This window comes from Phascolarctos cinereus, unplaced genomic scaffold (assembly GCF_003287225.1).
Source record: "Phascolarctos cinereus isolate Bilbo 61053 unplaced genomic scaffold, phaCin_HiC Scaffold_2;HRSCAF=192, whole genome shotgun sequence".
Classification (NCBI taxonomy): Eukaryota; Metazoa; Chordata; class Mammalia; order Diprotodontia; family Phascolarctidae; genus Phascolarctos; species Phascolarctos cinereus.
Genome location: NW_027555625.1, coordinates 360,843,067 through 360,915,155, shown reverse-complemented (window position 1 = coordinate 360,915,155; position 72,089 = coordinate 360,843,067). Strand labels below are relative to the sequence as shown.

Sequence of the window (72,089 nt, the reverse complement as noted above, 5' to 3'; positions counted from 1 at the left end):
CAAGAATAAAATCCTATGTGAATACACAAGGACACAATTCCAAATGCAAGGAAGTGATTGTATTTTTCTTGCTGTTTCTCAAAAGCACAACCAAAGACAAGGATTAATGCTTAGGGAAGCCATTCATGAGGATGATCCTGTTTTAACACAGTTACCAATGATAAAAGGCAAGGGCATTGAGGTGGCATAGTGGATACAGCGCTGAATTTGCACTCAGGAAGATCTGAGCTTGAATCTTGGCTCAGATGCTAAATCACTTTGAGACCCTGGGCAAGTCACCGAACTGTTCAACCTCAGTTTCATCATCTGTAAAAAGGAGGTCTTCAGGGGCAGCTAGCTGGCGCAGTGGATAGAGTACCCGCCCTGGATTCAGGAGGACCTGAGTTCAAATCCAGCCTCAGACACATAACACTTACTAGCTGTGTGACCCTGGGCAAGTCACTTAACCCCATTGCCTAAAATAACAATAAATAAATAAATAAATAAAAATAAAAAGGAGGTCTTCAAGTAGAAGCTGGATAACTTATTAAATATGTTACAGTGGGTTTTCCTCTTGGATATGAATCCAACTAGACATTAGTGGAACAGCTGAGCTCCCTTTAAACGCTCAAATTTTGTAAAAAATGAACTTAACCAAATCAATGAAGCATTGTCTTGGTGAGAAACAGGGTGTTCTGTTATGCAGTATGAAGCTTTGTTATGCTATTCTTTGTAATGGGATTTTACTTTAATAGCATCTATTTAAAGAGAGCTTTCTGAAGGCTGAATGAAACCCAATAGGGGTTTTGACTGGGCGTGTCAAAGCAAGATTATCCTTATAAATCAAATCTACTAAAGACTTCCCTGGGCATCAACGGTCTTTAGCTGTACTTTTGACAAACAGAAGAAATATAGATATCACTTCCTCACAGCTGGAGAGATCAAAACGCCCCTTTGGGAGGTGCCAACACTATTCTTCATTTTCTTTTCTACACTACTTATTCCATTAGTGAGGATTTATCACTGCAGTTATACGAATAATCTGGAATTGCATCCAAATTCCAGGCAGGATATATTTTTATTTGCTTTCAAAAGAATAAATTTATTTCTTCCAGAAACTTTTAAGGACAACCAAGGAATTAGCTCAATAACACTCAGTAACTGTGGAGCCTTGTTATTGAAAGACGTCCTTCAGGCCAATCTTCATTGTTGGGTAATAAATCCTACTCCCCTTTCCCTTGTTACTAATGTCAACAAATATTCATTGTTAAATGTTAAAGTCAGCACACCTACTATATGCATAACCCTATCCTAGCTGTCATTTGAGTTACAGACTTGAGACATGAGTCAATATCCAGTCTAACCCACTAGGTAATTCAGGGCTTTCTTCTACAACATCTTCTTTTCATACCTTCAAGGGCAGGAAATTCACTACCTCTTGAAGCAACCCATTTTATTGCAGGGAAACTCTGCTAGAAAATGTTTTGTGCTGCAAGCCAAAAAACTGCCTTCTATAATTTCCACCCTTTTAGGATGTTGGTCCTAGTCTATTCTCTCTTCCAGGTACCTAAAGTTAATAATTCTGTCCCTGCCTAAGTTTTCTCTTCTCCGTTATTAAATGTCTATATTCAATTATTTCGCACATAACATAGCAAAGGGATATCGTTAAAGAGTACTAGACTTGAGGCAGCTAGGTGGCACAGTGGATAGAACACTGGCCCTGGAGTCAGGAGGACCTGAGTTCAAATCTGGCTTCAGACACATAACACGCACTAGCTGTGTGATCCTGGACAAGTCACTTAACCCCACTGCCTGGCCAAAAAAAAAAAAGAGTATTAGACTTAAAGTTAGGAGAGATCTGAGTTTAAATTCCAGCATTACACTATCTACTCCTCAGCAGGGCATTTAATTTCTCATCTGAAAAATGGAGATAAAATGACTTTAATTACATTCTCCTGTAGGGCTGTTACTCTTCTTGCTAAAATCTTTTATGCCATCCTCAGCTTCTATAATCCAGAAGAACATCATCTTGTTTAGACGCTTTCCTGAGGACTGAAGCATGAGACATGAAACACATAAAGAAGGTGAAGAAAGAAAAGCATAAAACCTCCACAGCTTACTGTTCTTTCTCGTTAGACTTCTTGAACATTTTTCAATCTGGTATCCTCTTTATATTGTGGTTGAAATACTTATGGGAGAGTGTGGCTGCTCTATGACCTTTTCTGTCACTATCTTTAAGTAGCATAGAACTTCCACAGAAACATACTATTTTGGACCTGAGAGTTCAATGAATCAAATCCCCTTTAGAGATGGGGAAAATGAGGCCCAGTAACCACCTCCACACCTCTACCTTCCCCTCACCGCACACCCAAGGACACATGCAGCCAACCCACTCTACACAATTCCCCAGAGCAGAACTCTTTCCTTTTTTTTTTTTTTTGGTTTTAGGCAATGGGGTTAAGTGACTTGCCCAGGGTCACACAGCTAGTAAGCATTATGTGTCTGAGGTCACCTTTGAACCCAGGCCCTCCTGAATCTAGGGCCGGTACTCCATCCACTGCACCACCTAGCTGCCCCAACTCTTTCCCTTATATTGACATTGCAAATCAAAAATTTTTGCCCTTCTTCTATTTTGCAATCCCTTCACTCTTACAGAGAGTTCGAGTTGTTGTTTTAGTTAAAAAGAGATCAGTAATCAGTCTCTTCTCTAAATACATGCCTACAAATTATTTATTTGCAATTTGTGATCTCCAAGGTTCCTTCCAGTACTAATGTTCTGATTCAATCAACAGGCATGCATTGAGCACCTACTATGTTTGGGCCAGGCACTAGGGATACATCTTTGGTCTACCTCTTCCCATCTATAAAACTCAGCTCAAGTATTACCTTCCACATAAAGCCTTTTGTGATCACCCCCAGCTGCTAGTGCTTTTCCCCTCCCCTATCAAAAAATTCTCTTGCATTTCGTGCATCCCTATATGTACCTTCTCTCCTCTAACAGAAGGTAAGCTCTTTGAGGGCAGGGACTTTCCCAGTGCCTGCCACATAGTAAACATTTTTTTTCACATAGTATTTTAAAATGCTTTTTAACTGAAGAAATCTTATAGTGACAGAATTCTACACTCCTAATGAGCTCAGAACTATAGACACTGTGTGTATAGAAATTTGCTCATAACCCATAACTTACAGTTAAACAAATTCTGCCATCTTCCAAATGAATGTAGTTTCATTTGGTTTACTGAATACTCTTTTAACCTTTTCACTTTTTTTTTTGTAAGAAAATAAAAATCCTCTTCCTATATTGAATGCTATGGATTTGTCCTAAAGACCTACAAATTCATAGACTCTCAAGAAGCAGGACTTAAAAAGGATTCAGTTCAAACCATTCATTTTATGGATGGGGAAATAGGACAAAAGAAGTGTTAAAAGATGAACCTCTGCCATCATACGATAAACATGTGAACAGGTCAATTTATCACATTTTTGTAATTCAGCATATCAAATATGGTATGCTAATATGCTTTATGAAATGAAGTGTCTCAATCACATTTTTAAATATGTGCTATTCAGCTGGAAGGTTTCCAGAACTTGGAGTATATTTTTTATGAAGAATTTAGGAAAAAGAAAAGATAAAAATTTTCCATTATGAATAAAAGACTGATCTGTGCCAATGAAGAGAATACCCACACTGATGCAGTGTAGCCAAAAGCATAAGTAGATTTTTATTAAATGATAGTGGCACTGTTTGCAGTCTTTTCTGTTTTCTGATGGACTCTGTCTCACTATGGAGTACTTTGTCTTTTAGTTTTATAAACTGAATATGCTCAGAACTTTGTGCCTCAATTTATCCTAATTTCTTTAAGACACTTTCCTGAGATGCAGGCTATACAGGGTAAGTTCTCTCAACATCTCTTCTTCACATTTTAATTAATCCACAAGCATTTGTTAAAAACCTACTATGTGGCAGGCTCTATAAAGTTCCAGGGATGCAGACATAAAAGAAAAATCCCTGACCCCAAGGAGTCTATATTACATGGGGGTACATATACAAGTAAATATAAAATACAAGGGATAAAGACTCAACCTATGATTTCCTTGGTATAAGGCATTCCTAGGTGAAGAAATACCCTCTACTAACGCAAGTTGCCACCTTCCCTGCAACTTGCAGTCTTAAAAGAGTTGCCTAGAGCAGTGATGACAAACAAACAGAAACTTACCCTCATAGCTGCATACTGACTTAGAAAACCACAAATTAACATTATCCTATGTTGTACTGTATTTTTAGGTAGCTTGTTAAACATTTTCCCAGTTATATTTGAATCTGGTTTGGGCTCACATGGGGTATTGCCCTCAGATACCTCTGGTCTTCCACGTGGGGACATTAAACGGCCCAGTACACAGAGGCAGTGTTGGATCAGAGGTGCCCCTCAAACCCATGTCCTCCTGACTTCAAAGCTAGCTCACCAGCCACTACTGTGTGCTGCAGAGAATCAGGAAAGGCCTCATGGAGCTTTGAGAGGCAGGGCAGAGGAAGGAATGCACTTCAGGCATGGGAGAACAGCTGTGCAAAGGCAGAGATGGAAGACAGAATGTAGCATTAGGGAAAAGCAAGTATGCCAGCATGGGGGAAAGTAATGAGCAATAAAAGCTTGGAAAGGTAGGCTATGGTCCAAATGTGAATAGCTTGCAAGATTAAACAGAAGACTTTGCATTTTATCCTAGAGACAATAGGGAGTCACTGGAATTTCTTGAACAGAGGAGTGACACAGTTAAAGAATACGAATTTGGGTTTGGTTTTTTTTTTTTGCTTTTTGGTGAGGCAATTAGGGTTAAGTGACTTGCCCAGGGTCACACAGCTAGTAAGTATCAACTGTTTGGTCTGAGGCCGGAATTGAACTCAGTCCTCCTGACTTCAGGGCCGGTGCTCTCTCCACTGCGCCACCTAGCTGCCCCAGAATACTCTACTCTTGATGCTTCCACATTCTCCTAGCCCACCACCTCAATGCCATTTCCAATTACCTCTTCAAAGTTCTCATTCTCTTCGACATCAGAAGCATCTGACATGGTAAATTAATCCCTCATGATAACCTCTCCCATTTTGCCTTCTTATACGTTGTGCTCTTTATTTTCCTACCCCTCTGTTCCTTCTCTTAAGATTCCTCTTCTTCTAACATCTTAATACAGCATTGCCCTCAGTGCCTGTATCTCTAATCACTCCCATCATTTCAATTATGATCTCTCTGCAGATGACTTCCAAATTTATGGGTCAATAAACATTTACTAAGCACCTACTATGTGCTAGGCAGGGGATTAAAAAAAAAGGAAAAAAAAACAGTCCATGCTCACAAACTATTGAGGGAGATAACACCCAAACAACTACATACAAGTAAGATGTAGACAGAAAAACTGGCAGATAATCAGAAAAGGGAAGGCACTACCCTTAAGGGAAATAGGGAAATATATCCTACCCAACCTGTTTCACTTGAATTCAACTTGGCTTTCCAAAATCACCCCCAAATGTCCCACAAAGCACCTCAATTTGTCCAAAATTATACTCATCTTTCCTCCAAAACCTGCTCCTTTATCTTAGCTTCCCCAGTTGTGCTGATGGCACTGTCATTCTCTTGATCACATACGCATGAAACTTCAGACATCTTTGACTCCTCTTTCCCTAACACCCTGTATCCAATTAGTTGCCAAGTCTTAAATATCTTACTACAAATCATCTCTGCAATTTGTTCCTACCTTATCATTTCTACTTTGTTGAACAAAATCTAGTCCCTTATTACCTGTACTACTATACTCCTAGCCTGTACTTCTGCAATAGCCTAACTTTTCTAATGCATCCTTCACAACTGCCAAGTTAAGTTTTTAAAAAAACACACCAATTATCACTCCATTCCTCAAAAATTTTTAATATTCTACTTTCCACTGTGCTTGAACACACGTCAAATAAAATCCAATCTCCTTAGTTTAGCACTTAAGACCCATCATACTCGACTCCCATATACTTTCCTAGAATAGTCTTTTCTCACACTATTATCCTTCACATACACACACTCTTGCCAAACTGTACTCTCACTGTTCCAACATGTCCTGCACCTTTCTCCCTCTGTTCCCACTATTCCCTATATCTGGGATACTCTCCTTGTACTTTTTTCCACCTGCCAAAATCCTAGCCACACTTCAAGATGCAGCTCAAATTTCAATTTCTCCAACTTTCCTCATGTCCTACAGCCTGATATATCACAATCTTCAGAACTGGATGGGACCATCTCTTCTACATTGTAGCAGATTGGGAATGCACTGACAAGTATAGCTTAAAGACCTCCTGTGATGGGGAACCCACTATCTTTCTAGATAACCCATTTCATTTTTTAGATAATTGTTATGAAGATTGTTTATTTTTTCTTTAAATCAAGGTGAAATCTAATTCTTTGCAACTTTCCCCACAGCTCAAGCTCTACTCTCTGAAGCCAAGCAGAACAAGCCTAGTCCCTTCTCGTGGCAATCCTTCAAATACTTGAAAGGAGCCATCCATGCCTTCAATCCAACATTTTTAAATCATCTACTAAATGAATAGAACTGGGCTAGGCAGAGGAATACAAAGAAAAGAATGAAAAAGTCCCTGTCTTCATTCAGGAAGCTTTCATTTTACTGGTTCATACATGCAAACATAAATAAACGGCAAGGTAATTTGATGGGAGAACAGACACAACTAAAGAGACGAGGCAAGGCCTCCCACAGGGCTGGCATCCAAGCTGAGCCTTAAATGAAGCTAGAGCAAAAGAGAGAATGAAGGATGTTATGCACATTTGAAATCGAAGACTGGGGGGAAAGAGGGAATTTCACAAAGAATATAAATTTTGATGGCTAAAATCTAGCAAAGTATCTCGGGGTTTATGGGCTATATTTCTTTCTTAAAGACCAAGCCTTACACCCAATTCACTCTGGCTCTCATTGATTGGCTAAGTGGTCATTGTTTGAGTCCAGATGGCTCACAGTGAATGTAGGTAGTAATTGTTTCTGTTTAGACCAGAAACCTTAAGGGTCTTCCCCTCCCAGACTGATTTTTTTTTGGGGGGGGGTTAGGTAAAAGAGGCCATCCCTTGGCTCATTTCTAACCTAGCCTTAATCACTGAATGGGTGCTGCCTCAAAGTGAGAACTTGGAAAGCCCCTAACTTAAAAAAGGCCAAAGTCTCCCACTTCATCCAGGGCCATCTGCAGTCATCCTGATTTATATCTTGCCCCTGAACCCAGATGGCTCCGGAGGAGAAAGTGAGGCTGGTGACTCTGCACAGCCTTCCTTCATTGAAATCTAAAGCAAAATGAGAAACAGGCATTATGTACTCAAGTTCAGAACAAGAATTCTCAGTGTCTTCAACTGATTATCAGGGAGCCAGTCGCTAGACTTCTCACCATTCTAGCAGCCCTCTTAGGAATCAAATACACTCTAGAGAAGAGGTATCAAATGTAATTCATCACTCTGGGCTGAACCAGATTAAAACGTAACTGGGAAATATTTAATAAAACAAATACAATGAAAACATGTTAATGTGTAGTTTTCTAATATACAGCAAGCAAGGATCTTTAATGTGAGTTCAGTGGCCTCTGTTTCTATTTGAGATTAATATTATTGCTCTAGATCAATATGCTTAATAAAACGTGCCTTAAAGGCACATGTCTTCACTGGGGCAGACAACAGATTAACTCTGATGTTAGTTCTCTTGACTACCATCTCACAGGTTGATTTATTTATGGAATGCTTCTAGCCTACCTTTCATACCCCCTCCCCCCCTCCAGTTCTTTTTTTACATTAAGTTCTGTAATCATGCCTTCACTATCCTGCAGTTGTACAGTTGACTTTGACACTACATGTACCTCACGCTTCTTGCTATTAAATTTCATTTGATTAGATTCAGCCCATTCTTTTGTCAAGGTCTTTTGCTATCTCACCTTTGCCAGGTTAGCTATTCAGCCAAATTGTGTCAACTACAAATACAGTAATAAGCATGGCATCATCCAAGTGATTAACGAACATTCTGAAGACCAAAGGATAACTATCTAGGGCACTTCACTATAGACAGCCCTCCATGTCGCTGGTAATACATTAATAATTTTGGTTACAGTCATCTAATGTAGCAAGCAGTCAGTAAAATTCCAAGTGCAACCAAACCAGATTAAAATGTAGCTGGGACATATTTAACAAAACAAATAAAACTCCATAGATAATATTAATTTGTGGTTTTCTAAGTAAATATGGGGCTGCAGCAATCTTTTTGAGTTTGATACCATTCATTTCAACCCATTCTGAGTCTACCAAATTGTACTATTATCTAATCCATGTCTCCATTTTGCCTACAATGATTATGTATCCCCACAGATTTCAGCACAAGTTATAAAACAAAGTGAGAATCGATGCTTCTGAGGGAAATATGAAATGCTAAATAAGTTCTTAGGAAGTAAGGGTAATTATTTTTGGATAAGTTTATACTGGGGATTGGGGGATTCTGTAGTAGCCCGTAAAAGTGTTTTCCCTGCTCAGTACATAGCACTTGGTACCTGTCTTAGAAACCTTCATTTTTGTAGTTGTAAACTAAATGTGCCTTGAAGAAGGAACTCTGCTTCCTTCAGCACCTAGCTTAGCACTCCTGTTTACAGAATGAATGAACTGACAATAAGCTGATCGAACGAATAACATTGCACTAGAAAGGCAGGTCTAATGCTTTCATATAATGATTAATTAGCAAATTTCATTTTCTTTATATTCCTGGGCCCTAATCAGATTCAATCACTGTAATAAATCACTTAGCCTTACAAGGAAACTAACCAATAATGTCATTTACGTCACAATGTCATTTATGATTCCTAAGGTCTCCTTGGACTCTAAATCTACGATCCAGCATACTATAACTGCTTTAGATAAATGTTTTAATTTTACCAACTTTGCACAAGATCTCACCTCCTTAACACACACATGTAGTACCATAGTATTATATTATGATCTTAGGTGTGAACTTCACAAGCCTAATCATTTGAGATTTACAAGCAAAAGCTGTTATCAGTTAGTTTAGAAGGGCATTGAATCTGAATTATCTAGGAAAAAGTGAGTTCTCACTTTCAGAATTAATCTCTTGGCATGTATACCAAACCCATTTCAGTTTTTTTTTTGGAAACCTTGGTTGAATCTAAAACTTTATCTAATGTGATGGCTTTATTGCTCTAAGTCACTCACTAGAGTCAGAACTTAAGAACGAACCAAAAAGTAGAATATCAAACATATAAAATGCTTTCAAGAAATATTTATTAAGTATATTGCTACAATCTGTTAAAACTTCAAAGTAGATAATCCATGGATTGGGGAATGGCAAAACAAACCGTGTTGTGTGAAATATGATGGAATATTACTTTTCTGTAATAAAACAGTGAATATGAACATAGACATAGAGAAATACATATGAACTGATGTAAAGTGAAGCAGAACATGAAAAATAATATGCACGATAACTACAACAATGTAAGTTGAAAGAACAACAAAACTGAAGCCAGTGAGATTATAATGAACAACCTGGGCCCCAAAGAATGAACTAATGACCAAAATTAAAATTTATTATTTACTATTGCCAAGAAGTACTGGAGATACAAGGAGAGAAAACAAAACCATTCCTGATCTCAAGATCAAAATCTAACTGGGAGTGGGTGGGTGGGGAGAACAAATACTTGAATTTGACAGTAGGAGCAGATAGCAGGCCCCATCCTGGGGGATGTACCAACAGGTCAGATGACAGCACCCACACCCACAGGTCTCAAGGGCATATAGGACTTACAGCTGAGAACTGTGTGTGTTGTCTCCTTCCAGTAGAATGTGAGCTCAAGAGCAGGGGGTGTCTTACTTTTCCCGAGGTACCTGCAGCACGTATTTATCAAATATGCTTAATAAATGCCTTTTCACATTTTTTTTTGCTAGTTAATTTTATTGAAGTGATTTTTATTTCTTATAAAGGAAGGTTCCCAGGGAAGGAATAAGGAGAGTACCACCTTGGGAAACGTATCTCATATAATACTGAAAACAGAAGATAACAGTACAACACATATATATATTTTAAATGTCGAGCATATTGCCAGATTGATTCCTAGTTTGCTAGAGCAGCAGTCCTAATCTGTGGATCAAAACTTATATCCAATCTTTCTAATGTGAATTAATAAGCTAACAGATTGACTCTACAAAGCTAAAACAATCACAGGATCATAGATTTAGAGATTATTTAGTCCAATCACCGAAATTTACAAACGGGGAGACATTTCCAATAAAGTGAAGTGACTTGCCCAAGGTCACACAGCTAGAAGCTGGGTTGGTCCCCTTTCTCCAAATGCTATATTTTCTCTTGCACTAGAGGGTCAATTAACACAATCACCTCTGTGGCTTTATAAAAAAAAACTGATCGTAACATACAGCCAAGAGGAAAGGTACTTTTGCAGTTATATTTCGTTATACTAAGTCAAATGCTTTTTTGTCACCAACAAATAAATATAACAGGATGCTGTATTTTTGTGCCTTTCTGTCAGGTGAATGACTATAAAAACAGGGTCTCTGTTGCAGAAAATGTTTAGTGACATAAAACTTAAAAAACAAAGGCCACATTAAATAGCTCCATACAAAGTATCCCAAAAGCAATTCATTATTGTCAAATAAATGACAGAAAATATATTCTGGAAAAGGTCAGCAGGCAGTTCAGTTCAATCATACAAACATTTATTAAGTGCCTACTGTGAGCAAAGTATTAAACTAGTCATTGTGGAAGTCCCAAAGTTTAGACAAGACATAATCCCTGCTCTCGTGGAGCTTACAGTCTAGTAAGCCACATAATATAATATTGTCTACTGCATGCAAAACACCAAGGGGTAACACAATTTAGTTAAGATATTGTCCCTGCCACCCAAGAATTCACTATTAGGAAAATGAAAGTCTGACACAAAGCCACAGATACATTAGGGTTACAAAACAAAGTGTTACATTGTTTCAGGGCAAGATTGTTACCAAAATCGTAAGGAAGTAGGAAGTGGCATCTAAGCAGCTTTAAAAGCGAAGGAAGAACATTCCAGGTATACACAGCATAGGTTTGTGGAGTCAATTAGCTCAGTTTGGCTAGTGTCAAAGGGTGTGCAAAGGGAAAAAATTAGAAGCCTAGAATTGCAGGAGGGCATAAAACAGATAACAGAGTGTCTTGAATGCCAGTCTAAAATTTAAAACTTCACCAGGCAGGAAATGGGGATCCAGTGAAGATTTCTGAGAAAAGTAATGTCACAATTAAATCTATGCACGAGATGACTTGGCGATGATGTAAAGGATAGGTCAGCAGAGGGGAAGAGTAAATGAAGAGACACAGGTAAAGAAGTCATTTCAATAGGTTAGGTAAGTGGTAATTAGGGTTTGTATTATTGTGGGATAAGTGGAAATCAAAGGAGGGACAGAATGAGAGCTGTTGTAGAAACGGAATCAACAAGACTTGGTGACTATTTGAATGAAATGTGAAGGACTGAGTTATTAACACTCAGGGGACAGAACGAATGGTGATGCCAGTGACACTGATGACACCGGAACAGTTAAATCTGAAGGAAAGTAGGTTTAAAACAAGAAAAAAAAACACTTAAACTTAGCTTTGGATATGATTAATCTGAGGTGCCATAGGAACATTCAGGTGAAGAGGTCTCGCGGGCAGCTGAAGATGACTGTCTGGAGCTCTGCCCTGGAGATAAGGTTTGAGAGTCATCTGCATAAAGGTGGTAGTTGAAGCCTTGGGAATAAATGAACTTGTCAAAGGAGAGTAAGAAAAAGAGATCAGATCAATCATCTTAGCCTACAGAAGAAACACACATTCATATCCTGGTTAGCTCTAACTTTACAACTTACCTTTTTCTTCTATGTAAACTCCCTTTGTAATACAGAATATGAAAATATTTTCCACAAGACCTACTGGTCAAGAGCTTCTTTGTGCTAGGCTCCAGAAAGTTGCTTTTATGGGTGGAGATAAAACATTCCAGACTTCCTCGGACAATATTAATTCATGGCAGTCTGTTAGCTATGACAAGGTGAGCACAGTAAAAAATTATTTCATCTCAGCATGTGTTTTAATAGCCATCATCATTCAAGTTTTTCACTTATCTGTGATTAGGTATTATTTAGGTAGGTATTGTCAGTAACATTCCCATTTTATAGATAAGTAAACTGAAGCTCAGAGTGGTGAAATCATTTATTCAAGGTCACACAGCAAAGAACAAGTATGGATGTGAGCCTGGGTCTTCTGACTCCAAGTCCACTATACCACACTACATTCTCAGTCATCACTTTGTATTAACAATTTGGATGTGTCCATATCAGATATTAATATATCAGGGATAGAGTAAGAGAACCAAATGTTTTCAAAGGAAACTTTCTTATTTTTTCCCCAACTACAGCTATGCAGAGAAAAAAATATAATTAGAAAGCCATCGATCTTTGACCAGCCTTCATTTACAGAGTGCCTATGTCAGGGGCAACAATAAGTGGTAGAGTCAGAATCTGAACCCAAGTCCTGAGTGACTGTAGTTGGACAGTGGGCTCAGAATTGAAAAAAAGAAAAGACTGGCTTGCATCTGGAAAATTACTCAGAATTTTCATTTTAGTCACTTGTGAAATAAAAACTCTCCTATGGGTTTTATCTGTGAAATATTTTAAGCAAAATTTACAAGTTATGGTCTGGCTGACTTTATTCAGGATTTGAGTGAATTGCCAAATTGAGTGGGTACAGAATACCAAAGGGAATTTATTAAAATAATAAAGGATTCAAGTTTGAAAACTCAAATTTCACAACATTTAAAGTACTTTTCTTTCACACCTCTTAAAATCTCTGATAAGGTCTGAATGTAATACATCTTAATTTAAAATTTTAACATCTGAATCTCTGGCCTTAGCCCCTTTGAAATGAAGAATTCTAAAAGTTTTTCCTTAAGAATAGGATCCCAATAAAAGGAATCAATGTACAAAAGTACATGCTGCCTTTCCCTAAGTAAAACCAGGAATGTATATATTCTCATTAGTTTAAAAAGATTCTTAAGAGGTAGAAAAGAAATCTGACTCCAAAAAAGTACATACTCAAAAAAACAAAACAAAACAAAAACAGTCATGGACCATTACTGTAGATTTAGCCTGGTTCTATCACCTTACTTTTATTTCTACATGTCTTTGTTTACAATCAAGTTGGCTAACTATATAACACAAGCTGCATGGGGGCTCCACCTAGTAAAAGAAATTGCTGCAGAACAGAAATTCAGGACAAATTAAATGTAATTACTTTCACCGTGCCTGGAAATGAAAGTTGATATCCCTGTGACCTATAATTCATAGCACCATGAACACATATAGCACCAATGCAGCTGAATTAATGTTGAAAGGGATCCATTAACTGTACTTTATTTATTGGCCATGACACGAAAGGTAAGCAACATTTGAGAGAGCAAATTTAATTTTCAGCCCAAGGTCTAAGAATATATTTGGAAAATGTATAAAGATGATTTAGGGATAAACATATACAATACACAGGCTAGCTATTATTATACTGGAGACTTTTCATCTTTCAAAAGAGATAACACAATACTTAGTGCTATACCAGGCATCATATTCTTAATCACAATTAACTAAATGAGACTCCCTGACCAGAGAAGCTTACAATGTAAATTAAAGAATACCAATATCGTGAAAGTGAGTATGGGTAGGAAGACTCTTCATTGTCCCTAAAACATCAATCTTATTAAGGTAACAATTCAAGAAATCCAAAGAACAGTGGAAATTTTATTTACCTTGTCTTTAGATGGGGAGAGAGGGTTGATCTATATCATCAACCCTCTGCCATCTTGTCCCCTTAAAATTTCAGGAATTTCTTTCATACAAACTTAGGAACTGCTGCTATTGCAACCTGCTGTCAAATCAGCTCTCTATCCTGACAAAGTCTGGAGCAAAAAGACAAACTGAAGCACTGAACTGACAAATGTACAAGGGGTATTTCTTTTTCTTTTTGGCTAGGCAATGGGCTTAAGTGACTTGCCCAGGGTCACAGGGTTAGTGTCAAGTATCTGAGGCAGCATTTAAACTCAGGTCTTCCTGACTCCAGGGCTGGTGCTCTATCCACTACTCCAAGTAGCTGCCCCAAGGAGTATTTCTCACACAAGCACATTTTATTTGAACAGCAAGGTTAAAGGCTAGAGAACCTATAAGTCTTAGCCTCAAGTTTAAGAAGCCTCATAACATTATCCCAAAATGAGTACTGTACCAATGAAAAGATAAAAAAAAATTCTATTTGTAAACTAGTATGTAGCATTATCATTATAGATCTAGAACCGGACAGGACAGAGGTCAACTAGTCCAATACCCTCATCAGATGCAACTAAAAACTACCTCAAAACCTTACTTTGCAACAGGTTTATATGCCTATGAAGTATCTTTACATGAAAATACCTTATTTTCCCCTGAGTATATGAATTAACATTTAGTGCTACGAGTTGATGGTTTAGAACTTACTATGAAAAGAGGAAATTTATATATGTTCTCTCCGTGACAGAACAGCAATCTCAAAAATCCTGGAAAAACTCACTCATTGTTGGTGTCAAATGATGTTATCAAGTTTCTCATCATTTATGGTCATAAGAATTAGGGCAATCAACATTCCTTCTTATACTATCCATAGTTCACTTTTTGGCAAGGCAGCTAGATATTGAAGAGAAGAGAATGCCAGCCTCAAACACTTACTGTGTGACTCTGGACATGTCACTTATCCTCAAATCAGCCTCCTCAGTTTCCCTATATATAAAATAAATTAATAACATGTCACAGTATTACTATGAGAATCTACTATTACATAAAGCAATTTGCAAAGCTTAAAATGCTATGCAAATGCTAGTTATTCTTTTCAGTTATGAAAATATTTCTCCTGAACAGCTAATTAATTACCATCAGGCTCAAAGAAATTGATAACACTGCTTCCTTATTAATGAAGAACAACTTAATAATATCGTAGATGATGGCTTGCTATACTTTTCAGCAAAATATTTTGATTTGGTTACATCTGTTTGATCTAAGCACAAAAGTGTTTTATTTCCTTAATATCGCAGTGATAAACATCTTAAATTTTACACCTTCACACAGGGACTGTTTTTCCAAGGTACTTGAATATATGTCTGCACTTTTCAAATTGGGTTCAAGTGAATCAATGCTGCATCATATGAATTAGCATCACTGACTTTTTTTTTGTCATTCTTTTATTCAAATACAAGGAGCTGTACCAGGAAGTTATTCTTTTTGCTTTGAGTTCAACTTCAGCTATATCTTCCCAGACTTTTTTCAAGATATGATAGGCATAATACTTCACACATACACATGTGAATTCTGAAGGGTCTTTCTGGTCTTATGGAACTTACCCAACAAGTGATTCCAAAGACCTTACATAAGCACAGACTTTTGAATTTCCTACATTTTCCCCAAAGAATGGCAGTTACCACCTTTTTCACTGTCAATATTGTGAACATGAGCAAAAATGTTAATAACTGAATTATAACACATAACAGTAATTAAAGTGGCTTTTACATATGCCTCCCATCTATGCTTAGAAAGAGATATTCTGTTGCATAGAATCCTTTACTCTGAATAACCCCCAGCATTTTGCTGAGGCACTCAAAAACAGACACAACACACACCCCCCCCCCAGACAATAGTAAAATGCAACATGGCCAACAAATTCCAGAGAATGTATATAGTACAGAAATATTTTTAACATACTTCTCTGCCATTATGTCATCTGCCACGTTGGCTATTCTACCTTTACTCTACATTTATTAGTTGAATTTCCGGTTAGTTCCCAGAAAACACTAGCAATGGGACCATGCTCCCCACTATGCTTTTAATAATTTTTAAATCAGAAAATGTTCACACCAAGAAGAGACACACCTATAACAAGTTAACTGATTAGCATAAATCTAGTTCAGAATCATCAATCTAAATTATTTCGCTGAAGTCATCCAAAATTGGCATGGTTATCTTGTAGACTATACACTATTATTTTATACAAGAATAAAGATTTCCGAGATCTCCTATTTCCATGATGTGTACAGTTTGGAAGAAATGCATCAAACTCAGACATGACCTCTCTCGAGCCTAAAAAGTTCCAGTTCAGGACAAACGGGGCACAATGGACAGAGCACTAGACTTGGGACTCAGGAATACCTGAGTTACTAGCTATGTGACACTGGAGCAGATCTAAACCTATTTTCTCACCTTGCAAAATGGAGATAATAACAACACCTCCCTCACAGGGTTGTTGTAAGGATTAAATAATACATGTAAAGTTATTTGCAAACCTTTAAGCGTTTTACGAATGTTAGCTATTAAGTGGCAAGCTAAGCTTTTTGTTCATTTCACCAAAAGCTAATGTGCAGACTGCTATAATGTTCTGATTTGTCTTCACTAGTATATTTAATTGAATGAGAAATAAAACCTCTGCATGGTATCATGGTATTTGGTTCTTGAATAACAATTTTGATTATTTAAATGTCATTACAGCATTGACACCCTTAAGGACCTTTCTACATTCAAATGAAATTTCAGCAGTCCAGATAAATCCAGAGACCAGAAGCTGAGAACCAGAGATTTTAAAGCTAGAAGGGACTTCAGGAGTGCCATCTAATCCTTTATTTTAAAAATGAGCAACAGATGCACAGAAAGGCTATGAGATTTGCCCAAAAGCAGACAGGTAGTAAGTGTAAGTGGCAAAGCCAAGAGTTAAACCCAGTTCTTTTTTTTATTCCAAATCCAGTGCTCTCTGCTATAGCATATTATGATCTATAAAGTTTATTCTAGAAGAGGTGGCTATCTTTTGCTGCTGTAGGCCTATTTTATTTTTTTACCATGAGGCCCTTTCTTTATAGCCAATCAAATAGCAGTCAGTTTTCAATCATTTAAACTGCTCTTGGAGCTTTTTTTTTCCTCTTCTGACATTCACTTTCAAAAGTCCTCTTCATTTCTAAAAGCCCTCTGAAAAAAACAAGACTATCATTAGGCAAATTCTTCCCTTCAAATGTCCTGGACCACTCAGAACTTCTTTTGTATATTAACCTTGTATCAATTGTTCATGCTCATCTTAGGTATTATCTATGTCATTACTCAGCACAGTGACTCTGCAAAAAATAGACACTTACCTATGTGACCTTAAGATCATTTAATAACCTCTCTGGGCCTCAGTTTCCTCATCTAAAAATAGAGGAAGCTGAGATAAGATGATCTCTTAATTTCCTTTTCCTCTTAATAATTTCTCTGTGATTGCTATCCTTATCTCAATACTTTTGCTCTTTCTGTTCACTCCTTCCATTCATGCAAAATGCTGCTTGAACTGGGGTCACAAAACAAAGAAACAAACCAAACCAAAAAAAACCCTCCACAAACCTGGTGCCCAATCCTATGGTGACAGACCTCTCCAAACCTCGGCTAATTTTTGGAACCCAAGTTATATTGGAAACATTAAGGCAAAGTTTTCCAGTACCCAGTATTCTGCTTTACATAAGACAGCATAAAAGTGGAAGATGTTTACAGTTGGGAGCTGAAATAAAAATAGCACGAAGAGAACTAGTTGACTAGGCTAATTCTCAATTTACAGCTTTTACAGCTTCAATGGATTAGATATTTCATAATATAACCTCTTTGTTTTATACGTGAGGAAACAGGTACAGACCGGTTAATACACTCGGCCAAGGTCTTATAATACTAAGTGGGAGAGTCTGGATTCGAACCTAGGATCTGATTCCAAATCCAGTGTTCTCTAACCCTCCATAGCCGTTAAGTCGAATTTTAAAAATCTCTTAATTACACAAACATTCATGTCCAAATATCATAAAAATATCTGCAAATCACTGGGGGAGCGTGCCTACAGCTAACGCTGCCTAAATGTTTACGACTACTGTTTCAGTGCTTGCCTTCTTCGCTCCCTGCGCCCTCCTCCCACCGTGATTCAGCTGCTCTCTGCTCACTGCAGAACCCCAAAGCACCTACAGCGGATCCGAGGCTTTGTGGGCAGCCATAACCTGTATGGGTCCATCAGCCCGGCTTCAGATCAAATCCGAAGGCGGATTCTCTGCCGATGGGAGCTTGGCGAGAAGATTTTCGAAAACTCAGCGATGAGCTCCACTGAGCCAACAAAGTTGCCGTCATATGGCGAGGACAAACTTTTCCACAGCTTCCCTGCTAACCCCCCCCCAAAACAGAGGCATCGCCCCCGGGGCAGGCGCCCCAGCCGCCAGGCGGCCCATTCTGGCCCGATCCACCGTCTCCTCTCACGAGCCCGGGGCCTCATCCGCGGATCTGCCTACTCACCCCCCCTCCATCTTCCCCGGGCCTTCCCGCTCCTGCAGCCGCCTGAGCCCCCGCCCCAAGAGCTCTACACCAAACCTTGCCCGGGCCCACTTCTCCACATCGAAGGCGGCGGAAGAGGGAGTGGAGAGGCGCGGCGAGCGGCGCTTCCGCGGCTGACGGCTGCGGAGAGAACGGGAGTGCGGGAAGGCGAGCCGCTCAGCAGGCAGTGCAACAACGCCCCGCTAACCACCGAGCGCAGCCCGGGAAGCCCGAAGCTGCACACACACCGCCAGTTCCAACCGTTGGGGGGCTGGGAGGAGAAGAGGGGACAGAGCTACGAAAAGGAGGGATCGACGTCAGCGTAGTGACGTCACGCGCAGAGGAGGCGGGATGATCTCCCTCCTCCTTCCCCAATCCGGGCGGAGCTGGGAGGGTGTAGGCGGGGTCTAAATCACGGCAGCCTGTCACAGCAAACGGCGAGGTCGGTTGGGGGGGGAAGGGAGGAGCCGGTGAGAAAGAGAGAGAGAGCGAGAGCGAGAGAGAGTGAGAGAGACGCGCGGAGGGAGGGAGAGGAAAGAGCGGAAGTCTCGCGAGGCGATATCGGAGCGAGTGTGGCGGCGGCGAGATTTGCAGTCGGGCTGAGGAGTTGGTATTTGTGTTGAAGGAGGAGGCGGAGGAGGAGAGGAGGAAGAGGGGGGGAAAGCCCGGAGACCCGGCCCGAAGGGTGGGGTGGGAGGGGAGGGGGGGCAGCAGCCTCTCCAGCCTGGACGAGAAGCCTGAGCGAGCGCGGAGCGAGAAGGGGGACAGAGAACACCGACAGCCCGCCCGCCTGCTTGCCCGCCCCTCCCCCTTACCCTCCCTCCCCCTTCCCCAGATTCCCCCCCCCCCGCTCGCTCCCTTCCCTTCCCCACGACCGGCCGCCTTGCCCGCCTCGCCCGCCCGCAGCGGAGGAGGACGCGGACGAGGGGGTGGAGAGCGGCTGTAGCGGCCGGGGCAGGCGGCGGCAGGAGAGGCTTCAGCCATGGCCTCGGGCGACACCCTCTACATCGCCACGGACGGCTCGGAGATGCCGGCCGAGATCGTGGAGCTGCATGAGATCGAGGTGGAGACCATCCCCGTGGAGACCATCGAGACCACCGTGGTGGGCGAGGAGGAGGACGACGAGGAGGATGACGAGGACGGCGCGGGAGGCGGCGGCGGGGGGGGCGGCGGCCACGGCGGCCACCACCACCATCACCACCACCACCACCACCACCCGCCCATGATCGCCCTGCAGCCGCTCGTCACCGACGACCCCAGCCAGGTCCACCACCACCAGGAGGTGATCCTGGTGCAGACCCGCGAGGAGGTGGTGGGCGGCGACGACTCGGACGGCCTGCGGGCCGAGGACGGCTTCGAGGACCAGATCCTCATCCCCGTGCCCGCGCCGGCCGGCGGCGAGGAGGACTACATCGAGCAGACGCTGGTCACGGCCGCGGCGGCCGGCAAGAGCGGCGGCGGCTCGTCGTCGTCTGGCGGCGGCCGGATGAAGAAGGGCGGTGGCGGAGGCAAGAAGAGCGGCAAGAAGAGTTACCTGAGCGGCGGCGGCGGCGGGGCAGGCGGCGGCGGCGGCGGCGGGGCCGAGCCGAGCGGCAGGAAGTGGGAGCAGAAGCAGGTGCAGATCAAGACCCTGGAGGGGGAGTTCTCCGTCACCATGTGGGCCTCAGGTGAGCGGCGCCAGGCCGAGGAAGGCGAGGGGAGACGGGACGCGGCCCGGGCGACACGTCCCCGGCTCCCCCGGCCCCGGGGATGTTTTTGTTTTGAAGGGAAGCCATGTTTTATGTGTGTGATGGGCGCCGCCATCTTCTTCGCCAGGGCAAGTATGGCGGCCCCAAAAGATGGCGGGGCCTGTGCGGCGGCGGGGGCGGCGGGGCTGCTGGGACCCGTCCGGGGGGAAAGGAAGATGGCGGCGCTGGCGGTGTGGAGGGGACTTGGGGGAGGGGTGGTGCGGGGGGGGGGCGCGGGCGGCGCGCCGGCTCCACAACTAGGCCGCAATGGCGTAGTTTCTCCGAGAGGGGGAAGCGGCCGCGGAGGGGAGGGGGAGGGGAGGAGTAGGGGCGGGGGGTGGGGCCAGGCTCTGGTGAGGGGGGGTGGGGCGGGGGTGTCTCGAAGCCTCTACCTCCACGCTGCTGCCCGCTCCTTTCTCCACGCGCCCCCACCCTCGCCCCACCTCCTCTCCCCGCTCCGGCTCGTCCTCTCCCAGCTCCTCCCGCCACGCGCCCTCCCCGTCGGGCTGCTCCAACCCCTTTCCTCCCCCTGGGTCCCTGCAGCCTCGCGCGGGGGGGGGTGGTCTCTCCGGGTCACCGTTACCCCAGGAGGGGGGGTGGAACCGCTGCATTGTTCTAGCCGCGGCTCGAGGCTCCGCTTTCTCCTCCTCCTCCCCTCCTCTCCTCCCGCCCTCTTTCGGCGGGGGCGGGGGAAGGAGCGGAGTTCGGCCTCCCGGGCCCTTTACCCCGGCGGACCCTCACCAGCCCCTGGGGGGACCCCGGCGGGGGGCGGGCTGCCTGACCTGGCTGTTTTTCCCCAGTCGGCTTGGAAAGTGGGGCTTGGAGTAGGAAGTGCTGGAGGGCAGGAGGCCTCTTTTCTGGTAAAGACTTAGTGCTTGAGGAGGAAGGCCCGAATCGAGCTTAGGTTCTCTTAGTGATTAGATTACAGCGCACACACCCGGCGGCTGCCCCCCAGCCCCACCTCCTCCTTTGCGGTGAGAAGCTGTTTGTTTCCTTCGCATTTCCTCTGCTCTTTTCCCAAGAAGACCCTTTTCAAACGGGGCGGCGAAGTTTTGCCCATTTTCACTTACTCTTTAAGTTTCCTTCAACTAGTTCAAAATTGGGTCATTCTCTGGAAATTGTGCTATTGAAGCACCTCTTTTTGTAACATTTTATATTTCCAGCCTTTTTTCAATATTGGTATGTCTCAAATTATTTTTTGGTAGTAGTAGTAATAGTAGTACACACTGATTTTGATCTAAATTGAAACTAGGTTTGGAAATGAAAACTAAAAATATAGGAAATTTTTCTCATTAAAAATATTGCGCAAGAAAATATTTCAAATATTTTTTAAAAGGTTGGATTCAGCTTTGATTTTACACATAAAAAGTTTTCTGGCAGAAAAGTGATATATGAGGTGGTTTTGCCCTCTACCTCAAGAAACCTAAAGAAATCTTACTTTCAAAAGGTGTCTTACTGCTTTTCGTGTAGCAGTGTTGTATAACTGTATTACCTAGCAAAGTTGGAGGATATTAGATAGGGGGCTAAGATGACTACAATTGCAAATAGTAATTCATCATCTGAGGTTTCAAGGTTGACACTGAATTTGTTGCCCTCCACAACCACTTTTTCCTATCTTCTCCCCCCCACCCCACCCCCCAAAAAAACCCTGCATAGCAGTAGTTTCTTTTAAATTGCCCTAATCTTAACTTTTGAATCAAGACAGTCTTTGTTATTGTTAAAACCAGAAAAGAACAAGCTATGGATAAGAGACTAAAATATGAAACTGGTTTAGATCTTTCCAATGAGAAACCGTTAATATAACTGAAGCCAGGTGTAGGTATGTGATTCGAGGGACAGTTGAACAAATGGACTGTGCTAAAATCTCTTAACATGTTGACATGCGCCTAGAGACCTTGAATTCAGGATGCCCTGGGGAGATTTTAGTAACCCTACTTGTGCAGAAGCTGGGTGTTTAAATTTATGGAAATTGAGTATTGTGCTTACCAAAAAATGCCTCCTTTTCTTGTTTAATCAGGATAGTCTTGTTACTAACAGGTATTTTTCAATTTAATTAGGGACTTCTGGGCTGTTAGAAATTTGAATATAAATAGGTTTGCTGATTTTAGGGGTTTTTTTCCATTGACTTTTACCAAAATTATTTGGGGGTAGATAAAAATGTTGTATATGATTGAAAAGAGTTAAATATAGTGTAATTCTGAAGTTATGCTTACTTATTTAAAAGACATGTGATTGTACATAAGCACCTAAAAACCAGTACGAAAGTTAAGGTTTAAGGAGAGACATCTGTTACAAAGTGGACTTGGAGTCATGAAGATCAAGTTCAACTCTGATCTGATATTACACTTTATGACTATAAATAAGTCACTAAAACTCTAATCTGTGCTTTCTCGTTCTGTAAAATGGGAATAATACCTTATAGATCATTGTGAAGTACAGTAGCTATATAAACCTCAAATTAAAAATGGCTATAATTTTTATAGCACTTAATATGGGCCAGGTACTTTACAAATATTACCTCATTTGATCCTTACAACAACCCTTAAAGTTGAGTGCTGTTATCCCCATCTTTTTTTTTTCTTTTGGAGGCAATAGGGGTTAAGTGACTTGCCTAGGGTCACACAGCTAGCTAGTGTTTGAACTCAGGTCCTCCTGAGGCCAGGGTGGTGCTATAACCACTGCACCACCTAGCTGACCCCTTGTTATCCCCGTCTTGCAGTTTAGGAAACTGAGGCAGACCAAGGCTAAGTGACTTGGCCCAAGGACACAATGCAATACTAGTAAGTGCCTGAAGCTGAATTTAAGCCCACATCTTCCTGATTCCAATCCCTGCCCTCAACCTGCTGTCACCTAGGAACCTCAGTCTTGCTTCCTTATTTGTAAAACAGGTATAATATTCTGTGTTAAATACTTAATTAACCTCAGGGCATCCCCATGACATGAGTATCCTGCCTGTTTTACCAATGAGGAAAATTTCAGAAGAGGTGAGTTGCTTGATACAAAGTGTCAAAACTTGTCTTCTAACCCAGTTTTGACTCCTAAACCCAGTATTCTCTTTTTCAGCTTCAGAAGGGTTAATAGAGAATACCTCCAACTTTGAATTTTATAGATGGTAATGTAGAGTCAGAAGTAACTGAGACAGGCCCAATCGTGCAAGGTTAGCCTGACTGAAAATCAACTAGCAAGAGAGTTGAGAATTTTAAGTTTCTTGAGTAATTGAAAGGTAATTATCAGCATTTTTAAAATATTGTTTTCCCTCTGCCTGTGACTGTTCGTGCAGTTGCAAAACTTAGGATTTAGTGTAAATTACCATAGGATGGCCCTGTAACATCCATAAGCATACTGACATGTAGTTAATATTAGATGATGATAATATATGGCATTTTGCTTCCACTGACATGTTTTGTGGTAGACTATCCCCCTTCCCTCTGCCTTTTGTGGTTGAGGGCATATTACAGAAGAAAAGCTAAAGGGTTTGTGGTCAGCAGGGCATGTCCTAAGTTCCAATTCACAATATGGTTTTCTTAGAAGTGGGATAACTTGAAGTGGAAACGTGAGTGAGGAAATGATTGAAACGTTCCATTGTACTAAATGTGGACGATGTATGTTTGGATTTAGGATTTTTTAAAAATACTGCAAACCTTTAGCATAATATTCTGCATTGAGATTGACTAAAAGCCATTTTTGGTCCAGAAACAATAATTAACATTTCTCAAATGCTTTTAAGGTTTACGAAGTACTTCACTTATAACAGTCCAGTAAGATAGGTCATGTTATTCCCATCGTATAGATCAGGAGTTCTCAACCTGGGGTGCATGGATAGATTTCAGGGGGCCTATTAACTTAGATATGGGAAAATCTTTTTGTCTTTATTTTGACTAACTTCTAAGTGAAATTTAGCAAGCCTTTTTCCATTTATTTAAAAACATTGAACTAAGAATAGATTCATGGGCTTCACCAGACTGCCAGTGGGGTCCATGGCACAAAAAAAAAAGATTAAGAACCTCCTGCTGTAGATAAAGAAGTATTCATGTACAAAATCCTTGTCCATAATCTCATTAATAATAGTGGTGAAATGAACTTAGACTTGAATCCCATTCTGGCACTTAGTGCCTATGTGACCTTGAACAAGTCACTTACCCTTCAGCACCACAGTTATCCTCATCTGTGAAATGAGAGGATTGGACTAAATGACTCTCTGGCATCTCTTATAAATCAAGATTATAATCAAATTTAATCGGTGAAGAAGTAAAGGAGTCTCAGGTTTAATGCTGTCAATATAGCAGAATGCTATTTGAAGTAGAAATCTGTCCAGTATTCAGGAATCAGTTACCCAAGTTGTACAGTAACTCAAATCTCACCTGCCTGCTGCTGCCATCTACTTGCCCTTACCAAGAGGAGAGAAAGAATCATGGAATCCTAGCAGCTTAGAAGACCCGGAAAGCCATCATTTTACAGTGGCCAAAACTGAGTTTAACTTGCCCAGGATCACACAACTAATTAAATATGAACCATTGTTTTTCTACAATTCTTTTTATAAGTACAGCAATTTAGAACTATAGCCTCAATGATCATCTTTTGAATGGAAGACAGGAATGAGTAGAAATTGTTAGGCCCTCATTCATGGTTCCTTTTTTTAAGGACAACCTAGAAAATTACGTATTTTGAGAAAATTCCTTAGTCTCTCAGCGTGGTTGGCTATTTTTTTTTTGTTTGCTTGGCTTTTTTTTTTTAACTATAGTTCTTAATCACAGTTCAATTTAGGATATTGTAAACAAATTGCTTTTCACACTCTTAAAATGCTTTTTTCTATGGATAATGAAAACATATTTCTCTGTTATCAAATTTAGAGCTCAATTTCATATTGGGATTCTCCAGTACTCAATTTTTCTGTTTTAAATATTAAACCACTGGCTTAGTGAGAACTGGAAATCCCGTAATTGTGATATAATCTCTATACCCTTATTTGAGAGAAAGCTGTGTATTTACCATCTGTCAAACTGGATGTTGAAATGCTTTGTGTTTGAGCTCTAAAGGGATATTAAGAGATCATCTAGTTCAAGGATTCTTAACCTTTTTTGTGTTGTGGATCCTTCTGGCAGTCAGGTGAAATCTTAGCACGCTTCAGAAAAATGTTTTTTACAAGCATAAAATGTATAGGATTACAAAAGAAACCTAATTATTGAAATTTTTTTTTTAATTTACTAGCCCAAGTTAAGCATCCCTGATATAATCCAGTCCTTAATTATACTGATGAAAGCAAATACTCCAAGCTCAGTGACTTGGTCTGATATTACATAGCTAAACCCACATCCTTTGCCTCTGGGGGTGTGTGTGTGACAGATGCACACTCTGAGAGTATAGAATATGTTTAAAGAAATTATTTTTCATTTGGGGGGTGGGGGGAGGAAATCAGGGTTAAGTGACTTGCCCAGGGTACACAGCTAGTATCATATGTCTGAGGTTGGATTTGAACTCAGGTGCTCCTGACTTCAGGGCTGGTGCTCTATCCACTGTACCACCTACCTGCCCCTGACTTTTCATTTTCCAAAGAAAGTACCTGAGGTCAAATCTTTTCTTAAAGGAAAAAACTACTACCATTGACTTCATATTTATTGAAAGCTGATTAAATCTGACCTCTCACATCAACAGCAAAGAATTTGAGTTCTGAATGAAAAGCAGTAGGGAAAAATAAATGTGACAAATGGAGAGGAGGCTACAAATTATAGATCTGTTAAAAAATATTGTCATCTAATCACTTCAACATTCTATTTTGTTGTACCCCTTATTGTGCTTTCCTTTTCACTTAGCTGAGCTATGTATCACTAAGCTATGTGAACGCTGGTGTTCAAATATGCCAGGAGTTTTAGTTCCTATAACATCTGTCCAAAAATCCCTTGTGGAGGAAAATTCAGTCAGCTACAAGATACAGATTTCTTACCATCTAAAGAGGGTTTCCTAGATAGTAGTAAGGTTATTTGATATCCAAGCCAGTTGCTAGAATTAATGCTTGCCTTCTCGAAGGCTTTAGCCTAGGACTGGTATTTTAGACCTTGGTAGAAATTGGTTCAACAAGTCAGAAGCAAAGTAAATTAAAGGACTGAGGCCCCTTAAATTCTTATCCATCTGAGCCACTCTTTAGAGGGATAGTATTGAAAGAGGATCAATTTCACTTCCTAAGAAAATGAAAACTGAAAAATAAAATTTTGTAACTTCAAAATTTCAAAATTTAGATAAATATAAAACTAAACAGATCTTTAATTGAATGTTTAAAATAAATTATGAGTTACTTCATCAGATTGAATTGTACAGTTGGTTAAAATGTTGACGAGAAAAGTTGACTATCCCCTAATATTTAGGATATATATCCAGTGCTGTAAATAAAGTTTTTTAGATTCCTTTTTTTTGTTTGTTTTTAAATTTGGGAGCCAGTGATACACTGGAAAGAGCTTTAAATTTGGAGTCAGACCTGGATTATTAGAATATTGGCTCTGCTACCTGTTTGGCCTTGGACAAGTCACTTGGCCTCTCTGGGCTCCCTTTTCTCCAGTTAGAGGACCTCTAAATTTGATTTCGTAAGCTCTAATTTTATGATACATTTTATTTAGGTATAAGTCTGAAATGCCAGTTAAATGCGTAACTTAAATTGAACCAAATGTTAAACTGAAGGAACTTTCACTCTGGTAGCAAGGGGGAGGCATTTCTGGAGGGGAAATGGATTTAGATAAGGCTGGAATCAAACAACTCAATTGAAATAGATTGGAAGTTGGCTCTGAGACCTGAGTTCAAATTCCCCCATGTCACACAGCACTTGTGTATTATCTTAGGTAAGCCATGTGACCTCTCAGCTTCAGTCTCCTCTTGTAAAATGGGGCTGTTGGGAGTAGATGGACTCAGTGGACCCTTTTGGATCTAAATCTGTTATGCTAATATATTTTATGAGGAGTCACAGTGGCATTAGAACCCATGGGTTCTTAAGTGTATAATTGAATAATTGAGTGCATAGTTTCTTTTTGTTTGTTTTTTAAATATCTGATGAATTCTATCAGAGGGTATATTTGAAATGTATTGATATAATCATTACCTCTTCACTTCAGGAAAACCCAGAGAGTGCTGACCTAGGAGTCAGAAGAAGTGGGTCCTATGGCCAGCTCTTATAACCTAAAAGATCACCTAACCTTTTGAGATCTTAGTTCTTCTCTCTGAATTAAGGTTATTGGATCTTTGAGGTGTTCACCAACCACAAAGTGAAGGTGGCAGATTGATAACCTGTTTAATTTGTTTAAATTGCAGACACACACACACACACACACACACACACACACACACACACACACACACACACACACACACACACACACACACACACACACACCCCTACCCCTCTCCCCTTAGCAGCATGATTTGTCCAGAATGTTATTGGGAGGACTATTAAACAAGTTTTCAGCTCTTCCTGGGAGCTTCTAATTGGTTTAGAGGGAGAGGAGTCCCTATTCACCCAGTACAGAATTCCAGAATCCCTTCAACTCTATATGATCTGGGAGAACACATATACGTGTGAATTGCAGGTACTGAGAAAACTGGAAACTGTTTTGTTTCCTGGATAAGCAGAATTATATGCCTTCTGATCCTTTGTTGGTACTGTGTTGCTGTAGCTTGGTTTGTTTGGGTGTTTTTTGTTTTGTTTTTTTGTTTTGTTTTTTTCTCAATTGGTTAACTCTCTGAATTGACTTGAATGCTATGTTGTGTTCTTGATTATTAAAAAAAAGAGGGGACAGCTAAATGATTATTTAATGCAAGAACCTATTTTTGCACCTATCAATTCCATTAGACATTTACTAAAGATATATTATGTGCAAGGGCTAGTTGTTGCTAGGAATACAGAAATATAATCCAGATCCTGCTCTCAAGTAGCTTGTAATCTCATGGGGGTAGAAGAGAGGATGTACACAGGTCACCATAATACAAGGAGAATGAGAAGTGCAGAAGAGAGGTTCAGGCAAAGGAAAAGAGGAGGAACGAATTTTCAGCTGGGGACCAGGTGCTCTCTTTTCACAGACCCTGAGTTGGAAAAGATCTCAGAGGCCTTTCTGGTCCTATCCTTACCTTTAACAAGGATCCTCCTCCACAATATACCTGACCAGTATGCTCATCCCACCTTTTTTATTTCATTCAACAAGCACTTAATGTAAAGTACTGGGGACCAACAGATCTGTTCTCCTGCCCACCAGGAGCTTTCATTTTAATTTGGAGAAAGAACTGTAAACAGTTAAACCTACACAAAATGATTTTAGTGGAAGGGAACACTAACAATTGAGGGTTTAAAGACATCCAGTGAAAGAGAACCTGTTATTCCAAGGCCATCTAGTTACACTTTGGAATATTACTAATTGTTGGGATGCTTTTCTTTACAGGAAACAGAAACTGCTTAGAGTTTCTATTCTCTAGGTCCAAGCAGAAATAAGTCTAATCCCTCTTCAACATTATAGCTCTTCACATACTTGAAGACAGCTATCATATTTCCCCCTGAAACTTCTCATCTCCTGGTTAAAACATCCCCAGTTCCTTCAACTAGTAGTCCTTATGTAACATATTCTTGAGGCCCTTCACCATCCAGGTTACCTTTTTTTGGATGTTCTATAACTTAATCATTGTCGTTAAATGTGACCCTCAGAACTGAGCAGTCCTCTTGCCTGGTCTGTTGTAAAAGCCTTACTGGTCTCCCCACCCTTTTCAATCCTTAACCTTAGATCCTTACCAAAGTAATGTTTGTAATGTGGTCTGCCTGATCATTATACTCCCTTACTCAGATCTGTTCAGTGGCTCCTTGTTGCCTTTAGAATAAAATGTAAACTTTTTATGCTAGTTTCACAATGCTCCACAAAATGGCCCCAAGCTTAGTTTCTAGCCTTATTTCCCACTATTATCCTTCATGTACTCTATGTTCCAGCCAAACTGGACTAATAGCCATTTCATGGTCTCATCTTGCCCTTTTCCACCTCTTCATTTGCACAGGCCATACCCCATGCCTGGAACAGACTCCCTCCACATCTCCGTCTGCTGAAATCCTTCTCTTCCTTCAAGACTCAGGTCTGGTTGTCAACTCCTTCCGTGAAGTCTTTCTTGTTTTCTCTACCCACCCTCCCCCTCCCCTGTTCCTGTCTATAGCTAGAAGTGATCTCTCCTACACACTCAACACATTTTAACTTGTATTAGCTAGTAAGGACAGAAATACAATATTTTGTTCTCTCTCAGTTTATTCAATAAGATTGACAATCTTGTGTCAAGTGTTAGCATAGCTTTTAAAAAATTTTACAACATTAATTTAAGCCACAAAGCATTTGCAACAGTGATTTGTGTTCGAGTCACTAGTGTAAGATAAGGCTTTAGACATTGTCCTAAATGTTTATAAACATCAATTGATGGTTGTATATATTGAACATCTAGTTTTTTCATGGCACTGTTAGCCACTGTGGGAGATGCAAAGACAAAAAACTCATAACCTCTCTTAGAACTTAATTTATTTGAAGAGACAAGCTATACTCCAAAAAGTAACTAACAATACAAGAGTTAAACTGTACATACAAGAAGCCACACAGGTAGTACAAAATTAATATATGGTGTCCTATAAGTGTTGCCAGTTATTGGTAGAGAGAAGTTAAGGTAATCCAGAAATTGCTTGATTTTGAAATGGGGTTTTGTATTTATTTGCACGTTTAAAAATTCTTTTGGTGTCTTTTGTTTTTACATCACCTTTGTTTCCAAATATATCCTTCTTCCCTACCAGCCAGTCCTTGAAACAAAGAATAATGGGGGTGATTAGGGAAGCAGTTCAGCAAAATTAACCAACAACTGAGTTGAAATGTGCAACATGTAACCCCTAATCTCCCCAACCTTTACCAAGAAGGGAGAGGGAAGTAAATCTCATCTTTTTTTAGGGCCAAGCTTATTACCCAGCAGATTCAGCTTTTTGTTCTTTCCATTTATATTGTTGTCATTGTATATATTGTTTTCCTGATTCTCATTATTATTAAAGAGGATCATACATGTAGAGCTAGAAGGGATCTTAAGCCATCTAGTTTCACTCTTAAGTTCTTGCTGTGCTTTTCTAAATTTTTCATATTCATTGTTTCTTATGCCACAATTATATTCGTCGTGATCACATTGCAGTTTATTTAACCATTCCCCAATTGATAAACAAATTAGTCATCTTTTTTTAGGTTAATTTCAAATTGCTTTCCAGAATGGTTTGGACATATTTACAACTCTGTCAGCTCTGTTAATTTCCCTGCATTTCTACAGCCCATCCAGCATTGACTGTCTCTGTTCATTGTCATCTTTGACAGTTTTCTGTGTGTGAGATGAAACTTAAGGGTTGCGTTTCTCTTACTAATGATTGGGAACAATCTTTATATGGTTAATAGTTTGCAATTCTTATTTGAGAACTGTTTTTCATATCCATTTGTCTTATGTTCGTAAGAGTTGCCTAGATATCTTGGATTTTAGACCCATATCAGAAATACTATTTGCATTTGAATATTCTGGAACTTAACAGAATATTCAGATTTTCTGAGACTTTTCTTCAAATGACAGGTGTTATTTAGGATAGTAGAGAGAGGACTGGCCTTGTAGTCAGGAAGACCTGGGTTCAAGTTCTATTTCAGACACTTGCCCATGAGCAAGTCATTCAACTTTATTATCTTCCTCCAAACCCATGCCTCATCCTAACCATCTTTCTGTCGAGGATATCACCATCCACCATCTTTCCAGTCACCTAATTTTACAACCTCTTAGTCATCCTCCACTCTTCCTTCTCCCTCAATTCCCCCCCCACATCAATTTTGTCAGTTCTACTTACATAGCATCTCTTGCATCTATACTCTTTATTCATACATGTGCCACCCAGATTCAAGCCCTTGTAAATTGTCCCCTGAAGCAATAATTTCTATCTATCCGGTCTCTCCCTTCTCCAATCCATCCTTGACACAAGTGTTAAATTTGGTAAAAACCAAAAGCATACGTCTGCATAGTCCCTGATCAAGAAGATTTAGTAGCTTCCCTTTTTTTTTCTAGGATAAAATACAGATTTGTCAGGCACTTAAAGACCTTCATAATCTTGCTGTAATCTGTCTTTCCAGAGTAATGTTACATCATACCTCACACTCTATGGTTCAGCCAAACTGGCCTGCTTCTTCCTATATACATATTCCATCTCTTAGTTTGTGGCTTTGCGCAAACTGTCTCCCTAGGCTTGTTATGTACCTGCCCCTCACCTCTGCCTCATGGAATCACTAGTTTGCTTCAAGGCTCAGCTTCAAGTGTCACTTCCTACAAAAGACCTTTTGGGAACTCCCTCGAATTTTTTTTCATATTTTTTGGTATTGATTTATCTGCACTGCACATTTTTACCCAGTATAATGTGAGTTCCTTCAGGGCAAGGACTGTGTTCTTTTGTCTGTGTTTCTTCAGCTTTGCACGTAAAATAGGCACTTATGAAATGCTTGTTGAATGAAGTGTGCTCTGCAATTCCCTATAGTTTTGTTACAGACCAGTCTTCTTTAGATGTCTGGAGTCTCCATATCAAGAGTTCCCTATACTGATAAATACGTCCTCATGAAAATAACAGCTTGAAAACAGGACAAAACTAGGGGAAAGAGTGGAGATTTCCAGTTTCCCCTGGAAGTGCCATAGGGCTTCAAGGGAGATTGCTGTGAAGTGTGATTGTCAGCAAGGATTTCCCCAGGGAGGTTAGATTTTGAATAAATAGAATGAAAGAGAAAGAATTTTTGGGTTGAGGGCATGAGCTATATGAAGAACATTAGGGTTAAGAGGAAGGTGTCAACAAAATTCAATTAAAGTTTTATCAAAAGAAATGTATAGTCCCCTCAAAGCACTTAAAATCCTCTGCAGATGACAGAAATGGAATGACAGTGCTATGAGAGATTGATTGAAGGGAAAGAAAGATCACTTCTAGCAGAAGTGGAACAGGGAAGGTTTTGTGGGAAGGTGCACAAGAACTGAGCCTTGAATGGAAGGATTTTAATAATAATCCTTTTTTACATCTCATACCTTTCCCTAAATGTCCGCCTTACAACAAAGAAGTTAAAGGACACATAAACCAAGGTCAGCGTATATGAGGTATTCCACACCCATAACCCTCTACTTTTTCAAAGAAGGAAGGGAAGCACATTCTCATTTCTTTGAGAGCCAGGCATTTAATTTTGGGGGGTTTTTGCTGTTAACTTTTTTATTTAATTGTTTCTACTTTTACTTCACTTTGCATCAGTTTATATAGTCTTCCCCTACTTCTGTGTTCTTCATATTCATTGTTTCTGTCATCTCAGTAATTGTCCATTCATGTACAGCAGTTTATTTAACCATTTCCTGGTTGATGGGCATCTGCTTTCTTTCCATTTCTTTGCTACAACAAAAAAATGCTCTTAATATTGTGGTAATTACAGTTTTTATCTTTGACCTCCTTAGATTAATACTCCTTGGTCAAGAGGAAATGGACATTTGCAATTCCTTTTTTTTTTTTAACTTCCCCTTTTTGGGGAGGCAGTTGGGGTTAAGGGAGTTGCCCAGGGTCACACAGCTAATAAATGTCAAGTCTCTGAGGCCAGATTTGAACTCGGGTCCTCCTGACTCCAAAGCCAGAGCTCTATTGACTAAGCCACCTAGTTGCTCCCTGCAAGTACATTCTTTGTGTGAATGAAAGGATTTTAACAGGTGGAGATCTCTCAGAGTTCATTTCAGATAGGGATGACATGTAAATAAAGGCACAGGAGCTTTAGATTTGGAAGAGACTATTTTGCAGTTGAGGGAAAGGCCCTAGAACTGGAAACATAGTATGAGCCATCAATTAGGGAATGGCTGAACAAATTGTATCTGAATGCAGGATTTTATTACAGTATAAAGAACAGTGAATACGAAGAGTTCAGATACACATGGGAAGATCTGTATAATCTAGTAATGAAATTAACAAAAGCAAATCAATTTATGATGACTATGGCAGTATAAACAGTATTAAAACACAGTGATCAGTTGTCATGTCCGAAGATCATACATTGAGAACTGGAAGGCCAAGGATAATCCAACCCTTACCTCTCCTGCCCCATTTACAAACGAAAAACTGGCCCAATGACAGTGTGACTCAGCCAGGGTCACACAGTGAGTAGTTGAGATGGTACTATTGGTGAGATGTTTCCTTCCTGTTTAGTGGTCTTTTGTTCAGTCATGTCTAACTTTTCGTGGCTCCATTTATGGTTTTATCAGAGTTACTGAAGTGGTTTGCCATTTCCTTCTCCAGCTCATTTTACGGATGAGGAACTCTGGCCAGCAAGGTGAACTGACTTGCCCAGGGTCACACAGCTAGTAAATAACTGAAGCCAGATTTGCTCTCTATCCACTATACAACCTAGGTGCAATGGCCTAGCATACAAAATGAGGCAGATAATTGTTGATAAGTTGTTTTTATTATTGTTGTTAGTGTTACGCTTATTTATTATAAAGGAAGAGGAGGGGAATGTCGACATGACAATGGTGCAAAAATTTTTTTTCGTCGAAACGTTCCCCCTCTCTCCCTCAAGGGGAGGCCCCCAGAGAGATTAATTGAATCATTTGAGACCTCCAAATAAATAGAAGAGCCCTTACTTCAGATACTTACGTGCTTTTCCACTATACTCACAATGAGTAATTGAAAAGAGAGGATAAGAATAGAGAGAAGTAAGCACCTCCAGTTTGGCTAGAAAGACCAGAAAGCTAGTAGGGCTTTGGTTGCCAGGTTTGAGAAGTTAGTACTTTATTGGGGTGGAGGTGGGAAGTTTGGAGCCATCATTAAAGATGTCTGAGCAGGTGAGTTATATTAGACTTCTGCTTTAGGATAATTACTTTGGCAACATGTGAAGGTTGTGCTAGAGAGGGTATGATTCTGAAGTAATGATGTTGTAAGATATGGTGTTAGCTGGGGAAGTAGAAAGGAAAGGGATAGATTCTGGAAAGTAATGTGGGGAATTATAATGTGTTCTAGGTTCAGTATGGAAATGCTAAAAATTAGAAATGAGTTATCCATTTATGCCTACTCTATTTATCCTGCCTCCTTTTCAATAATTTCATTGTCCATTGGTAGTTTGGCCACAGATTAGACCATTACTGATGAGGCCAGCTACAGAGAACAAATTGTTCATGGCTACAGGCCATAAAGGGAGTTAACCCCAGTGCACCCGTATCTATCTCAGAAATGTAACAGAATGCATGAGTTCATGAAATCTAGTGACTTTGTTAAGGTGACTCAAAGTACATGTCCTGTGTTGGAGGGCAGAGTTTGCTCTATACTATATTCATCGTTGTCTTGGTTCAGAAGCTATCTGAATGGTTTTCCATTAGGCATACAATAAATGTGAGGGCATATCTATCCATTTAAGTGCATCGATCTGGTTCAAGTATAACAAGAGTCCCCAAAATGTCTATTTTTACCCCAGTGGGTCATGGTAGAAACATTAGTTGTAGAATCAGTGGAAATCAGAAAATTTGAATTCTCAGCCTTTGTTGCCAGCCATAAAACTGGAAGAAGTCAAATATGCCTGGTTCATGGTGCCTTCTTAATCTGCTTGTTGGTTGACTGAAAAAGTAGCTCAAAAAGAAAACTTAATTTGCTGTGTCCCAAGTTTGTTAAGCATGATTTGTAGACTAAGAAACCTGTGGTAGGAGAGGTTAAGTGACTTGCCCCAAGTGATCACAAGTAGTAATACTAATTAGATATTACTGTAAGGAGGAGACTAACCAAGATGGTAGGAAGGAGGAAGATATATAGAAAGCTCAGATCCATTATACTCTTCAACTAATAAAACAAGTATCTAAAAAGAATGCCAGACTGAATAGTGATCAGGAATTCTACAGTGAGTCATCTTTCTAATTCAAAATCATAAATTCCTCCTACTGGCAGGTGACCAGAGTGGGAACTATGGCACAGAGGTGGGCTGGGATCAGGCTATAAATCCCCAAGAAATAAAATTTTAAAAGAGGAGAGTAATTCCAGAACACCTAAGAGCAAAACCTCAAAGAAAAATACACTTAGGCACAAGACCAATTTTAATTCCTAGAAGACATGATATACAAGTTATTTTAAATCAGTTTTTAAGAAAAATATAAATGAAGTGAGAGCTTTGAAGGACACTTGGGGCAAAAAATCAACAGTTCAGCATAAGAAGTTCAAAACCTTGCCCCAAATGACAGACTCCTTGAAAACTAAATAGAATCAAACGAAAGTTGATTATTCTATAAGTCATTAAGAAATGGTAGAGTCAGAAGACTGGAAAAAAAAATAGAAGAAAGCAAACAGTGTCTCATAGCAGAAACAAACTGACCTGGAAAATAGATCTTCAAGGAGAGGTAATTTTAAGAATCATTGTTTTACCTAAAAGCTGTGACCAAAAGAAAAAAAAAAAGCTCAGGTGTATTTCTAGAAACTATGAAGATAGCCTCTACCTGTAACCTCCTGAAAGAAATCTCAACATCCAGGTCAAATTAAAAAAATGCTGTAAGCAGCTAGGAAAAAAAGAGTTCAAGTACTGAGAAACTACAGTCAAGATCACACAAGCTTTAGCAGCTGCTACATTAAAAGAACAGAGTATGGAATAAGCTATACATGAAGGCATGATGATGGTAGCTGACATGTAGCGCAGTGTGCAAGGCACTGTATTAAGTGCTTTACAATTGTTACCTAATTTGATCCTTGCAACAATGTTGGGAGATAGGTGGTATTATTATCCCCATTTTACAAATGAGGAAACTGAGGCAAACGGGTTGAGTGACCTGCCCAGGATCACATGGCTAGTGAGTATTTGAGGTTGGATTTGTTCGTAGGTCTTCCGACTCCAGGACCAGCATTCTCCCCACTGCACCATGAAATTTACAGCGAAGAATAAATTACGCAGAAATTTTTAATATAATTCTGCAGAGGGGAGAATGGTCTTAAATGAGACATCTTCCAAAACATTCCCAATGAAAAGACCAAGTTGAATAGAAACTTTGAAATACAAACACTGAGATTAAAGAGGAATATAAAAAGATAAATGGAAGCAATCAGAAAAGACTTTGTAAGAAGTGTTTGCATTCCAATGAAAATATAAGCATCCTATGAAAACAAATGTCAGCAGAAGTCACAGAGGGAATTGGTTAAGATGGATGGATTGGGAGTAATTTGTGTATTTTCATCTTAGGGCAAGTAGAAGTCTACATAAACAGTCAGATGTTACTTAAACTTCACTTTTAACTCAGTAAAGTAAGAACCAGAAGAATAATTTGTACTGTTTTTTAAAACTGAAAAATAATTTTGAAAGATTTTTTTTAAAAATATCCATTGAAATGATTAACCATAGGGGCAGCTAGGTGGTGCAGTGGAGAGAGCACTGGCCTTGGAGTCAGGAGGACCTGAGTTCAAATTTAGCCTCAGACACTTCACACTTAACTAGCTGTATGACCTTGGGCAAGTCACTTAACCCCTATTGCCTCACCAAAAAGCCAAAAAAAAGAAAGAATGATTGACCATGTTTTCAAAAGACCCAAGGGCTAGAATGCTGCTTACTAAGAGGTGATAGGCAAGCAAGAGTGAAATTTGCATTTTTGGACATAGCCAATGTGGGAGGTTATTTTGCTTGACTATGCACATTTTTTGCAGTAATTTTGTTTTTCAAAAATGTGTTCAGTTTGTTAACAAAAATAGATACTGCTTATTGTCTGCCTAGAAATAATTCATTCAGGTTACTTTATTACTGTTAGTATATAATTTCTTTAAAGGGAACTTTAAATTTGAGTAGTTGTCAAGGAGCTCCATGTTCCTCAGCAAAGTGTTTCATTGGGAAGTGAAGTGAGCTTGCAATCATCAACCAGTAGAGAAGGTAGTAATACATAAGAAGCAAGTTGAAAGAGAAGAGACAAAATTTCTTAAAGTGTAAGATAATATGACCTTATTCAAAATGAAATTAAGTGGACAGCTGCAAATGAAACAGAATGGGGATAGGTAGGAGAGGATTTATAAACGTGGTTCTAGGATTGTGGCTTAGAAAATCTTATAAGCACTGGTTCTAGAAACAGAAGACTGCGGTTCTAATACGAATGTGCTGTATGTTTAACTTGTTTAAGTTATTTAGCTTCCCTGGATCTCAGTTTCTTTAGCTATAAAATGAAGAATCTCTTCAGATGATTCTTTAGGTCCCTTCCATACCCAGAGCTATTATCCTAAATCATGTGCTTCTGGTAGACTCTTCCTTGTCGTATTTCACATATTTAGTATTAAGAATGTCTTAAAAACTAGATGTGTGTTATAGAAAGATAAAGACATCAAATTAGAGTTAATATGGATATTGGGGAATATTGTATTCTATCCATAATAAAAATAGCTCATATAACATTTTAAATCATTTTCCAACAGGGCAGTGCGCCAAGCATTGACTAAATAAAGCCAGTCGTCTTTGTCAACAGGTACCAGTTATCGTTGACCTTAAGTGTCTGAATAGTTGGTTCAAAGTTTAGTATCAAATAACAGTTTTGGGAAATAAATAAGCTCCTGCTATTCCATAAACAGAGCACAGTGTTGGCACAAAAAGATGATAAATGCCCTTCCCTCAAGATGTTTGTAATTTTTTCTTTTTTAAAGTTTTATTGATGCCTGTCTTCCACAGTCATGTCTGGGCTATGCACATTGAGGGCCCTCCCTTACAACAAAGGAAACCAGAACCAGCATATCTATCTACAATTTATAAGATGCTCACAATCTCTAATGGGGAAAAAAATGTGCAGGTACATAGCTATAACTGCACTTTGCTTTTTATAAAGAGAAAGGTAATAACTGGGAAAAGATTGAAGGATGGAGAGACATCTCTTCATAGAGATGATGATATCTGAAGTGATTCTTAAAATACTTATAAAGATGATTTATTGTCATAGAATGCCTTACTTTTTATAAGGTGTTTTGTACATCTTACTATGCTCTTGTAAGATACAGTGTTGTACTGGGACGAAGTAAAATAATTTTTTGGACACGCAAACCTTACGGTTTATTACATCTTTTTTAAAATGGTAATATGCAATAATATTTTTGCTGCAAAAAAATTCCTTTATATGATGTGACTTTGAGTTCACAACATTTTAATTTGTTCAATTCTTCATCATCAAACTTTATTTTGGACACAGTGCTGTCAAAGCATATTTATCCATCTCAGGTAAATTTCTTAACCTTTAGTGATGTGTGACATGGTATAAAGCAGAGCTTCCCAAACTTATTTGGCCTACTGCCCCCTTTTTTAAAAAATTGCTCGGTGGGCGCCCCCCTCCCCCACCAGAAATCTCCTTTCTTTAACCCTTTAATGGTTTTTTTTTAATTTGCATCATTTCAAAAGTATATATTTTAAAAATTTAAGGCATCTTAAATTTAATAATTTAATATAAATTTGTGGAGTTTTTCCTGCATTGAAATTTTGATGATGTCGGATTGCGTCATGTAACATACTATTGTATTGTAAACAAGTCATTAGACGCACATATTCCTGCCAATGTATGCTGGATTTCTCTACAGTTTGCAACACTCTCTGCCCATATTAGCTTGTTAAGACTTGTTGATGGATTTGACCACTGGTGGTTATAACTTGCATTTTGTGTGTTTGGAAAATAATGTAATCGCTATGACTTTAACTCTGTTACACAAGAGATGAAACATGTTCAAATGGTTTTTCAGAATTTTCCTTCAGCACCCCTCAATTGCACCCAAGGCTACTATCACCTCAAGATTGGTCCAGCACCCCACGGGGGCAGTGTCCCCCACTTTGGGAACCAATAGCTTTATACTATCAAGTTAGGTTGTAGTATTCCATCTCTCTTTGGGAATTCTGCTTCTCAGTATACAATATATTTATCAGATTATCATTCACAAGGGATAACACTTTCAGGCTCACTGGGATAAACAAATCCCCAAAACATTTTCTTGATGTGAATATTTTCTAGTCTGAAGATGACATGGGTTGTTTTTCTTTTTTTCATTTTCTAGTATTCCAGTCTTTGTGTTGTCTTATGAGTATTTTTTTCATAGCAGTAATCAACAATTACTGCTCTTCTTTTTGCTCTTCCAACTTCAAGAAGTCTATGCCACACAAGAATCAGTAATAACTGCTCCATCTGCCCAGTCTTTCTGAAGGTCGTTGCTTGTTTTCTGAGGATTAATTATACTCTTTTGCAACAACAAAGTTTGTCAGTACTTGGTGCTTGACCATAAGCCTTTGTGCTTCAGAGCAACTGATCAATCCTATTTGATTGTGGACTTGAATGAGACTTTGAAACGCTTGACTTTGCCACACCATTAGCTGCTGCAGTATCTCTAATAGTCATTGAAGTGTGCTGTTTAAGAGTTATATAACTTTTGCACATTTCATTGGAATGATGTTTAAAAAAAACAACACAACACCACAACAAAAGAGCAATGAAACATATATGGCACAAAATCTAGCATTGAAATGACCAAAAACTAATTAAAGGTAGAGAAATCATGTTAATCCAAGTCCTGGCTAAGTCAGATCATCTCAGCCTGATGTCAGTAGATGTGACTGTTGCTGTCAAAAAATGAAGCCGTATCAAAATTATTGGTGGTCCCAAGTAATTTGCATGCCATCATAGTTACTATAGGTATTAAGAAGATAGCTTCAACCTGTCATTTCACTGATTAGGAAAACTCAAACTAGTGCGGCTAATCTGCAGCTTAGTGTCTTAGATAGCTGCTTTAAAAAAAAAACTGCGGCTGCTAGGTGGTGCAGTGGATAGAGCTCTGGCCTTGGAGTCAGGAGGACCTGAGTTCAAATGTGGCCTCAGACACCTGTCACTTACTAGCTGTGTGACCCTGGGCAAGTCATTTAACCCCAATTGCCGCAACAAAAAACTAATAGGTTCGTACCAGAGGTGGGACTTGAATTCAAGTCTTTCTGGCTTTTTTATATCTGGCTTTCTTTCCTCTGTCCCATAGCTGCTTCTCACTGCTGGTGTTATCCTTATTTTGCAGAAATGTTCATTGAGGCTGGAAAAGGTTGTGATTTGCCCATTGTCACTTAGTGTTTGAAGTGGGGTTTGAAGACAGATCTTCCTGAGTAGTCAGAAGATAATTACATTTTAAGCAGGAGAGATGTGTGAACAAAAGGATGGAGACAGTGCAGGAACAATATACTGGGACTGGTCTAGTTTAACTGGATTGAATAATACCAGAAATTAGAAAAGGGGGGGTTGAATCATATTGTGAAGGGCTTCAGAAGCCAGGATCAGGATTGAAGGTGTTGGCTCATTGAAGATATGCGGGTGGGAAGATAATTAGGGTAACAAAAATCAAGGGCAGCTTTAACAAAGAAATTCTTGCTAAGACTGGAGAGGGCCCATAGTGCCTCTTGACTGACTTGTTTCAGTAGCTCTCTCTTTGTTCTCCTTTCCTCTGATTTATCCCCTTTTCCACTTGGTTCCTCCACATAGTTGCCCTTGGCAGCAAAGTGATTCCTAAAGTTCTTGGGTGACTATATCTGTCACTCCTGCCAAAGAATTTCCAATGGCTCTCTTTTGCCCCTGGGACCAAATACAAAACCTCCATTTCCAGGCTTATTACACATTACTCCCTTTCAGTCACCCTACTGTCCAGCCAAAATGACCTACTTGCTATCTCTCACACACAAACCATTCCTTCTGTCTTTGTGCAGGTTGTCCCTCATGCTTATAATGTACTCCTTCCTCGGCTTCAACTTTTAGACACCTTAGCTCATTTCAGAAACCACCTCCTATATGAGGTGAGGCCTTCTTTGATTTTCTTCCCTTCCCCCCTCACAAAAATAAAAAAGTTACTTTATATTTTTTTACTGAATAAATAAATATACACACACACACACACATACATACACACACACACACATATACATATATATATATATATTGCATCTTCTGGAATGTAAAATACCTTAAGGCCAGAGACTTTACCTTTGTATACCAACTTCTGTCACTGTGCCCAAGATGTTTCAGATGTGTAATAAATATCTATATGTAGTTGATAAGAAGATTGCCCTGTATCGGTGAGAGCCCAGTGAAGTTAACATAAATTTATAATGGAACCTGTCAACTCCTTAGAGGGGTTATATTATCCAGAATTCCAGACCACATCTTCTGCCTTGGCCCTGTTTAACAGTTTGAAGAACTTTATTAGGCACATCATTTTAGTTTTCTGAGCTTCAATTTACTTATCTGTAAAACAGTCTTGCAATACCTTCCTGAGAAGATTGTTTTGTGGATCCCATTTGTATGTGTATTTTTAGTATTGGCATATGTATACACTTTTTTGGTAGAGGAATTTTTCATCTATGGCCTTGGCATAACTTTATCTATAGAAAGGTATTGTAGTACTCAAATGAGTTTGTGGCCTTATTACGGTGGATTTGTTCCTTCTAGTGATTCAAATCAAATCCCATCTATGTTGGGTGAAAGAATATAACACCAAATATACAATTCATTCCCATTTGACTGATTTTTTTATGAATTTGTATAGCTTTAGAGTTTATGATAGATGGATATTGATAAGTACTTCATTATTGCCATCTTTTTTACTCTGATTATAGACATTAAAATTTCATTATAATTCACATCTATTAAACCTAAAGTGCACATCCTGTTTTTTCTAAAGCTTGAATTCTGTGAATTCCTTAGTACTAGGATATGTAAAATATTATGTTCATTAACAGCACATTAGTACATCTCGTGTTTGCTTTAGGGAGCTGGGAATTAGGAAGAAAAACATAAATTATGTAAAGGAAAAGGATTTGGAATTTTTATGACCGACCATATGAAATATGAATCTAATGGTTCCTTCCATCTTAAAGCTAGCTGAGGTTTAAACAGTTTTAGACAGATGTTTCTATCCTGTTGTTAATATACCTGTTGGAAAATTAATTTCTTTCCCTTGGCAACCAGTCCCTTTGCTTAACATCCATCAGGAGATATCAAATAAAAAGCATTAATGCTACCATTTAATCCATTTTCTTATACAGTGCCTATTACATGTCCAGTTAAGTCCTTTAAACTTTTCTGGTTCAAATTATCTAGGTTCTTTTTGGGCTTGTAAAAGCACTTACCTCATTTGGACCTCACAATTCAGTGGTACAGCTAGAATCATGCATTACCACCCCTATCTTATAGATGAGAAGAAAACTGAGATGGTTGTGACTGGTTATACCATTTAGTCCATTTCTCATTTTGTTTATTTTCATACTCTACTCATCTTCGTGACCTACTTTTGACCTACCCTTTCTCCCATGTCTCCATGGCCATTTCTCTTTGATGTGCATATGATGACAGTGATTACCTGACACGTGCTGGGAATAATTTGAGGTTTATCTCACTATTCTCTTTATTCCAGTAATGTGAGAGTCAGATGTTACCACGAGTCAATTGGGGGAGGAAGAGATAAGTTGTTGTGAAGAAATTTGCTCCTTTTTCCCTCAAACTTCCACAGTTAAGATGTGTCCTTTTGTGGTGTGAGGTAGAGGAATGAGAAGAGGTGGGTGTTAGCCATTACCGGGCTTTTCCTACACCACAATCAGGCTCCTCCCCAAAATGAGAGTTTAGAATGAACATAGTTGTTTTGTTTGTGGGTGTGGCTTTTTTGTTGTTGTTGTTTGTTTTGTTTTCTAGCTGTAGGCACACTTGCTAGGAACTAAAACCAATACAATTTAAGCTCTTTGGTGTATAACAGGTGTTTTGCTTCAGTGCTTAGAGATCAGGAGTAAAGATAAGTTGGATAAGGAAGAAGGGGACCCCAAAGTAGCATTCTGAATTGTTATCTACTATTATTAGGGAATTTTCCTATAAAAACCACTTTATACATGGAGAACAATATGGCATAGTAGAAAAGAAACTTGGAAATGTATGTTCATATTCATGAATCTTTTACTTAATTTTGGTCGGCATACTTATTAATACCTTTCTTGGCCTCGGTTTTTTAGCTGTAAAATGGGGATATTTTCTTTAACTTCATTCCTCCTATGTAAAATTTCTAAACCTTAAAGTACATTATAAATGGAAGCTTTATTAGTTACATTTATAACTCTTTGAATAATTTTTTTATACAGATATTTACACTCAGCTTAATATTCTTAATTCGTTGTCCTTGGTAGCAAAAGAATAAACTTGGGACTGTGTATGTGCTTTTAGGTGCATGGGCCAGCTACAACAATGCAGTGAGTTTGGAGGTAACATTTCTATGGGAGAAAGTTGCTTTGCTGTGGAAAGGAGACTGTTTTTAAGTTAAGGACTTTGAAAGAAAAAGTGTCAGTAGGTTTGTAGGGGAAGAATATTCTAAGAAAGGGGAGCACAAAAGTAGATAGGGCATGGGGTCAAAGAACTGTTCATAAATGGTCCACTATTGGGGTTGCCTATAGAGTATATGAAGAGAAGGCTAAAAGAGTAGGTTAAAACTAGATTTTGAATTATTTTGATTGGCAGACTGAATTGTAGAGGTTTTCCCCCCAGTAGGGAATAGAAATCACTGAAATTTCTACTAATCATATAAGTTATAAGATTATTTTGGTAGCGATGTGAAGGATGTATTGGCAAATGTGAGACTTGAAGGGGGGGGAGGGAAGGTTTTTTGGATACTGCTGCAGTTACTAGAGACAGATAAGGGAAGATTTGAAGATTTCACAATTAGTTGGATAAAAATGGGGGGGGAGAGAAAAGTTAGAAATAACTTGAGGTTTTAAGCCTACATAAGGATGACAGTGCCACAACTGCAAATAAGTTTGGAGACAAAATCAAGAAAAAAGGCTAGTGTGGCTGAAGTAGAACCCCTGTGATTATATGCTTCCTTAGTGGGTATAACTTTCCACTAATTCCAAATACAAGAGCTCTTTGGAAGATGCAGAAGACATTTGGGATTGGATAGATAGGATGGGGCCACATTCAAGGTAGGGGAGCCTTGGAGATAGGTTTTTGTTTGGTTATCTTCTAAAACAAAGGCATCATGGATCATGGCAGATACAGAGAATGAGAATGCCTCGGAGCCTGGAAGACTTGGGTCTGGTCCCTGGCGTGCTGGCTATGTGGGCAAGTGACTGAACTTTTCAGTGCTTTAGGCAATTTTCTTAAACTCAGAAGCTGTTGACCTAAATTGATAGAGTGAGTTTCCTCACTAGTAGTTCCCTATAATCAATGAAATTATGGGTCTAGTCTCTATCCTTTTGGGTTTTTTTTTTTTTTGCACAGGGAAGTGGTTCTACTACAGTTTCTGCTTTAAAGATTATTAAGGAAAGTGTTTTTGTAGAACTTAAAGAACCTTGCAGTTAATTTTCCAAGAAGGAGAGGAAAGATGTGAGAGATTTCAAGGAGATTTTGCAATACTTGGTGACTGTGCATAGAAGATAATGGGGAGGAAAGGTGATGTGGGTTTTGAATGTGTTGGATTTGGATTTATTTATGGCAAGATATTCCACATGCAGATGTCCTACAAGCAGTTGATTATTATAAGTTGTTATGCTACTTAAAGGGAGGAAGAGAGTCTTCTTTCTCAGCTCCCAAGCCTGAAATGTATCTCTCATAGACTAAAATATGATTTAAATTGTAGTCGTCGTATGTATATTCATCATTCCTGTTCCCTGTCCCCCACTCTCAGTCATCTCTGGGTATCTGTAAGCTTCTTGAGGGTAAGGACGGTTTTATTTTACCCATCTTTACATCCCACACAGTTGATATTACAGTGCCTTATATATAATGTTAGTACATTATTAACTTAAAAGTTCAAGAAGAAGATTTCGTATTATGAAAATTAAAGAAAGGGAATTTTTAAAGGTGGGGATAAGATGGTCATCATAATTGAGAGGCAGACATTTTAAGAGTCGGGGTGGGGGGGTTATTGAAAACCTGGTTGGGGAGGAGGTAGTGTAGTTTCAGTAGAGGAAAGAGATGACTACAAGAGTTTAATATAAAGTCTAGAGTTGGTTGCTTTAACTTTGAGAAGTTAAAGCAGTTTTAACTGAATCTACACATCTTTATAAATCCTAGGGTAATCTCATAATGTGTTTCAGATGATAAAAAAGATATTGACCATGAGACAGTGGTGGAAGAACAGATCATTGGAGAGAATTCACCTCCTGATTATTCTGAGTACATGACAGGCAAGAAACTTCCTCCTGGAGGAATACCTGGCATTGACCTCTCAGATCCTAAGCAACTGGCTGAATTTGCTAGGTAAGTCACAAGAATTGCAATACCTCTTGCCCTCCCCTCCTCTTCCCCCCCCCTTTTATAATTTAGACATTACTCTTGGGGTTATAGTCAGCCATACTATTTACTGTGCCTTAGTCGCCATTGTGGTTTCTATTATTTTACTAGGAAAAATTTGAGAACAAAAGTGGTCAGTTATTTAAGCAAGTGTGCTAATGTGTATGGCAGCATTTTGGATCCTTTGAGGCCACAGAATGGAGGAAAATTTCTCCCTTATAGAAACCAAAAATCATCCTTTACCACATCAACTCTGCTATTTTAATTCTGAATTTTGAAAGCATAGTAGACTAGGGTTTAGAAGACTTGGGTCACAGTCCCTTATCTGTTAACTAATCTAGGGGGTTATTCTACCATTCTGTGCCTTGGTAAGGCATTAAATTCGAGAATGTTTTGGTCAGATCAGTAAGCGGGTGTAGCTTGCTTACTGCCTGACACAAGCAGTTGGCTGGGAATCTCTAGGTAAGTAACTGGTAAAAGGTAAGGAGAGATCTAGACCGTCGTCCATATACAAAGGCTCTTGCCTCAGATGCTAGCTACCTGGTCTTATCACATGACCTCCAGCCTTCAGTTTCTTTATCTGCAAAATGAGGATGGTAGCACCTGCTTCTCAGGGTTGTTGTGAGGATGAAATGACACAAAGCACTTTGCAAACCTTGAATATTACATAAAGGATATTTAGCAAGTAATATAGGGTACGGAAAGAGCACTGTATTTAGAGTCAGGACCTAGTCCAGGGCATGGGAACCTGTGGCCTTGAAGACACATGTGGCCCTCTAGGTCCTCAAGGACCATATGTGTTCTTGAGGCTACTGGTTCCCCACCCCTGACTAGTCTCTAATTAATACTTGCTGAACTTCAGTTTCTTCAGCTTCAAATAAAGATAACTTCCCATATCTACCTTAACGGTTTGTCATAAGACAATCTCAGTTAATATGCTTTGCAAACTCTTAAAGGGTTCAAACATGTTGATTATTACCACTTAACTGTGGAGAAGCTCGATGGAGCAAGAAGGCATAGTATATAGTCAGAGGTTATTTGAGCTTCAAAGTTGATGTTGGAGCCTGTTAGTCTTTACTGTGGTTTAGCTATATACGTTAGCACTTTGTCTCAGCCCAGTGAATTGGTAACGAAATTTTGGTTAATTGACACTTAGGGGAACTAGAAAGTACTGTTGTTAACATATGGTGGTGGTGATATGACTTCTTGATTCCTTCCACAAGCATCATCAGGTAAGTTGAACTGACTTGCCTTAACCAATGGTAATCAAATATAGTACCTTGCACCTTGCCGCAAGACGCTATTGAAGAGCGCTAGTGTAGTATGTATTGAAGTGCACATGGTTTCTTTGAGCATTTTACAAGCATTACTCTTCCACATTATGATAGTAGGTAGGCATAAAACAAGTTTAAAGCTATCACATTATAAAGACATCTGAAAATTTTTTCTTGAACCTGGTGGGAGGGAGTTAAAAGAGAGGCTCCTATATTTCTAGATTGGTTTATAGAACCTTCCTTAAAACTCCTGGTTAAAAGTGATCTTCCTCTCTGGGGAACTCAGCATAGCCCTTCGATTATATATCTGTGTCCTGTTTGTTTTTCTGCCTTCTGGTATTAACTGCCTATTATGTTGTAAGCTGAGACTGGTCTTAATAATCTACATATCACCCTTAGCACCTAGGATTTGTGTATGATAATAATTCAATAAATTCTTGTTGGAATGATAAGTGAATCATATAAGTATATAAATTATACTTATGTATTAGAATTATCTAGATGCATTCTGAAACAATTGGTAATACCATTGATTATAGAAAACAATTACTAATTGATCCAGGCAAAGTGATGAATAAACACTTCTTGCTTAGATCTTTAGGTTCTAATTCAGAGGTCATTCTTATAACTAGTATGGGGATGGGAGATAGTCAGCGTTTAGAATTGTGCTATTGATGACTGTGGTGGAAATAGTTATGACCTTTTAAGAGACCTAGCATGATAGTAACATTTTATAGCTTACAGATTGGTTTTCCTTAAAATCATATGTGGGAAGGCAGAACTAATGTTATCTATTTTACAGATGGGGAAACTAAGGCACAAAATGGTGAATGGACTGATCTGTTGATAGGTAGCAGTACCAGTACTCAAAGAAATGTCTTCTGATTCTAAGTCTAGTGCTCTTAATCTCTAACGTTATCATAGAGACAAGTGAAGGTGTCTGATCAGTGGTAGAGACTTGATTGAGGACTGAATTGCTCCCTTTGGGAAAAATTGCCAGACAACAAATTTATTTGGGCCTATTCTGCCTCCCTGTTCCACCCCATCCTCCATCTCCACCTGCTGTGTAGTGCCTTTGTGCTTTGGCACACCATGTTGCTTTCCATAAACTACCCATGCTCCAAAATTGTCTTTTGTTTTCGAGTGGAGTTGAGGGGAAATGGGGGATTGTATACTTAAGACTCGTTTAAGCCGAAAAGAAAGTAGTCAGATGATCTAATTAAAAGTGATTCATATTGAGAAGTTTATGACCAATGGGAACTTAATTGGTGTATCTTGAGCCAGAACAACTTCTTCGCAGTAAAAAATATTTTTAAAATTGGGAAGGGAGGGAGAGGTTAAATATCTTTAGCGAATTCTGGCCCTTGGTTTGCCCTTAATTTAGTTTAAGTAATTTGTATTAATTTTTGGCACAACCCACTGCAAAAGTTTGTGTTCTGAGCATCCACCCAGGCAGTTTACAGATTGATAGCAAGTAATATTTTTTATTATGTTAAATACAGACCCTGCCTACTTTCACATAATTGTACATTAGATCAGATTAAGTGTTTTAAGAGTATAAGTCTTTAATTAAGAGCAACCCCTTAATTAAAGGTATGTTTCACTATATATCTTGGTTTCTGGAATGATTTGATCATCAGTCCCTTTATCAAATATTTCATCAAAAGCAATGTCATTCTTTCTATAAATCAGTGGTAAGTTCTACAAGAACTTTTGGCCTACTAAAATGGTCCAAGGAGTTCCAGAATGTTCGTAGAATCTCAGGGCTAGGAGGGATCTTAGAAGTCATCTAACCTAATAGAATATAGCTTATCAAGGGCAGAGACTGTAATTTTTTATCACTGATTTCTTGCCTTCTAGTGGGCACTTAGTCATTGCTTTATTGGATTGAGTTTAGCACAGTACAAAACCTGAAGCAGGAATCACTTGACATCCCCACCAGACTGCCCCGCTACATTTGCTTGAAGGTCTCCAGTGATTTGAAACTCGGTGTATCAAAAGGCAGCCCATTGTACTTCTAGACATCTCAGATTGTTAGGGAAGGTCTGTAATGCTATTTTTTTAAAAAAATCTAATTTCCTGTATAGTCCATCCTACTTGTCTCATAAAGTAAGTATAGTGAGACTGAGATCAGTGACAATATGTGACAACATAATCAAAAGACGTGAAATAGTGATATTCCCACTAACTCCTCATTCTTTTCCCAGGCTTGAACTTCTTTCTAAAATGTCTTCTCATGATATTGTGATTCTAGAAACTTTTATAGTGTAAATTAAACTTAGTTCCATTTCCCTGGCATAAAGATGACCCTTTTTTGCAGCTTTAACTGTGTTTGTTTCAAGAAGCCAACTTTCCCAGAAGAGCAATACATACAATTTAATGGAGGAGAAATGTTCCGTTTTAAGTTCATTTTAAAAATTTTGGTTGGATTTCCCTTCCTCAGTTTTATATAGCAGATTAGGGATCTACTAAATAAAATGGCTTTTGTACTTACTTGTGTCTTCTGTCTCAACCTAATGGTTTACACTTTCAGAATCTATCAAATTTGAGTTTTATTTCTGGTATTCAATTTTAATTGCTTCCTAGGTAGTTAGAAAAAGATCCTTCATTAAAACACCCTTGAAAGCAAATAAATATTCTGAAGAGGATTACATGATTTGAATCTTTATCTGGTAGCATTTAAGAAATTTAAAAATTGCCCCTTTTCAGAAAATAGATTTTTTTTGTTTTCTACCAGACTTTAAAAGATCATAAACTCTTAATTTTCATCCTATCCTCAGACTGTTTAATTTACTTTGATGCTTTAAAACTGATTTCTGTGTGTATCCAAGGGTGCATTTTAAAATTTCATACTGAAATTCATTTTCCCCATAACCTAACAAAAAAGGAGATGGCTCTTGATTAAAGATTTCTGGGTATCCATGCTATGCCTATTTTACTCTTGTAAAGTTGTTTTTTTTTTTTCATTTTGAAGCCCCCAAAACTGGAAAGAAGCAAAAAAAATTTGTATAGATTTGATATTTTTGCTAATCCAGAGAGAGAAGGTGGGGGAATCCTCATTAAAACTAGAACTCTTAAAATTTGGCTTTTATCAAATTTCAAATTTGGCCAGTTTGTATTTGAGTGAAAAGTCATAGTATGTTTAATTAATACTATTTGCACTGACTTCTAAGAATCAGCAGATCTGGATCCAACCTCCAGGTGGAGCAATATTACAAAAACATATAGTACAGCCTACTTATTTCTGTTAGATGTGGATACAGACCCATACCCAGAGATTTATGAGTCTTTGTTGTGGAACAAAGCCTAGTACAGGGGAGGGTGAACCTGGGGCCTCAAGGCTGCCTAGGTCCTCAGATGCGGCCTTTTAGCTGAGTCAAAGTTTTACAGAACAAATTCTTTTATTTAAGGGGATTTGTTCTGTGAACTTTGGATTCAAACAAAAGGCCAAAAGGGTCAAAGGGGCTGCACTTGAGGCCTTGAGACCACAAGTTCCCCACCCCTGGCCTAATAAAGTATTTAGAAAACATTTGTTATAGTGATAATCCAATTATCAACTTAATAGCCATTTCCTTAATGGCATCTACCTGTATCTTGTTGGTTTGTAAGGTGAAAATATCTAGGCATACAGTCCCTACCAGGGTTGCTTAGACTGCTTGGTCCAGGAACTTGTCTAATTCTTTCCTTTCTACTCTACATAGATCCTAAGGGAGAGAAATTAAAGGGAAGGTTTTTTGACACCCTTGCCAAAAGACCAAGTTTTAGGTCAGTGAAAATGCCAGGTAAGTCAGAGGGTAATTTAGGAACCAGCCAGAAATCAAAAAGCTAAGGGTTCTTTCTTTCTGCTTGCCCCATAGCAGGGGCTGTGATCTTTGATCTCTTTGTTTCTGTCTACCTCATTCAGCAGTAAAAATCCCCATGGTAACAGTTGAGGGGGTTTGGAAGTTGAGTTTGTATTTACAGAGTGCCCAACCTTGAGCTGCTCTGTCACCTCTGCCATGACTTTTATTAGCATAGTAGTGTGTGTAATACTGTATGGAGTAGAAAGCACTGAATTTAGTTAGATGTGTGTTTGACTCCTGATTCTACCATATAACTAAGCAAATTTCTTCCCTTCTTAGGATCTCTGTTCCTTTCTATAAAAACACTTGTACTTTGTAAGTAAACCATAGATAGCACTGTGGAAATAACTTGTTCTTATAACTTTTTTTTTTCCTTCTGAAGTCCATACTTCTTTCCAATTCTTTTCTAATTGTCTACCTGCTGACCTAAGATTTATAGTGGAAAGTCAAAATTAAAGAAAATTTCTTCACTCCATGGCCTGTGTTGCAGGCCATATTCCCCTTTTGTCAGAATTTTTGATTACTAAAGCATCAGTTCCTAGATACTTTCTGTTCTGGTTCTAGGATTCTGTTGTTTAACTTAAAATGTTTCAGATTTTTATCCAGTTTATCTGTGTTTCATACGTACCCAATAATATCCTTAGTATAAATCAGAGATAAAAGAGTCGAAAATCAAGTGCTTGACTTAAACTGGTACTAGCAAGCCTCCTACAATTAGCCATGTGGTGGGTGTCCAAAAGTGTATAATCAGGATGGTAAGGGGACTAGAAACCATATTGTGGGGGTCGTTGGAAAGAACTGATAATGTTTGGACTCAGAAGGCTGGGAGAGAGGGGTGAGTAGGGTGGGAAATGATCATTATCTTTCCTACAGAATCATATAGTAAGAGAAATTATGCTTATTCTTTTGATTCAGAGACAGGATGAGGAACAAAGTTGAAGCTGCAGAGAGGCAGATTTTGACATGATAAATATTTTAAAAACAAACTTTTTCAAACCATTAGAAAGCTAACAAAAAGTAGAATGAGCTGCCTTGGTAGGTAGTGAGTTGTCTTTCCACTGGAGGTTTCATCAGGGATGTTGTTAGAGATTTCTGTCCAGGTTGGACTAGGTGTCTTCTGAGGCTCTCCAACTTTGAGATATGGTAGCTATATGATTTTTATATTAGGATAACATTTCAGGGAATATGATTTATTTCAGTTGAGTCTACCCACTCCTGCAAATGCCTGTCTCTCTCTCTTTTGTAAGAATGAAGCCAAGAAAAATTAAAGAAGATGATGCTCCAAGAACAATAGCTTGCCCTCATAAAGTAAGTAATGCTAGGGGATTTATGGGAGTTTGGTGATGACTGTCATTACATTGTAGAATGTTGATTTTTCAAAATTTACATTTTTTCCATCTTTGTATTGACAACACTTTGCCCCTAGAGTTCTTTTGTTAAAATAAGGAGATTTGATTTATCTCTGAAACAGATCTTCTCTTTTTGATGTAGCTCTTTTATTCCTAAAAGGCCATTTTAGTTAAAGGGGTCTGCATTGTGGCCCCAGTCTCTTTTTTATTATTGTTATATTAATCCTTTTTAAACATTTTATCAATATTTGGAAATTTTTCAAATGATACTAACCTAATATTTATCTTTACCTCAAAGTTCTGATGAATTACTGGGACGCTGGGGTTGTTCTTTCCAGGCCCCATGATTTTTAGTGACTGATCACAATCTTTCTTCATTTGGGGCGTGAACTTCTCTGCTAGTTAGCCTCACAGGTCAGACAAAATAGTCCAACAGTAGGCCTGTAATCAAAGGCTTTGTAGCTTGCAATAGATCCTCCCCAAAATAATTTCTCTGCTGGCATATCCTTTGAAAACTTAGGGTCAGATCCATGCCTCAGGAAGTCACTGGAGAAAGATATGTCAGTAGCAGATACATAACTTTTCCAGGTATATATGAGTTTCTGATGTAATAGAGACTTGTTTTCAAACTTAACTCAAATATGAATAATCTGATTAACAATGAACAATTCTTTTCGTGGCTATTATAGGAAAGGAAAGTGGTACAAACAGAAAATTTTAAAGATGCTAGCAAGAAATCTGAATTTTGAGTTAGGCACAGAAGTTGGTGAAGAGAATGAGATAAAAGGGCAAGGAAGTCACAAGATAGGGAGTGAAGATGAGTAAGTTTAGCTTCAGCAAAATCATATATATATATAAAATAGGTCAGTATTCCCAGCTTATGTTTCCCAGTCTGACTTCACTGAATTGATGTTGTTATTTGTAAGTGGGAAAGGACTTCCATTGGAATCAGAAATGAATATAGAGTTTTAAATAGTGTTGCTAAGTTTCTGTCATCTCAGTTCTTCCAAAGATTTTTAAAAGCTCTAATTTCCCAAGTAGCTACTTGGTAGCGAAGGTGAAATGACTTTGGTTCCTCCAAACCCCCAACCTCAACTCTGCTTACCATATACCACCCTTTTTGTCTAGGAACTGTTTTAACGGTTATTTATTCTGTCCTTCTATCATGCTGTTTTATCATTTTTCCGACCACTCCATTATTTGGCAACAACTGCAGAAGAAATTGTTATTGACACGCTTCTTAAGCACCACATATCCATCAGCCTCAGCATGCATTGCATTGGTAGTCAGTTTGTCTGCTTCTCTCTGTTCCTCGTGTCTCACAGAATCAATTTCTTCTGTAGTTGCCATTCCTTGGAGACCCTCTTGCTTCTTTCTCTGTCAAGAAGGGGAAAGAGGCAAAGAGAGAAGAAAGAGGGAAGTAGGAGATGGAGAATGACAGACCATACTTGCACCAAAGACTATGGGGCCCACCAAAGGTAGTGGTGGAGTGCCATCATTTTAATTCCATTTCTTTATCAGTGCTTCTTTCTATTAATATTTTTGTGGACAGCAGATTTGGGAGAGACAAAGAAAGACTAGATAGAGAATCAGGAGACCTGGGTTCTAGTCCCAGTTCTGCCACAGATGAGCCATGTTGCCTTGAGCAAGTCACTTTCCTTCTCTGGGCCCCAGTTTCCTCATTTGTAAAGTAAAAGGGTTAAACTGCATGATAGCCTTTTTGGTCTCTAACATTCTGTAATTTTATCTTGAAATGTTTATCACATTTACCATTAGAGACTATATCATAAGCTTTTGAAACCATTGATCTTTGTTAAATTAAGTTTTACTATAACTTTTAAATAATGTAAAAATTGTGGGTTGGACAAAGTGAGCAGACTTTTTTGAGGGAAGTTTTATGTTATACTGGTCAGTATGGTTTGGGTTTTTGGTTTTGTTTTGTTTTTTTAAGGTGACAGTAGTGACCGTTCTAGTGGTTTGAATGGTTAAAGAATTTGAGGCAAAAATAATGAAGTTTTTCTCTCCGCTTTAAGGGATGCTCAAAGATGTTCAGGGATAACTCTGCCATGAGAAAACATCTGCACACCCATGGTCCTAGAGTCCACGTATGTGCAGAATGTGGAAAGGCTTTTGTTGAGAGTTCAAAACTAAAACGGCATCAACTGGTTCATACTGGAGAGAAGCCCTTTCAGGTATAGCCAATTCTTTTCTTCTGTCTGCTTTGTGTAATAGTAATAGTAAGTAGGCTGGATGGTGCCATCATTAGTGTATTGTATATATTCTGAAATAAACCAAATGAATGGGGGGGGGTTGTGGTTTTGGTGTTTTGTTTGTTTTTTGTTTTGTTTTGTTCTTAGCATTTACCAGTCATAAGGGTGACATTAGGTTTTTATGTATTTTTCTTTTGGCTCCATGTGTAGTTAGTTCACTGCATTTGACCAGGTATTTGGGGAAAGGATTACTAAGGGAGAAAATGACAATCTACGAGAGGAAATCTATAGTTTTGTGTTTGTGCTATGGTTTAGGAATATTTAATACTTTTCAAGATGTTATTTAAGAATTCTTTTCTGCTGTCTTATTAGGATCATAATAAAAATTATTTATGGTTAATTAACTCAGTTAACTGTGTGGGCATGTAATATATATACCTTTGTACATTAATCTGTAGCAGTAAGCTTAACTTTTGTTTCCTTGAAACTATCCTTTATACAGAATTTGATATAATAAATTGATAAATGTATTTTGTAGTAAAAGACAGGATTCAGTCCCTTGATATTTCAGTATCAGAAATTTTTATAAAGCTGCCAAGGAGCTTGGTAATTGGCATAATTTAGTTTGAGAGAGCTAGGTAATTTGGTAAAACTCCTGCCAGCTTGCCAGATATTCAAACTGTGTTTTCAATTAACAGTCAGATTTGGCTACCTGTACACAATACAAAATAGGTCAGTTCAGTGTGTCCAGGGATCATACCTCACTAGAGAATAGCTGTGTAGAAGACAGTGGGCAATAAAGGTATCTGATTTCCTTAAAGGAGAGTGAGCCACCCCCAGAGAGAAGCAGAACTTTTGCTAGCCCATCTTCCAGGTAACTGTCAAAGTTGCTGAACAGTTTTGATATGTGGTCTTTCCTCTGACAGTGCACGTTCGAAGGCTGTGGGAAGCGCTTTTCACTGGACTTCAATTTACGTACACATGTGCGAATTCATACTGGAGACAGGCCCTATGTGTGCCCCTTCGACGGCTGTAATAAGAAGTTTGCTCAGTCAACTAACCTGAAATCTCACATCTTAACACATGCTAAGGCCAAAAACAACCAGTGAAAAGAAGAGGGAAGAATGTTCTCGAACTAGAGAAGCATCTTACAGGAGTATGATCAGAAATAAATATGCCTCTCCTTTGTATATTGTTTCTAGGAAAGAATTTTTAAAAAAAAAATTGAATCCTACACACCTAAAGGACATGTTTTGATAAAGTAGTAAAAATTAAAAAAAAAAACCAAAAACACACACAAAAAAACACACACAAAAAAACCTTTTAAGATGACATTGCTAAGATGCTCTATCTTGCTCTGTAGCCCAGTTTCAAGAACACGGTGTTTTGTAAAGTGCAGCCCCAATAGGAGGCTAATTCATGAACTTGCATCAAAAAGACAATTCTTTATACGACAGTGCTAAAAATTGGACTTCTTTTCACATTCTTATAAATATGAAGCTCACCTGTTGCTTACAATTTTTTTAATTTTGTATTTTCCAAGTGTGCATATTGTACACTTCTTGGGGATATGCTTAGTAATGCTATGTGTGATTTTTTCCGGAGGTTGATAACTTTGCTTGCAGTAGATTTTCTTTAAAAGAATGGGCAGTTACATGCATACTTCAAAAGTATTTTCCTGTAAAAAAAGTTATATAGGTTTTGTTTGCTATCTTAATTTTGGTTGTATTCTTTGATGTTAACACATTTTGTATAATTGTATCGTATAGCTGTATTGAAATCATGTAGTATCAAATATTAGATGTGATTTAATAGTGTTAATCAATTTAAACCCATTTTAGTCACTTTTTTTGGAAAAATACTGCCAGATGCCGATGTTCCGTGTAATTTCTCTTTGCCTGTTCAGTTACAGAAAGTGGTGCTCAGTTGTAGAATATATTGTACAGGCATTGACTTTTTATTAACACCCAGTATGTACATCCCATGTAATAGAGAGGGCAACAATAAAAGAGTGGTCCTAAAGGAAGAAAATGGCAGAAAAATGATCTGTAAGCACAGTCTTTTTTTTTCTTTTTTTTTTTGTCCAGAATAATAATTTTTGAGCCTCCCAGAAATTAGAAGCTAAATAAAGCTACTCAAGTTTCCTTTACTTTTGCCTTCAGTTACAGTGATTTGTGATGAAAGCGGTGCCTGAAATTTACAGACCATTGTATATTTAAGATCTGCCTAAAGTCAAAGTAGGTGATGGACATCTTGGGTTAGAGACGCTTGAGAGCTCCTCAATTCAGGATGTTCGTTGAATTGTTGTTGGTGATGCATTTGTTCTTTCAGCACCCACCTCTGCCATGGCAAAGCCACTCAGTGAAGCTGTGTTGACAGTGACCACCCTTATGTGCTTTGTCGAGGTAAGATATTCCCAGTGGCATTTGGGGGCTGCAGAGGGCTTTGGGGGGGAAGTCGAGGCAGTGCACAGAAGAGATTGGGTTACTCATTACTCCAGTGAGGTTGTATATCCAAACCTTTATTTACAGCCTTGAAGTTGCCTTTGAGGTCATCAGTGAACCTTTTGAGCCTTCCCCTTAGTATGTTTCTTTCTCCAGTAGAGGAATGGGCTGTTTCTAAGCTTTTGTTCCTCTCTCCAGTAGAGTCTTTCAATGCTAGTCCCCATTGGTACCAGTCAAAGAGTCACTGAAGAACTGGTAACCTGCATGCTTCCGAATAGACAGTGAGTGCAATTTTGCAAGGTGACTATCATTAGACTGTTACAAAATTGTACTCAGGGAATATTTTACCTCTCATGTTGTAGGTATGATTATAATCTCGGAATTTTTATTCAAGGAATAAAATTAAGTATCAGACACATTGAAAATATTTTTTACAAACTGCCACAATACAGTAAATTCCTTATCCAAACAGCCAGATACTTTTTTCTATGTCAGTGCTTTTATGAGAGACTGAAACAAGTAAAGTAGCTGTTATCAGTGATTTCTTTATTGAAAAATAATTTTTAGGCTATATCAGGGTTAATTGATTCAGTCCATCTATCCCATCTCCTAAACTTTCTATATGTATTGTCCCGTACAATAATCATCACTTTCGCAGGGCCTCAGGGTCATCATAAGTGCCTTCTGAATTGTTAAGAAAGGTTAGGTTGATTTTAGTATTTTGGTGATGTATAAGAAATAACTGTGTGGACTAAATGGATTTAATTATGTAATTAACATTTTGCTTCATTTACAGTCATTAATTGATCCATGCCTGCTATCATAATACTTATTTGGTAGTCATTTAAATAATAGTAGTGGTTGTCAAATGGTTAGGCCCTATGGGGTTCATGCTAGTTAGATGATTAGTGAGAAACTGCAAAGAACTTCAGAAACCTATTTCAATCCACTTACTTTACAGATGAGGAAATTGAGGCCCAAAGAGAAATGACTTGCCCAAGATCACGGCAGATTTTCTCTTTATCTCTTTGTCCAATGTTTTTTCCAGTTTAGGGGAAGGGATAAAAATCTCAGGCAACCACCTTTGATTCCTAGGTTGCATGTTCTATACCAGGTAAAAGTTTGATATTCAGTTAATTATACCAGTGGCAAAAACCTGGGCTTCGAGTTCAGAGATGTGTGTGCTAGTCCTGGTTTTGTCTTCTTCACTGTAACCTTAAGGATATCACTTCTGCTTTCTGAACTAGAGTTTCCCCATCTATAAGATAAGGGAGTTGGAACTTGGTATTCTAGGTTCCTTCCAGCTTGGGAGTTCTGTGTTCCACAATCCCATTCCTCAGCCTTTCGAGATACATAGGACTTTACTGTATTTGGCAGTATGTGTAAGAACTAAGCCCTTGGATGGATTTCTAACTTTAAACTGTGTGCTGGCACACATACTATGCTTTGATTAGACCTGAGGCACAGAGTCCAATTTATTAACGTAATATAAAAATGGTTCATACTTTCTCTGACTGTCCTAAGGCTTATTCGTGTCTGTGTGAGGTCATCAGAATTCCAGCTGAGCCACTAGTTTGCTTTATTCTTAAGTCATAGTTACATTTTCCATTTATCAGTCCTATAATACACTGGAATCTCACCATGACTCAGACTAGGTTGCCCAGAAATCCATCTGCTAATTATACACATTAGAGCTCCTTGGAAAGGGGGTCCAAGACAGGCCCATGTTTATATAAAGCAAATCTCTAAGGTAGACCTTTTTTTCCTCTGTGCCTTGTTAACCCCTGGGCGTGTCTTGAACCATCTTTTCCAACCAACCCTTACTATTCTCATAGCCTCCTTTCACACTAAGAGTATAGTTCAAATTTATCTTGTCCATATGGAAAGTATGAATTTTTTTTTAATAAGTTTCATGTGGGGGTGGTAAAAATAATATAGGGATTACAGGAAAAGTTAAAAAAGTGATTGACAACCTTGAAAAAGTAGTAGTTGATGTTGAATTGTGCTGCTTATGTTTTAATTTATAATTTGCTAAAAATACTAAAACTGTTAAAAGGGCTTCTGATAATAGGTTTGAAGATTTGGCTTGATTTATGATACCCCCATTGATTTTCTTATCTGTAAGCAGATATAAATGCACATTTCTAGGCTGTGTGACAAATTCCAGAGGCAGGTTACATTTCATCAAATGTTTATGTTCTTGAGTTTGTGGTTAGTCTGTCAGGCCAGAGAATTAGCCTCTTACAAGGTGACAAATTAAACTTCAGATGATCAGACCCCAAAACTTGAGAAATTCAAGAAAACGATTGATCTGTAATTTGTCCCTATTGTAGATGTGTATTAACTGGAATGATTAGAAGGGCCTATCTTAATTACTGCAAAAAATAAACTTGTAAGCAGTTTTGAATGAAATTACTATATTCGTATACAAAGCATGACTGGGCAGAGGTCCTGTAACATTATTTCTTCCTGAATATATACATAAGAATTTGATTAGCAGATTAAGATTTGTATGCAAATGGTTCTGCTAATGTACTTCTGTAAAAACTCACTAAATCTTAATATGCCTAATATGTGCAGTATACTGTGCTAAGCCTGCTAGAGATAGAACAATTAGTAAGACTATGTCCCTGTCCAAAAATCTTAGTTTATTGTGAAGAGTAAATGGAGAATGCAAATTAAAATATGTAAGTGCCTAGGAGGAAGATAAAGAGCTACTAAATAAAATGTGGGAAAGATCTGTTAAACTGTTAGAAGGGTTTAAAGTATTCTGTTGGGCTTTTTTTTTCCCCGTTACTCATTAGCTTGGTGTTTGTAAATCAGGTACAAGGTATTATATATATGTATGTGTGTGTGTGCGTGTGTGTGTGTGTGTGTGTGTATATATATATAATATATATATATATATATATATAATATATATATATATATAGTATAATCTTCCACTTAACATGCCCAAGTCTATGACATTCCAGTTATGTTAGGATGTGCCGAATATTTGTTACCAAGTTTGAGACAGTCACTTTGAATACATTTCTGAATCTACAACCTTTTACTGATCTAACTACTTCCACTACAGGCTTATTCCTATCCCTACCATGTTTCCTTGGCTCCTGGGGAAGGTGTCAGTAGCCCAGTTTATATGATCTTTTGTGCAATACCTGGAAATTCTCTGCTGACCCCCAGGGAGAAAGTGAACGAAATTCAAAGGCCATAAATAAAACATTTAACAAGTGTCAAAGACCTGAGCTACTTTTCTAAGATGCTGCTTTGGCTGGAGAGCCTTTTTCTAGGCTTTTCCCTCCTGGCTCAGGCAGCAGCAGACCAAGGAAAGGCTGCATGTCCATGTTCCTGTCCAGACTTTTACAAAACCAAGAGTGATGCACAACCTAGACTGGCCAAAATTTTGAGTCTCCCCATGCCAACACCTTCAGTGTCATAGGGAACTTAAATACTCAGTAACTGTTAAAGCACCTATCATGTATGTACAAAGTACTATGCTGGGTACTGCAGGGGAGATAAGCTATAAGAGAAAATGAAAGGGACTTGTCATCTCACCCCATCTTTTTTTTTTTTAATTATTGACAGCTTTTTATACCCACTCACTTTGGATTAACGGGACAAACACCCATCATATAGATGGAAGTAACGTACAGAGAGGTGAAATGTTTTTTTCCCTAGGTTACATGAGTAGAGAGCTGGGATTAGAACCCAGATCCTCTTGACTCCAAATTTCTACTCTCCACATTGTAGTGTTTCCAACAGGAGACAACTCATATACAAATATGCATTTCTATACAAAGTATATATAGTGTAGGGTAAAAGGCATTATAGGTACAAAGTACTTTTCTAGGGAGGATCATTTAGAGTTGGGGGTATATAAGAATTCCTAGAGAAGACAATATTTGCTACTTGGCTTTGAAAGTGTAAAAAACATTCCAACAGAAGGAGCTGTAGGATAGCATTAGCCAAGGTGTAGGAGTGGTAAGGAAGTGCTACAATATGCAGAAGAGATCAAGTGGTTTGTTTTGGCAGAAAAGGAGCACATACGGAAAGAAGTGCTATGAAATGAAGCTGGAGAGGTAAAGAGTACCAGAGAGTGGCGGGCTCTCAGCACTTAGTAGACTGAGATCTCTATAGACAATTATTAGGTGACAGGAAGCCACTAAGGGGCAACATGACTAGGTTTATGCTTGAGGAAGGTGGCAACAAGAGGAATACGGTTGAGGGGGAAAAGGATGGGCATACACAAGCCCTGTTGGGCTATTTCGGTGTTCCAAATTTGAGGTAGTGACCCTTCCCCCTGTGTTAGGGTGAGGAACACAAGGGGAAGTCACCATGGAAGCACTAGGTCCTTGTGTAGTTTTGTAGAGAAAGGAAACGGGTGTACTAGATTCAGAAACTGCCTGACCCTGTTTTTTTGTTTTTTGTTTTTTAAACAGGCCTGAGCTTAGCCTTTAAGGAGGGTCTTTAATGCCAATTACATCAAAATACACCAGAATTCCTTAGTAGTCAGGGAATTCAGTCAGCAAGCCTCAGGCATGTAAAGCTTATTGGAAGGAGCCCTGGATCTGGAAGTGAAAGGCCTGGATTCAAAACCTGACTTAGCTGCCCTGATCTTATGTTTTAAATCTGGATGTAGCAAATTGTTAAATTCTTAGGTTTCTCTTGAATCTGGTCATTTTTGTGTATAAGTCTCTAAATAGACTACCACCCAATATAAGTCATCATAATACCTAAGATAATATCTGTTTGAAAGGAAGAAAATATGTAAGTATCTGCTAATGAATGCCTCAGAACATCTGTGATTTCAGCCATGCAGTGGCAAGTATCATTGTATCAAAAAGAGCTTGGACTAGGCTTAGGCTAAGAAGACTTGTGTTGAATCCTAGTTCCACCACTTACTTAATAGCTGTGTGACCTTGGACAAACTTCTTTGTAAAATGGAGATGTTTTGCCCGACCTACCTCACAGGGTTGTTGTGAGGAAAGTGCTTTGTAAACCGTGAAGTGTAATATAAAAGAGTTGTTATCCCTATGGGTACTCCTTCTACACATGCTGATCATGTGGCAGCAGGTCTTCGGTTGCTGCTGTGGCCAAAACATTAATCACCTATTGGGAAAACCTGGTGATAAGAGTGCGCTTAGCTGGGCTGTTCCTCAGACAATAAGCAGGTTCTAAGAACAAAATTTAAAAAAAAAAATTAAAGAAAAAAAACCTGTGCCATGATAAGGTATTAGAAGAGGACCTTAGTGAAAGACTAAAAAATTAAGCGTGTAAAATTATCATATTAAATAATATATACATGCTATAGGGGGTTTGAGGTTTGGGGTTTTTTGTTTTGTTCTTTTGATGGAGTTAGATTTTTGTTTTGGGGATTTGAGGGGGATTTTTTTTCCTTTCTTACAGTTTATTTTTATTCACTGTTAGAATCACATGTAATTTATCCTGTTAAGAGAACTAATCTTAGAAAAATAATAAAACTTGAGAACTCAAATCTGGTTTCATACATATCCAATTTGGGACAATTTCGGAAAACAGCTTTTGTCTGGACCCAATGTAGCAATTCTTTGTCATTGTTTTATAACTTAATGATATGCAAATAACCATGTAGTTGCATGTCTAATTACCTTGAAGCTTTAAGTCATTGAAATTCAAAACCAGAAAAAAATGACTGATTTTTTTTTCCCACAGCCTAAAAGGTTCCTCCTATGTTGACTACATTTCATTCTGTATAGAAGAAATTACAGGTCAAATCTGTAAAAGACAGCATTTGAATGTTGAGTAGGATCTTCATTAATTTCTATTGGATGACATTTGTGAGTACCACATGATGTGTCAGGATCAAGGAATGCACTTTTTTTGTTACTGAGGGAAGGGTAACTACTGAATCATTCAACTGATTTTTTTCTTCGAAATCTGGAGGCTTTTATCACCTGGAAATAGTAATGGTTTGAATAGTTAAACCAGGTCATGGAGAAATTCCATTTTTATCCACTTTCTGGTGACTTACTACAGGCCACAATTCAAGGACTTGAGCGGTGCATCTCCTGCGCATTTTTCCTTTAAGCCATTTCTGGAATTTTCCTTGGTTTGTCATTAGCTCATAGATTGTAGCTGCAGAAATACTATATTTGAAACATCTGCATCAAGCATTCAGATGACTTTGCATCAAGAGAAGCATTTAGCTATGACTCAGTTTTAAGCATCAAGCATGTATAACCTGGCCCTATAAAGTACAATAAAGAAAGAATGTTAAGATTTTTAAGGCCTGTAATTCTCATTTGTTCTTTAATCATCTAATCAGTCTATTCATTTGCTTTATTTGAATTTGTTTGTTGATATAATGTGGATCCAAATGCTAGAAGGGACCTTGGGTAACTCAGAGCAAGAATTTCATCTATAACCTTTCCTGAAAGATGGTCATTAACTTCCTGGTTGAAGACATCCAAGGGGTAGGCAATTCACTCCCATTATTTCACTCAACTTTTAAAAAGCTCTAAAGTATTTCTCCCTAATATGGAAAAATGTGCTTCTATAATTTAAAGAATAATGGAATTCAGGGACAGATAGGACCTCAGTTAATCTCATCTACTTCCTCATTCCCTGGAGGCAGATCTGATTGAAATCCAGCCTCCAACTATATATATCATCTATAAAATGGGGGTAATGATAGCACCTACCTCTCAGTGTCTTGTGGATAAAATGAGATATTTGTAAAACTTTAAAGCCCTATAAAACTAGCACAACTAGCTAGTTATAACAATACTATTATATAAAATATTAGTATTTTACAAATAAGGAAATTGACCTAGAGACTTAGTGACTTATCTACGGTCACAAGTAAATTAATAAATAGGAAAGCCACAATTTGAACCAAAATCCATTGCCTTTTCCACTAGTTTCTTCCAAACCTGTCACCCTGCAAACCTGTCTAGACTGGTTCCCTAACCTTAGTTTAAGGTGTCTGTTCTTAATTTGCCATAGGCAAAGAAATTAGCCTGGTTTCCTTTATCAGTGGTAAACAAATTCTTCCTGTGTGGTCTTTCAAAATCTTTCCCGCTGAGTGTTGAGGTAAAAGGAAAATCATTTATTCTTCAGAAGTTAAAATGAGTTTTGCTGCTAGGCTCACTTTTATGTAGCTGAAAATTTTGTATCTCTAGAGCTATCCATATAGTCTTGTGATACCTGACCCCATGATAGAAATGAGGGGTTTTGTTGGTCTGCAAGCTCAGTATGAGTCAAGAGTAATATGACAGCTGAGAAAGCTAAGGCAATAAGCCTCCATGTTCAGAATTGAAAGAACTGGTAGTACCTCTATAGAATCTGCTCTGGCTCATCTACCATCTCCTTGGAGTTTTAACACTTGGTTTGGGGTATTTTAGAAACAGCATTGCTGAGTTGGGGAATACCTTAGAGGAGGGCAACGAGGATGGTAAAGACACTGATGTTCATGCCATCTGAACCTGGAGATGTTTAGTCTGGGTAAGAGTTGAGTTAAAGAGGATATGACATCAGTCTGTAAGTATTTAAAGCACTGTCCATGTTGAAGAACCCACAGACGACTTCTGCTTGACCCTCCAGTGCAGAGCCAAAAGCAATGAGTAGCAAAAGTAGTAATGAATTGCAGAGGCAAATTCAGGCTTGGTGGTAGGAAAAAAATTCCCAGCAACAATCCAAAGTGGAACAGATTGCTTCCGGGGTAGCTGTTTCCCCCCAGTGGAAGACTTTAGGAAAATGCTGGATAACCGATAGTCAATAAACATTAACCACCTATTATGTTGCATACTGGGGATTTGTTCAATAGTTTCAGTCATATCTAACTCTTTGTGACCGCATTTGGGGTTTTCTTGGCAAAGATACTGGAGTGGTGTGCCTTTTCCTTCTTCAGCTCATTTTACAGATAAAGAAAGGCAAATGGGGTTAAGTGACTTGCCGCACAGCTGGTGAACGTCAGGTCACATTTGAACTCAGGAAGATGAATTTTTCCTGACTCCAGGCCCTCCACTTTATCCACTGCAACACCTATTTACCCCATGTGCTGGGGATACAAATACTTCTTTGAGTACTCCTTCCCTCAAGGAGCTCACAATCTAATGGAAAACCACACAAAAAAGAAAGCTGAAAAGAGCAGTAGGAGAGGAAGGCATGATGGAGAAGCCAGAGGTGTCCCCAGCAAAGTGCAACCAAATGAGAAATGAGTGTTTTGGTCTGCATGTCTCCACCCTTCAATTAGAGGAGCAGGGAATAGTGATAAGGTATACTAGGCTAATGACATCTTACAGGATGATGAGGTTTTTCCAATAATAAGCTCCCTGAGGCATGCTGGGAAAGACAGAATGCCCCACGTTAGTGCAACCTGATGGGAAATGACCACTTTTAAGCCTGTTTTGGAGGCAATTATTGATCAGATACGAATTTAATTCAATGGTTGAAATCACTAAGGTTCCCTTCCTCAACTCTGAAGTTCTGGCATCTCATAGATGCTCCATCAAAATCAATTTCTCTTAGAGAAATTGAGAAAAAGTATTTTTTAATTGAGGGTAAGACACCAAAATGATTTGGTATCCTAATTAATACTTGCTGCTCCTTGATCTATATGTTTCCTTATTTTAATGGATGCAGCAAGTAAGAAAGGAGTGCTGAGGTGGCAGATATGCAGACTATAGGGGCAGCTAGGTGGTGCAGTGGATAGAGCACTGGCCCTGGATTCAGGAGGACCTGAGTTGAAATCCAGACTCAGACACACAACACTTACTAGCTGTGTGATCCTGGGCAAGTCTCTTAACCCCATTGCCTAGCAAAAAAAAAAAAAGTTAATTTAAAAACGCAGAGCATAAATAACCCTATTGGTCTCTGACGAGTGCAAGTTCTGGTGGTGTTGCCTAGTAAGGACAAAGTTACTTTTAAACATAATTTTGGTGCATATTTGGATTATTTTTATTGAAGGAATATATAGCCATACTGCTTTGGTGTATTCCATCCCTAGGGTATGATGCAGAGTGATAGCAAAGGCATAATCACTAGCCTGGAATTTATTGCTGTTCAGTGGTTTCGTTTGTATCCAACTCTTTGTGACCCCATTTGGGATTTTCTCAGCAGAGATACCGGAGTGGTTTGCCATTTCCTTCTCCAGCTGATTTTACAGATGAAGAAACTGAAGCAAACAGGGTGAAGTGACTTGCCCGGGGTCATTCAGCTAGTGTGTGAGGCTGGATTTGAACTTAGGAAGATGAGTCTTCCTGACTCCATGCCCAGTGGAGTCTATCCACTCTATCCACTGTGCCACCTACCTGCCCAGCCTAGGATTGAGGAGACCCAAATTCTAAACCCAGCTCTGCCACCGTAGTGTGTGGCCCTGGGCAAATCACTCCCCTTCTCTCAGTTTCCATTAACTAAGGTTAAGCTAAGTAGGTTAATCTCTTATATTTATATGATGTTTTGCAGCTTATCTCATTTGATCCTAAAGAAAGACAGGGCAGGAATTATTAACCCCAGATTACACAGAAAGTATCATAAGGGAGGACTTGAACCCAAAAGTCCCTTTCAGCTATAACAACCTGGTAGAACATGGGAGTCAGGAATCCTGTGGGGCTGTTTTCTCTGTACAATGATGAAGTTAGTCAAGATGATCATTAAGGTCCAAGGCAATTCTAAATCCTCATAATATGCTCTCAGATTCTAAGCTCCCTTCCATCTAAAATTTTGTTACTTTCTTTTATTCAATAAACAAATGCTAAGTTCATCTAGCTATAGGCATGCTTTCAATAGTCTGCAGTTCTAATGGCCCTTGTAGCTGAAACAGTGAGATTGAAATGTAAAGCACTGCCAGTGTGGGCCTCTAGTCCCTGTTACAGGGGAGACTGTGTCCAGCGGATTACTTGAGTTCAGCAGCCTGGAGCTGCAGTAGGGTGAAAGCTGAGCAGGTGTCCATATTAAGTCCTGCACTAGCAAGGTGGGGCTCCTAGGAGAACGGTGGAATCACTAAGCTGATTTAGGAGTGAGCTGGCCTGGATCAGAAACAGCAGGTCAAAGCATCCTTGTCCATTAACAATGGGATCAGATCTTAAAAGGACACTGAACTTATAGCCTGGGAGTTAATAAATAAAAGGTGAGTAAATAAAATATTTAAAGTCACCATTGTAATACACTGAAGAAAGAATTGACTTCTTCAATTACATAGTTACTTTTAAGTGTTTAGACAACTTTAGGAGTTGCCAGTTCTGCTTAAAAAAAAAAAAGGCTCCCTAGGGATATCGCTTTTTATCTGAGACAGAAAACTCTGACTCTTCTAACTAACATTAAAATCATGCAATATTTGGTTTTTTAGTATTTCCCTCTTTTTATTAGCACTGGCAGGCAGGCTCATGTACTATACACCTTCAGGATGTTTTTATTTGGGTTTGAGTACCAATGAGTAGAGAGAACCCATTGAGAAACAAGGGCCTACTGAGAGGTTGGCTCCTAGTGTCCAGAAATTTCAAGCTACCAGAATTTTAAAGAAAGCCCATCTTCCAAAAGAATATTAATGTTTTGTGTTCTGAATTTTTTTCTCCCTCCCAACTCCTCAAGAAGGCAAGCAATCGATATAGACTATAGATGTATAATTGTGTTAAACATTTCCACACTCAACTAGAAATTTCTAGCTGTTAGGGCAAATTCAGCACCAGTATTGTTTTTTGTTGTTGGTGGTTTTGTTTTTAGGCAATTGGGTTTAAGCGACTTGCCCAGGATCACACAGCTAGTAAGTGTCAAGTGTTTGGTCTGAGGCTGGATTTGAACTCAGGTCCTCCTGACTTCAGGCCTCTATCCACTGTGCCACCTAGCTGCCCTTAGCACTAGTATTGATCATGTTATGACCTGGATTCCCGGACTAGTCAACATAACTCAGTTCACTCTCCTTAAGAGCAGTCATGCTGGTATGATGGTATGAGAAAATGAGCCCAGAGAGAGTGACTTTGACAGCAACAGGACATTCAGGGATGGCCACCCAAGGCCAGGTGAACAGAGATGGAGAAGGTCATGCCAGGCAGTGTGAGGCTTGACTGAAGCAGGACAGGAAAAAAGCATGCTCCCCTCCTCCAAGGTTTGCACCCTTTATCAAAAGCCCAGTCAATCACGTGGTGCTTATTATGAGTCTGATGATAACTTCCAAGGCTCTACAAAAAGCTTTGGACACCATGGTTCCAGAATACTGATTATGAAGAATGTTAGTCATTTCCTGACAGGGAAGTGATGGACTCTATGCAGGAAGGCACATTTTTTTGTCTTGGCCAAAGTGGAAATTTGTTTTGCTTAATTATATCTATACCCAAACCCTCCTCCAGGGAGGGGAGGGATAGGAAGGCTGGAAAGAAAAAAAAAATGCTTGTAGATTTAAGACATAAATAATTTTAAAGCAAATAAGTTAAACTATTTTTTAAAAAGCTGTGGTGCTTTCTGGCTCACTAAGCTTAGTGCCTAGCACCTAATAAGCACTTAATAAAGATTGATTGATTATTGGGGTCAGAAGAACTTTTTACTCTATAAATCAAATTAAGTTCATAAACTTGGGTCAAAAAGAAATATGTTGTGTTTTGAGCCTAGGTACCACAAAATACCTAGGGGCATTATTAGCTTTGCAACTAAAGTGAATGTGCATTTAATCCAAATATTCCAACGTACTAAGGGTTTTCCCATCAACCTGTACTTTGGATCTGTCTGGATAGAATCTTTCTTTCTTCCCTGGTTTCTTTGTTAAGCAGGGAAACAAAACAAGGTCATAATTGGGGGAGGAGGGGGAAATGACCTTAGAGATCACCTAAAGAGATCTGGCACCCTTATTTTACCAGAGGAGTAAACTAAAGTTCAGAGGGAAAGTAATTTTCCCCAGGTCACAAACCTGGCAAGAGGCAGAAGCATGACTAATCCAGATCTAGGATTCCTTTCAGTTCCCCTCTTTGTTTAAGTGATGCCCTTTTGTCATTTCTGCCAACACCCTTGTGCTCTCACCATCCCCAAGTCCAGTGAGCCTTCCCTTGAAATAGAGAAAAACCTAAGCAAAACCAATGGATACAGAGACTGCATCTCATTCCCTGTCTATTAGGGCACTTAAATTTTTCTCCCTCACTAAGACTTTTGAAACACTGTGTGTGTGTGTCTATATCTTTTGTCCCTTCTTCCAGGTCTGGAGCTATGATCCTCATCTCTCATCACTTACTACACAATAATAGCTTTCATTTGTCACTCTTAAGGTTTGCAGAGCACTTTGTTACATGTCATTCAATCCACAACAGCCCTTTGATGTAGGTGCCATTTTGACCTGCATTTGACTAGACTAATGTCATACAGCTCTGAAGTGTCTGAACAAGATTCAAACTCAGGTCTCCTTGAATCTAAGTCAGCTTTATCCACTCTGTCATCTAGTTGCCAATAATATTCCATTACATTCATAGCCATAGGGTTTTTTTTGTTTGTTTTTTAGCTATTCCCCAAATTGACAGGTACCCACTTGTTTCCAGTGGGTCATTTCCACCACAAAGAATTTATCATCATGCTGAGAAGATTAAGACCATTGCTACCATCTTGTTTTCTCAACTTACTAGACATCATTCCCCTCCCTCCAGTCTTCTATGCTGGTCTGTGATGCAGAGGTGACCTTTCTCAACAAGACGAACCCCTTGTATGTATTCTTGACCTCATCCCCTCTTAATTTGACAATAGATTGCTCCCACAGTCATTCCCCATCTTTTTCTTTAATCTTCAGTCTCTCTCTATGTACTGTTCTGCCCTGCTGCCAACAAACACTCTCAAGTCTCCAAGTCCAAAAAACCCACCCCAAACCCTCACTGGACCCTAGCATCCCTACAGGCTATGATCCTATAACTCTTCTCCCTTTTGCAATCAAGTTCCTTTTTAAAAAAAAAAATCAAAGTTCTGTATTTGTTGGCTCCACTTACCTTCTCACTCTTTTCTAAACCCTCTGCAGTCTTTATCATTCAACTGAAACTACTGTCTACAAAGTTATTAGTGACCTCTTAATTAACCAATCTAAGGCCTTTTCTCAATCTTCCTACTTCTTCACCTCTACATCATTTGACACTTTTGACCATGTTTTCCTGGTTATTCTCTCCTCCCTATGTTTTTGTGACTATTCTTTCTTGGTTCTCCCAACTTTTCTTTTTTTTTTTCTTTATTTTATGTTTTTTTTTCCATATGCTTTTGAGTTGAAAATTTTTCTCCCTTTTCCTCCCCCCACCCTCCCCAAGATGGCACACAATCTGACATAGGCTTTGCATTTACATACCCATTAAACATATTTTCACATTAGTGAAGTTGTAAGTAAAAATTAAAACCAATAGGAAGAACCATCAGAAAGATGAAACAAAACTCAACAGAAGGTAAAAATGAGTGATAGCGATTCGACTTCCATAGTTCTTTCTTTGGATGTGGACAGCATTTTCCATCCTGAGGCCTCTGAAGATGTCTTAGATCCTTGTAATGCTGAGAAGGGTTCAGTTTAACATTCTTAGTCATTGCATAACGTGGCTGTTATTGTGTACAAAGTCTTCTTGGTTCTGCTCACTTCACTCAGCATCAGACCATATAAGTCTTTCTAGGTTTTTCTGAAGTCAGCCTGTTCATCATTTCTTATAGCACAATAGTATTACATTACATTCATATACCACAATTTGCTTTAGCCATTCCCCAGTTGATGGGCATCCTCTCAATTTCCAATTTTTTGCCACCACAAAAAGAGCTGCTATGAATATTTTTGTACATGTGGGTCTTTTTCCCATTTGTATGATCTCTTTGAGATATAGCCCTAGAAGTGCTATTGCTGGGTCAAAGGGTATGCACATTTTGATAGCTCTTTGGGCATAGTTCCAAGTTGCTCTCCAAAATGGTTAGATCATTTCACAACTCCACCAACAATGCATTAGTGTTCCAATTTTCCCACATCATCTCCAACATTTATCATTTTCCTGTTTTGTCATGTTGGTCAATCTGATAGGTGTGATGTGGTACCTCAGAGTTGTTTTGATTTGCATTTCTCTAATCAATAGAACATTTTTTCTTATGACTATAGATGGCTTTAATTTCTTTATCTGAGAACTGTCTGTTCATATCCTTTGACCATTTATCAATTGGGGAATGGCTTGTATTCTTATAAATTTGTCTTAATTCTCTATATGTTTTAGAAATAAGGCCCTTATCAGAGAGACTGGTTGTAAAAATTCTTTCCCAATTTTCTACCTTCCTTCTAATCTTAGTTGCATAGGCTTTGTTTGTGCAAAAACTTTTCAATTTAATGTAGTCGGAATTATCCATTTTCCTTTTTGTAATGTTCTCTGTCTCCTGTTTGGTCATGAATTCTTCTGTTCTCCATAGATCTGATAGGTAAACTATTCCTTTGTCTCCCAGTTTGCTTATAGTATCAGCCATTATATCTAAATCATGAACCCATTTTGACTTTATTTTGGTATATGGTGTGAGATTTAGGTCTATGCCTAGTTTCTGCCATACTTGTTTCCAGTTTTCCCTGCAGTTTTTTTCAAAGAATGGGTTCTTATCCCCTATTCTCTCTTCTGCTGTCTCACTTCTCATCCGTTTCTGTAGGTTCAATTTTGATCTCTGTGGGAAACTCCCAAAATATATAACCTCTTCTTTCAGAGTTCCAGTTTCATATCACCAACTGCCTAGTGTGTATTTCAAATGGAATGTCTCATAGACATCTCACACTCAACAAGTCCTAAACATGAACTTTCCACACAAATTCAATCCCTATCCAAACTTCTCTTTTTCTGTCAAGGGCAGCAAATCCTTCAGGTTAACACAAGTTTACAATCTCAATATTGTATTTGATTTCTCTGACTTCCTCACCCCATATATCTCATCAGTTGATCAAGCTTGTCATTTCTACCTCCACAAGATCTCTTACATCCCTCTTCTACTCACACAGCCACCATCCTGATTTAGCCCCTTATAACTTCTCGCCTGAACTACTGCAGTAGCCTCCTAATTAGGATCACTGCCTCAAGCCTCTTCTGCTTCCAATCCATGCTCCACACTGACAGTAACCATGTCATCCCTCTATTCAATAAACTCCAGTGGCTCCCCTTACAAACTTGAGCATCAGATAAAAAATGCCTTCAAACAAGCTTGCTTAGTGGAGGACATTCTTGATTATGTTCTTCTTTGCATATTGAAATTTTCATGTTGGTGTTTGTCAAGTTCAGAAAAATTTTTTAAACTATTAAAATTAAAGTTATGCATATATTACATATAAATATATTTTTATTGTAACATATATATAAAGAGACCCATATGTATATGTCCTCCATTTGGCATTTAAAACTCTTCAAGCCTATCGCCATGCTACCTTTTTGACCTCACTCCCATTCTATGATCCAGCCAAAATGACCTTCTCTTCTGGTCTCTGCACTTTTTATTATTATTATTATTAATTTATTTTGATTTATCATCAATCACTTCTATAAACTTTTGAGTTTTAAATTATTCTCCTCCTCCCTCCCCAAGACAGCATGCAATGTGATGTAGGCTATACATATACATTCCTATTAAACATAT

The 72,089-nt window shown here is 38.8% G+C and overlaps 1 protein-coding gene across 2 annotated transcripts; it reads left to right on the top strand.

Annotated features, from left to right (window-relative positions):
• Positions 1-19,258: 19,258 nt before the first annotated feature.
• On the top strand, positions 19,259-56,224 carry YY1 (YY1 transcription factor). 2 transcript variants are annotated; one of them, XM_021007329.2, is made up of 6 exons: positions 19,259-20,056; positions 29,132-29,206; positions 45,205-45,367; positions 51,764-51,824; positions 53,899-54,057; positions 55,002-56,224. In XM_021007329.2, the coding sequence occupies exons 1-6, from the start codon at positions 19,372-19,374 to the stop codon at positions 55,182-55,184; spliced, it is 1,326 nt and encodes a 441-aa protein (XP_020862988.1). In that variant the 5' UTR covers positions 19,259-19,371; the 3' UTR covers positions 55,185-56,224. The 2 variants fall into 2 exon arrangements, with proteins under 2 accessions (XP_020862988.1, XP_020862989.1); XM_021007330.2 differs by lacking the exon at positions 29,132-29,206 and having other exon boundaries at positions 19,261-20,056.
• The last annotated feature ends 15,865 nt before the right edge of the window (positions 56,225-72,089 follow it).

Excerpts from the sequence above, each read along its gene's own strand:
- YY1 (XM_021007329.2), top strand. The coding sequence starts at position 19,372 with ATGGCCTCGGGCGACACCCTCTACATCGCCACGGACGGCTCGGAGATG. Across the intron at positions 45,368-51,763 it reads CAACTGGCTGAATTTGCTAG|AATGAAGCCAAGAAAAATTA; the intron begins GTAAGTCACAAG and ends CTCTTTTGTAAG. Across the intron at positions 54,058-55,001 it reads CTGGAGAGAAGCCCTTTCAG|TGCACGTTCGAAGGCTGTGG; the intron begins GTATAGCCAATT and ends TTCCTCTGACAG.